General features: G+C 35.5%; 1 protein-coding gene across 1 annotated transcript; it reads right to left on the reverse strand.

Annotated features, from left to right (window-relative positions):
• Positions 1-4,224: 4,224 nt before the first annotated feature.
• CD80 (CD80 molecule) lies at positions 4,225-43,743 on the reverse strand. Its single transcript, XM_023499043.2, has 7 exons — positions 43,566-43,743; positions 41,671-41,777; positions 31,398-31,724; positions 25,008-25,286; positions 16,171-16,287; positions 13,242-13,386; positions 4,225-4,669 (listed from the first exon to the last, which is right to left on the reverse strand). The coding sequence occupies exons 2-6, from the start codon at positions 41,738-41,740 to the stop codon at positions 13,244-13,246; spliced, it is 936 nt and encodes a 311-aa protein (XP_023354811.1). The 5' UTR covers positions 41,741-41,777; positions 43,566-43,743; the 3' UTR covers positions 4,225-4,669; positions 13,242-13,243.
• Between the last annotated feature and the right edge of the window lie 8,062 nt (positions 43,744-51,805).

Genomic DNA, 51,805 nt, shown 5'->3' on the forward strand with positions numbered 1-51,805 from the left:
CTCTTACCCCCCCATCCCCTCCCCCAGATGGCAGGATGACCAGTAGATGTTAAATATATTAAAATATAAATTAGATACACAATAAGTATACATGACCAAAACGTTATTTTGCTGTACAAAAAGAATTAGACTCTGAAATATTGTACAATTAGCTTGTGAAGGAAATAAAAAATGCAGGTGGGCATAAATATAGGGATTGGGAATTCAATGTAATGGTTTTTAGTCATCTCCCAGAGTTCTTTCTCTGGGCGTAGCTGGTTCAGTTCATTACTGCTCCATTGGAAATGATTTGGTTGATCTCGTTGCTGAGGATGGCCTGATCCATCAGAACTGGTCATCATCTAGTATTGTTCTTGAAGTATATAATGATCTCCTGGTCCTGCTCATTTCCCTCAGCATCAGTTCGTGTAAGTCTCTCCAGGCCTTTCTGAAATCATCCTGTTGGTCATTTCTTACAGAACAGTAATATTCCATAATATTCATATACCACAATTTATTCAGCCATTCTCCAACTGATGGGCATCCATTCAGTTTCCAGTTTCTAGCCACTACAAAAAGGGCTGAGTGGGAAAGAAATTCATTCCCATTATGAATGATGGTGAATGAAAGGCCACTGGAAATGACATGAATAGGGGAGTGACAGAGTCTGACCTGCACTTAAGGAAAATGACTGGCAACTGTGGAGGTAAAGCAGCTAATGGGAATGAGGACTTGTGGAAGAAAGCTCAGTTAAGAGGCTGTTGTAGTAGTGAAGAGAAGTAAGAGGTGGCCATGTAATTAGAGATATCACCTGGTAGAAATTATTGAAAAATGATACAAAATTTGGCAGCTGACTTGATAAGTGGTTTGAGAGAAATAAAAAATCTGGGAGGCTGTAATGAGGTCCCTTAAATTTGGGGGGAATTTTGGGGAAATTTGGAAGAGGGATAAGTTTGGGAACAAAGAAGTTCTTTAAAATTTTTGAGATAATCTCTGAGTGAGACAAAGCATGGTTGGGGGGAGATAATCGGCAAAGAAGAATGAAAAGTGGTCGGGTAAAACAAAGATCCAAAGAGGAGACTTCTCTTAGAAGGAGACCATGGTAGGCATTATCAGATTAAGCAAAAAAGAGTATGAAATTTAAAATTTGATCTGACAACTGGGAGCCTATTGGTAACTTTGAAGAGGACAATTTTGTTTGAGTGACATCATTCAAAGCCAGATCACATTGTTAATGAGTGACAGGAAAGGAAATATAGACCAGTAGAATTTAACTGAGAAAGGAAAGAGAATGTCATGTAATTCAAATTCTTAAGTGAAGCATGAATTTTTGACTTTCAGAGATAGGGAACTCACTGCCTTGAAAAGCTGCTCATTCTGTTCTTAAATAACTCGAATAGTTTCTTTTTTAGGCCAACATAAGGAAAAAAAATTCTTTCCTTCCTGTAATTTCTACCCATAGGTCATATTTTGATGCCAAGTAGAATAATTCCTTATTATTTTTTGAAAAACAAGAGTCATTCATGTCAAACAATATTGCTACAACAATCCTACTCTAATGCTTTAAGGTTCTGTATTGTTTCCTGGGTAGGTATCCACTGATACAGATTGCAACCCTCTAATCTTTGAAAGTTTATATGATATAAAATTTTTATTATTTGGTGGCTAACCTTCAAATGAGCCTAATTGACCTTGGTTCAGTCCTTGGACAATAGACATTTCTTCTATTCCGAGGCTTAGTAGGAACTACTCTTAACTGTGTTGTGCTACAATAGCCATTGAGAACCAAAGTCTTCTCTTTTCTATGATGAGTTATCAGAAGAGTTTACTAGTGAAGCTATTATTATCATATCCTTCCTAAAAGTTCTATTTTCTGGGCTTAATATTCCTAGTTTCTTCAATTTGACCTCTATGTATCATGGTTCCAATTTCCCTGATCATCCTAGTTGCTGTTCTCTAGACATATTCCAGTTTGCCAATGTCCCTCCTAAAATATCCCTAAAATCATATTATTCCAGGAGTATTCTGATAAGAGCCCACAGGCATGGTTGATCACTTTCCTTTTTTGAGACACATTACTTTTAGACCTTTTAAAAAAGGTACCTAAGATTGTGGACCTATGGGCTGCCATGTTACTGTCAACTTATTTTGAGTCTATTAAAATTAATCCTTTTCACATGAACCCTAACTCCAACATCCTGTACTTGTGTGGTTGATTTCTTGAAGCAAAGAAGAGGGTTTTGGCTTTATTATAAATTTCCTGACCCAAATCTATTTGGATACTGATTGCCATTTAATACATTAATTTTCTCTCCTATCTTAATATCACCCATGAATTTTGTGAATATGTTACAAATGCTTCTACGTCACTGATTAAAAAATGTTAAACTATACAAGTTAGAGGAAATAAGTTGCTTTGAACTAATTGGCCCATTCTGTACCATAACTCATTATTTAGTTTTATTTTTTAAATAGGGTTGGTACAGTGGATAGGACCCCAGGTCTGGAGTCAGGAAAGCCTGAGTTCAAATCCAGCCTAGATACTTAACTAAGTATAACAAATCACTTAGCCTCTGTTTGCCTCAATTTATAAAATTTCCTCAATTATAAAATGGGAATAATAGCACCAATGCCCCAGTGTTACTGTGAAAGTGAATAGCATAATAATAATAATAGCTAACATTTATTAAGCACCTACTATGACAGGCACTGAGCTAAGCCCTCTAAAATGTTATCTCATCTGTTCAAATGAGGTGATATATGTGAAGCACTTAGCACAGTGCCTGACACACATTAGATGTTTCATAAGTGCTTGTTTACTTCCTTTTATTCCATTGTCTTTTAGTGTTGTTTTGTATTTCACTGTAAATATATTTTAAAACTAAAATTTGAGAAAATATTTCCAGTACAAACCTGATTTGGGAGGAAATGTTTTTCACTTGCTAAGAGAAAAACTACACTATTCTATTCACATAGGTTGGAAAGATAGACAATTGTGTCTAAAATATGAATATATTAAAATTTACTAAAGGTATTCCATACATATTTTCTAGGAGGGTGGAACTGGATGAAGGAATGAGTAGCTTCAAATTACTTCAGTTCATTGATCTAAACTATAACTTATAAGTAACCACTTATTAGGGGAGAGTTTTGGTTAAAAAATCTAGGAGTTTGGGTTCAACTTCCTACTTTACCAGTCAAATAGAAAACTGAATATATTGCAGACGTCATTTTATTTTCCTGTCATTTAAAAAATAGAATATTAGGCACATGCACAGAGACCTTGAACAGTTAAGTAGCTTGTTAGTAGGGACAGCCATCATTAGAGTCAAGCTTTGTAAAGTAAAATTCTAATCTTAAAGTAAGGCAGCACAAGGCATCAGAGAGCACCCTCTTCATTCTAGAACTGAAGAAAACAGAAAAGAAAAATCTTCCTCTTTACCCCTCCCTGTTTTGTTTTTTTTTAAATAGTGACTATTTGGGTCAGTAAAACGCTTAAGTGGGAGAACTAAGAGGATCTCATGATGTCTTCATAATGTCTTCCCATGATGACCTCTAACCATTTTCTTCCTATCACTGATAACAAGTACTTTCAAGAATATGTTATGAAACATACTATATATGTATAAAAATCATACACATTAACAATAATAAAAACCCTAAATTTATTGCTCATCATAAATGAGAACTTCCCCCAAAATGTTATAAACAAATTAAAATATAGCTTAAAGCCATTTAGGGAAAACTATCAGTCCAATATGAACTAGAGGTGTGTCAGACTCCTTGGATCCTGGACTTGCTTCATTCTAACTGCTGAATTTAGCTTTTTCAGCCATTTAACCTATTGTGTTTTCAATATTTTCGAAGCTTGAGTCTATTCTGTCACTTTTTCCTGAGGCCTGGGAGTCAGAGAGAAAGTTGAAACAAAGAAGAAAAGCAGCAAAGGAGAACAATGAAAAAGGAACTGTCTCCATGATTTAAAAAATAAAAAGTATTTTCTATATCAATGGTCCTCAAACTTTTGTTCTCATGATCCTTTTATATTATTAAAAATTATTGAGGATCTGTCCAAAAAGTTTTTGTTTATGTGGGTTATATTTATAGATACTGTATTAGAAATAAAAATTAATTTTGAATTTGTAGACCCTTTGAAAGAGTTTGAGACCCCTAGGATTCTCTGGACCAAACTTTGAGAACCACTGTTCTACACACACAGTTTCTACATTTTGGCCCCCTTAGCAGCAATATATAATATATAACTCCCTGGGGCTTAATTTAGAAACCAGATCAACTGAAATTCACATCCCTGACAGAGATGGCATGCTGAGTGGAAAGAGCTCTGAGATGGCAGCCAGGAATCCTGGGTTCTAATCCCTGATTTTTCACTTAATGGGATCTTGCACAGACCTTCTGGTTCTCCAAGGTTCCTCTTTGTGAAATGAGACAAACTAGAGAATATCCCAGGTTCTTTCTAACTTGTACAAATCAGGTTCTTTTTAGCTTGTACAAATTTCAAAATATATGCTGCTGGTTAAAGTTATCAGAAGTTCTTCTGCTTCCTCTGTCCTCTTCTATTTTCTTCCCACTGAGAGGAGACGGAGAGGCACCCAAAAATCAGCAAATAAGCCCAGGGAAGGTGTGAGAACATTCTGGATGGTCATCAAGAAGTTCTGAAGAAAAGACGTGAGACCTGAGATGAGAAAAAAAATAATTCCTTAAAAATTAGAAAATGGAAGTTAATGACTTTAAGAGAAATCAAAAAATAAAATGAAACCAAAAGAATAAAAAAAAATAGAAGACTAAAATATATCATTGGTAACACAACTGACCTGGAAAATAGATCCAGGAAAAATAAAAATTATTGGACTAACTGAAAGCCTTGATCAAAAAAGCGCCCAGATATTAATTTTCAACATATTTAAAAAACTGCTCCGATATTCTAGAACTAGAGGGTGAAAGAGAAACTGAAAGAATCTACTAATCATCTTCTGAAATTTCAAAGGAAAAATTCCACAAATATAACAAAATTCCGGAGATCCAAAGTCAAGGAGAAAATATTGCAAGAAACCAAAAAGAAACAGTTAATCTGTTTTGGCGCCACAGTCAGAATAACACAAGATTTAGTAGCTTCTACATTAAAGAATCAGAGGACTTGGAATATGATATTCCAGATGGCAAAGGAGCTAGGATTACAACCAAGAATCACATATCCAGCAAAACTGAGTATAATCCTTCAGAGGAAAAATGGATATTCAATGAAATAGAGAACTTTCAAGCATTCTTGAAAAACCTATACTTTGATCCATATTCAGTCTCCATTATTCTTTTGGGATGCAGATGCCTTTTTCCCTCACAAGTTTATTGGAATTGCCTTGGATCACTTCATTGTACACAGCAATAATAAAATTATGTGATGATAAACTGTGATGGACTTGGCTCTTTTTAAGAGTGTTCACTTGGTTCTGCTTACTTCACTCAACATCAGCTCATGTAAGTCTTTCCACGCTAAATACAAAATTTGACTTTCAAATATGACAAATAAAGCATAAAAAAATAAATGGGAAAGGGAAATCATAAGGGATTTAATACATTTACTTTCCGACATGAGAAGATGGTATTCATTATTAGGACAGTGGAAGGAGTATTGATAGAGGGCAAAAGTGTGAGTTGAATATGAAAGATTTTAAAAGGGAGGTTAGAGGTAAGTTAAAAGGTTTAAAAGGTAGAGTGAAGTAAATTATCTCACATAAAAGGGGCAAGAGAGAAAAAAAAACTTTTACAGTGCAGGGGAAGAGGGGAGATGTGAATGGAAGTGAATGAACTTTACTCTCATCATAAGTGGCTCAAAGAGGAAATAACATACATATTCAATTGGATTTAGAAATCTATCTTACCTTGCAGTAAAGTAGGAGGGGAAGGAAATAAGAAAAGGTTGGTTGCTAGAAGGGAAGGCATATTAGGGGAGGAGGTAGTCAAAAGCAACACACTTTTGAGAAGGAACAGGGTTAAAGGAGAGAGAGAATACAATAAATGGGATGGGGGGAAGTAAGATGGAGGAAAATAGAGTTAGCAATAGTAATTTGTGAAAAAAATTGAAGCAAATTTCTTTGATAAAGGTCTTATTTCTCAAACATATAAAAACAGTCATATTTATAAAAATAAAAGCCGTTCTCCAAATGATGAAAGATCCAAAGATAGAAACAGTTTTTAGATGAAGTAACCAAAACTATCAGTAGCCAGAGTAAAAAATGCTCTAACTCACTACTGCCTGGAAAAATGCAAATTAAAACAATTCTGAAGTATTACCTCATACCTATTAGTTCGACCAATAGGACAGAAAAGGAAAATAACAAATGTTGCAGGGGGTGTGCAATGCATTACATTAATGCATTGTTGGTAGAGTTGTGAACTGATTTTAACCATTCTGTAGAACATTTTGGAACTATGCCCAAAGGCCTATAAAACCATACATACCCTTTAACCTAGCACTGCTAAGTCTGTATCCTAAAAGAAATGGAAACCAAAAAATAAAAGAACCTGTATGTACAAAAACATTTATAGTCATTCTTTTCTGTAATAAAGAAGTGGGAATTAAAAGGATATCCATGAACAAATTATAGTATGTGATTATGATAAAATAATATTATGCCGTTAAAAATGATGAGCATGATGCTTTCAGAAAAAATGAGGAAAGTCTTCCATGAGCTGATACAAAATAAAAAGTACTATGTATAAAATAACAATATAAGATGATCAATTATTCTCAACAATATAAAATGACCTAAGACAATTTGGAAGGAATTATGATGAAAAATGCTATCTATTTCCAGAGAAAAAAATGATAGTGTCTTAGTAGAAGTTAAAGTATACTTTTAAAAAAAATTTTGAGGCTTTTTTTGGTCTATGTTTTCTTTCACATCATGACTAATATGGAAATGTTTTACATGACTACATATGTATAACCTATATTGAATTGCTTGCCTTCTCAATTTAAAGCTCAAAGTTTAAAAGTAAACATTAAAAATATTTTTATATGTAACTTATGAAAAATGTAGTACTAAATAAATATTTTTTTAAAATTTACTCTTTTTAGATGGTTTCAGAAAAACCAGGTAAGATTTATATGAACTGGTACAAAGTGAAGTGAACAGAACCAGAATATTATACATAGTAATAGCAATATTGGTGGTGGTTGTCTTTTTAAATTAAATTTTATTTTTCCCATTATATGTAAAGAAAGTTTTTAACATCAGCTTTTTTTAAGATTTTAAAATTTTCTCCCTTCCTCTTTTCTCTTACCCCTCCCCAAGACCACCAGCAATTTTACATAAGGTAGATGTGTACAATCATTTAAAAATATTTCCATATTAAGTCACATTGTGAAAGAAAAATGGACTAAAAGGGGAAAAGCACAAGAAAGGAAAAAATAAACCAAGAAAAGGTGAAAATAGCACGCTTTGATCTACATTCAGTCTCCATAGTTCTTTTTCTGGATGAGGATGTCATTTTCCATCCCAAGTTTATTGGAATAGTCTTGAATCACAATATTGCTGAGAAGAGTTAAGTCTATCACAATTGATCATTATACAATCTTCTTGTTACTGTATATAATGTGTGTTTTTGCTCCTTCACTCTTGGTTTTGCTTACTTCACTCAGCATCTAGAATAGCAATATTGTAGTGATAATTAACTGTGAAAGACCTAGCAACTCTGATCGATTAATACAATGATCCACAACAAATTCAAAGGACTTATGCTAAAAAAAAAATGCTATCCAACTTCAGAGAGAAAACTGATGAATTCTGTGTGCAAATGGAAACATTATTTTTGGCTTTTTAAAAAAATCATGGCTAAAGTCTTGCATCTATCTGTTCTCTCTATATCTATCTATCTATCTACCTACCTACCCCTGTCCATCTATCCACATGTCATCATATTTCTTGCCTCTTCAATGAATGGGGGAAGAGGTGAAGAGAGAGAAAGAATTTGGAATTGAAAAAAATTTTCTCTTAAAACTATCACTATCATTTCCCAATTACTTTATCCTTCAATAGCACCACCCCTTATAACATATATGGTCAAGTGAAGCAAATTAACACATTGGACATATTGACAAATAATTGACTCATTTAGCATCTATTGTTCTCTTCCTTTTTGCTGATACAAAAAACATTATTTCATTGCTATCCCTCTGAAGTTGCAATTGAACAATACATTTGCTCAATAGGGAGTAAAAATAGGAATAATCAAACTACAAGAATCAGCTCATAAACCTGAGTCACATTCTCCCATCCATGCATGAGGGAGAGTAGACACTACTTTCTGGTTGTTGTTCTCTTTTTTTAGTTGTTTAAGTATTTAAACTTTACTAGTGTTCTAATTAACTAGAACTAAAAGTGAAGCATACGAGTCGGGAAACCCATGTGCCCAGGGTAGTTTACAACTCTCCTTTGCAGTCCTGGAACTTGGGAGTCTCCAGTTTTAAGCTGGTTCAGTGACAAGAATTCTGTTCTCCCAAGCTAGAGATCTGCAAAACTCCTCGGATCTGCTCACTCTCATTCTCTAGATGGTGCTAAAGAGCATTGCATACAAGCCCAGCCAGCTTCTTCATAAGCAAAAAGATTCTACTTTCTTGAAACTGCTTTTATCATTTCTGTAGCTCTACTCCAAAGAGCTCCTTGCACCACCTACAAAGCTTATCTACAGCAGTCAGCTCTTTCAGCTAACTCATCCCCCCAAATGATGTTTTATTCGATTAAGATTCTCCTCTGTTCTATTTTTTTTTTTTTTTAAAGGACAAAGGGTTGAATGGCAGTCCTTGCTCTGCTTTTATCTTAGCATCATCTCCAAGTTTCAGGGTTTTTTTTTCAGATCCCTTTCTGGCTTCCAATGTCCTGAATCAGGGACTCCTCATGAGAAGAGACCCACTTATAGTCATGGTTGAGAAATCCAGTATTCACTAACAGATGATATGCAGTTTTCCCATTGTCTCCTATGTTCTCTGATATTTAGATTTTCAGCTATATCCTCCAAAATCCTGAAAATAGGCATATGTAAATGAACTGATAGGCAGTCCTGTGCGAAAGTCAGCTTTACATCAATCATTGTTCTTGATTCTGAACTTCTTTCAAAACTAGTCCACTTAGTACGTTTTTCTAAGGGACTGTTTGCTCATAGATCCTTGGAACTGTTTGAAGATGATTTCCTCACCCAATTTCCCTTTTATCCTCTCTCTTTCAGAAAACAAAATGTCTGCATAGAGCAGGGGTAGTACTATACATATTTATTTTGCATACACACACACATATATATACACTTTTTGGTCCTCCCCCCACCCCCCAATTCAATGTAAGCTCCTTGAGAGTATAGAATTTTTTTTTTTTTTGCTGAAGCAATTGGTGGTTAAGTGACTTGCCCAGGGTCACACAGCTAGGACGAGTTAAGTGTCTGAAGTCAAATTTGAACTCCTGACTTCAGGGCTGACGCTACCTAGCTGTCCCTTATCTTTGTTTTCTTAATACCTAACAGTGTCTGGCTCAGAGTAGGTGTTTGATTGCAGTCTATATAATGGTCTATTTAGAGAATCCTAGAAAATCAGTGGAAATAATAAAACAATTAGTAACTTCAGTTAGTGGAAAGAAAACCAATTCTGGAGTCAGAGGAAGTCAGAGAAACTAATTTCAATGTTTACTCACTATGTGATCTTGGGCAAGTAATTTAACTGTGGGTTTTAATCCCCTCATCTGCAAAATGAGGAGACTGGAATGGCTTTTCAAATTCCTTTCAACTCTAGATCTAAAATCCTATGAAAGGAGCAGAATACAAAATATACTCACAAAAATCAAAACCTTTTCTATATATTACTAATAAAATTTAGTAAGAAAAAAAGGTAAAAGGAATTGCATTCAAACAATTACAAAATGCATAGAGTATTAAAGGTACTACTAAAACATTTGTCTTTGAATCCAACTATAAAACACTCTTAATAGAATCCAAAGAACATAATAGAAAGATATTTATTGTCCATGGTTGACCCATACCGATACAATAAAAAAGAAACTACCTAAATTAAGTTATAGATTTAGTGCTATATTAAGCAAACTATCAAAAGTGCTTAATAAAAGTAAATGAAATAATAATAAAAATCATCTGAAGAGACAATTTCATTCATTCTTTCTTTGGGGGGGGGGAAAGGCATTTGGGGTTAAGTGAGGTTAAGCCTAGAATCTCACAGCTAGTAAGTGTCTGAAACTAGATTTGAATTCAAGTTCTCTTAATTTCATGGTCAGTGCTCTTTTCACTGTGCCACTTGGCTACCCCCATTATCTCAACAGAATCGTGGAAAAAAAGTTGGAAGGAAGGGACATAGATTTAGTAGCTTTTAAGCTATACTATAAAGCATTATCAAAATGAGTCAATATTGGTTAAAAATAGAAAAGTTGATGATGCAGTTGGGTAAGCAAAATCCCAAAGTAATGGAACATAGTAAGCTGCTATTATATAAATACACATTTGACAACTATTTATGTAAGAATTAACTATTTGACAAAAGCCACTGAGAACACTGAAAAGCAATTTATGGTAATTAAGTTTAGACTGATATGTGATACTATACATCACAATAAACTTCATCTTTAAAAAAAATTGTAATAGAATGAAAGGCAATAGATTATATAACAATAGCTAAAGTGAGAATTTGTAATTAAACCAGGTATAGGGGTATAATTATAGAAGATTAAATGGATATTTTAAAAAATTATATCAGATTGAAAAATATTTGTATGAACAAAATCAATGCAACTAGAATTATAAGAGAAGCAATTAATAGGGGAAATTTTTGCAGTAAATATTTGATAGATATTCCTAAAAACCAATGAATATAAGGAATGCATATAAATATATGAAAATAAGAACCTTTCTTCCAAAAGATAATTGGTTAAAGGATGTGAATAGCCAATTTTCAGAATGCTCTAAATAATTAACAAAAGATCAGCATTACAAGAACTCTGAAGTATCATCTTATGCCTTTCAGATTACCAGAAATAAACAAAGGTGAAAATTATAAACATTAGGAGATCTGTAGAAAGATAGGCATGCTATTGTACTACTGAGAGAACTGTGAAATAGTCCAATCATTCTTGGAAACAATTTGAAATTATAACAAAAATGCCATAAAATTATACCTATAATTTAACTTAGAAATATCTCTATTAAGCATATTATCCAAGGAGATGAAAAAAAGAAGGGAAAGTCTCATATGTATAACCAATGTAGAGAGTATGAGACTTGCTGACCAAAAATATAGTACTCAAACAATTAAGCTTTCCTCTTGACATATATGAATATTAAAGACAGGCATGTGGGTTATATGAATGGAGAATGCTATTACCATTTCCCAGCTCAAATTCATTTTTAGCTAAGCCAGAGAAAATCTTGGGAGTATGGAAGACTGCTTAACTATAAGTAAGGTTGTTATCTATAACTGAAAGTTTTGATCTCAGTTTCAGACACAGGGATTGAAAAGGACAGACTTAATCTTATTTTAGGGGCTCTTAGCCAGGATTTTATTGTCTGAGTTTGATGATTATGACTAAAGATCCTTCCTACCCTTATTAAGATAGGTTTTAGTCAATATATCCTTCCACTATATCCTGCCTTATTGAATGCCTCAGCAAAGTAGAAATTCCATGCCCAGGGAGGAATGTACCCAGAAGAGATGTCATCATACCTGGAAGGGATGCGGAGAACAATGTGTTCTGTAGAAACACAAGACTACTGAAAGCAGCATGATGACATAACCAGATGATATATGTGAGGAAAGTATGACTTTCCTCACACACATGTAGTTCCCTGGTGTGGATCCGTCATTTCCCCTCATATACTCTCTTACTTGATCCCTATTTATCCTTATTTTTCCCACTTATGGTGTGTACATTTGTGAGAGAGTATGCTCTATTTTTATGAGGGTAATGCTCCAGTGAAAATATTCCTATTCTGATATTTAATTTAATGCTTAAAAAAAATGTCCTCTGTACTATAGATAATGAAGTTCCATTGATTGGGACACATAAACTATCATTTTTGAAAATCACATATGTGAGAGTGAGATGCTAAAAATGCTATACAAAAATATTGATGGCATACATTTAAATAATAGGCAATATGTCAAGGAGCAGCAGGTCTCAGAGCTATGAAGTCACTTGTCTATGGCTCTGCCTCTTGGCTATGCAATTCTGGGAAAATCTTTTTTAATCCTTGGTGTTTTAAACAACTAAAGTATGGATTGTAGAGAAAATACTGATTCCCATTGATAAAGTGAATTTCTTCATTCAGGAATTCTTTATATCTATAAAGTCACAAGTCCAGTCCCTATCTATAATTTTTAATAGGAAAGTGAGTGTCAATTGAGAAATGATTTAATACATTAAATTATTGTTAACTCTTCAATGGTAGATAAGTCTTATGATTAGACAGTTTTATGTAAAGTAATACTATAATAGAACATTGTTAGTCTATAAGAAATGACAAATATGAAGAATACAAAGAAACTTGGGAAGAGTAAAGAAAGAAAAAGCAGGAAAATAATTTATACAATTATCACAATAATGTACAATATACTACATTTTTAAAAAATCACCAAATATATGACCCTAATCAATACAAAGTCCAATCATGATTTTAGAAGATCTTATGGTGAAGCCTACCTTCTGCCTTTTGTCAGAGACAGTAGATCACAGGTGCAGAATGAAGCATGAACAATGAGGTGACTTGTTTCATTTGACTATTTATTTGTTATAAGAGGGTTTTACTGGTAGAGAAGGATGAATCATGGAGAAAGGACTTTTTTTTTTTAAAAAAGAAAAGTTAATAAAAATTTTTAAATAAGAAAAGAAATAGTTGGAGTTAATTTAAGTTTATCAAGGAAGGGTTTTTGAAGACAAGTTTGAAATAAGGTTTAAAAGGAAGGAAGGGACATATTACCAAAGAGGAATGAGAAAGGCTTTTCAGGAGGGGCCAGTTTTTAGGTTAAAAAAAGCAGAGTAGAAATGAGGAAGTTTTGTTCCTTGGAGGAAGATGGGAAATAGTAAGAGATAACAGTGACATGATTGAAACAAAGGGGTTGTAAATGATAAAGGGCCTTCAAACATGAAAAATTCAAATTTCATTCTGAAAGCAACTGGAAAGCAATGTATAATCTTGAGTTTCATGTCCCAGATGACTCCAGGTTACAGAATAGGGGCAGAGAAGAGTTGTTGGATTACCTTCACACACTGGCTGTCTTGTCAGATGTTACAGCTGATTCAACATGGGTTAGTTGGCTCACCAATTCATTTGTCTCTTCCTCTGTGGCTGCCATAGTAGGTCTTTCGGCATCAGAGTAAAGGCCATCCTCTGGCTGTTTACAGACTAAAAGAAAAATTTCACAAAATTCAGTTATATTTTGGCTGTGCACGTTTTTTTTTTTTTAGCCTTCACAAGAGTGTAGATTTGAAGCTGGAAGAGAGTTTAAAGTTCATCTAGTAACAAGATTGTAGTCTTGTGATTTTACAGACAAGAATGTTGAAAGAATGGGGCAGCTAGATGGCTCAATAGATAGAACACCAGTTCTAGACTCGGGAGGACTGAGTTCAAATTAAACCTCAGACACTTAACACTTACTAGTTGGGTAACCCTAGCCAACTCACTCAATTCCAATTGCCTCATCAAAAAGGGGGAAAAAAAGAATATTGAGGAGAAATAACATGTTCAAAGTTACGCAAGTAGCAATAGGAAGAGCTGGGATTTTACTCCAAGATTTAGTTACTAAATATAGTCATCCTTCTCCCTATGTCTTGTTAGCTTCCTTTTAGACATTAAAATTGGGACAGGTGTGTGAAACCATCTCTCTTTATCTGACTTCTAAGGTGGATTATTCACAGTAGCTATTCTGCAATGAACCCTTCTCATAAAACCATAGAATGTCAGAGCTTAAAGAGACTTTGGAGATGACCTAGTTTCATCTTTTCATTTTACACTCTTGGAGAATAAATTTCAAATAGGATAAACGACTTATCCAAAGTTCTACAGATATAAGCACATAAGTCTATTGACTCTCAGTCTAATGCTGTTTCCAAAAGATCTTCATAGTCTCCTCTTTGAGAGGCTATTGATTATTTGCTTTTATAGTTAATAAACAAGAAATAACTTCATCTTCAAATTTCCTTTGCTTGTTGTCACTTCATTACTATTGTAACTTCAGAAAACCAGGTTTTCAACTTTGTCTAAGAAATGCATGTATTTTGTCTCTCTTCAACAATAAAATGATTCAAACCAGTTCCAATTGTTCAGTGATGAAGAGAGTCATCTACACCCAGAGAGAGGACTGTGGGAACTGAGTGTGTTTTACAACATAGCATTTTCACTCTTTTTGTTGTTGTTTGCTTGCACTTTATTTTGCTTTACTTTTTCTCTGTGCAGCATGATAATTGCATAAATATGAATACATATATTGGATTTAATATATTTCTACCATGTTTAACGTATGCTGGACTACTTGCCATCTAGGGGAGGGCATAGGGAAAGAGAAGGGGAATTAGGACACAGGGTTTTGCAAGGGCTAATGTTGAAGCATTGTCCATGCATATGTTTTGAAAAATAAAAAACTTTAATTTAAAAAATGCATGTATTTCCTGCTAGGAGGAACTTGAAGGGAAAAGGGTGGCAAAGAGCCCAATGTTAGTTTATGGTCTGGATCGATTCTTTTTTGTTTTTACTTATTTTTTTATTTTAATAGCTTTTTGTTTTTCCAAATACATGCAAAGATAATTTTCAACATTTGCTTGTGTTGCAAATTTTTCTCCTTTCCTCCCTGAATCAGTTCTTTAGATGTAAAAAGAGAGTAGAATATAAAGGGTTTAGCAGCAGGAATAAAGGATGAATGTCTTCATTTCCAACTTCATCTTTTGATGTAGCTAAGAAAAGGTCTGTTGTATTCTATATGACTTAGGGCACAATAGGGCCTAAATTTATTCATATCAGTCCAAAAATCAAGTGCATCTTGGAGAGTTGTCTCTACGGGTTAGTTAGAGATAGAGAAAAAAGAGAACTGAGAGTTGAAGAACTTTAATTCACGAAAGAGTTGAAATAGTCCCAAGGCTATAAACTAGTTCCCCAAAGAGCCATAAATACTTCCAGGAGGAAGAGGACTCCTGGTAACTTCAACTAAACAGAGAAGCAGCAGATGGCAAGGGCAGCTGAGAAGAAGCAACATAGCAAGCCCAGGCATCAGCAAGTAGCCCAGCAAATGACAGCAGAAGTTCTTCAAGGACGAGATCAAGAGCAATTCCCAAGGCAGTGATGTTCTAGATGGAACACAACACCGGGAATAAGATTATCTGGCTTTAAGTCTTCCCTTTTCCACTAGGCATGAGACTCTGTAGAAGAATATGCCTTAATATATATGTGGGGAGAGAGGAAGAGAAAAGAAGGTATTTTCCATTTTATTTTTTGTTAGTCTGCTCAACCAAATGCCTTTTCTCTAAATGCCTAAATCTTCTGAGTTAATCTGATAAAAGGGAAACATAGAGTGAAGGGTTGTGAGTCATGGTTTAGATGTATATGTGCCCAAAAAAGCACCTTGAATCTCTGTATAACTTTTAGGAGGGTCATGATGAAAGGCCTGAGTTACAAAAGATCTACATTTTGATTTACAAAAAATAACATCATAAATGTCCCTCCTTTTCTTCCCCTCAATAACTTTTATCTAGAGATCCATTTCTCAGGAATGAAAATAATAAAAAATTCTCATTAACCTTATATTTTCCTCGACCTCTTTAGCAGTTGCAAGAATGAAGGTTGAATCAGGTCTGGGTCTGTGATTTCATAAGTACAGGAAACTCACTTTTTTATAATGGGAAGTTAAATGATTTGTCCAGGGTCACATAGCCTAGAAGGTGCTACCTTTTCTTTAATTTACATTAAATAAGAAATCCATTCTCCTAAACGCTATACTCTAATTTTTGTCCCTCCCAAATCTAGGATTGGAATTTTGGGTGGTATCAGAAATGTTTTCTAAAAAACCAACAATCCCTAAGACCTTGGTTGGAATTAAACTATTAGAAAGTGAGCAGAAGACCGTTTTAGTCATCAAAAAGGACTAAGTCTCCACAATACAAAACAAATTAATGGTATTGTGAATCACATTATACTTACACTGGCAGTGGAATCGGTTTAGACATAGTATCAAGGTTATTAAGGAAAAGCAGATGCTTATCACGATAGAAGCAATGATGAGTGGTTGGAAAGTTGGCACATTGACTGGGTCCTTTCCTGTGGGGAAGGCAAGGATTCGTAAGTGTGAGCCATAGAGATATAACAGCATCCTTTTATCATTTTGACCCCTCACAATAATAGAAAAGGATATTCTCTATTTCTTTGCTTGAACTACTAACTGTATGTGTTTAACAGCTGCAATTTCCATTACATAATTCTTTAGTCAAACACCATCTTGATTTGAATTAAAAGAAATTGTAAATTCAACAACCACAATAATAGTTAGCATAATAGGTATTAATGGAAATGATTATTCTTCCATTATTTCAGTTATGTCTTATTCTTTGTGACCTCTTTTAGAGTTTTCTTGGCAAAGATTCTACAGTGGCTTGTTATTTCCTTCTCTAGTTCATTTTACAGATGAGGAAACTGAGGCAATCAGGGTTAAGTGACTTGCCCAGGATCATACAACGAATACACGTCTAGATTTGAATTCAGAAAGGTGAATCTTCCTGACTCAAGAGCTGGTGTTTTATTCTGGGAGTGTCACCTCGCTGCCCAGATGTAATAACAATAACATTTAGTACTTTCTGATTTCCAAAATACTTATTATATTATCTCATTTGAGCCTTACAACAACCATTTGAGTTGGGTGCTATCATTATCTCCATTTTATGGAGGAAGAAATTGAAAAACTTTTTTTGTTTGTTTTACACAAGGTCACACAGTTAAGTTTCTGAGATAGGAATTAGACTCAGAACTTTCTCATTCCATATCTGACATACTCTCTCTCCACCAAGCTACCTAGTATCCTGACTTAGTTATCTTCAATGAACAAACAAGTTATAAATGCCAATGATGGGCCAGGAAAACTTGCTACAATCCTGTTACAAAGATAAAATGAAATAGTCCCTGATGTCAATTAGCTTACATTTTTCTGGGGTGAAGGGGAACAATATATACACAGATATAAAATAAATATATAATTTCAGGAACAGGGAGACTTAAATAGGGAAAATTAGGTCAACCCTGAATGAAATTTCTTTTAAAGAAAAAAAATTTATTGGTATATACCTTTAAAACCATACTATGATTTAATACATGCCCGGTTTGGGAAGCAACATAAGGTTGATAATCAGACAAATTTTAAAAAAGAAAAAAAAAACTTGTGGGAAGTGAATATCTAGATAGTGAATACCAAAGATGCAAATCAATATTATTAAGATATTTTATTTTGAAAAAAAGGCATATTACCTTTCCATCTCATGTTTTGAAATGGCTATTTTTATTTACTATTAATTAATCAGAATCAATTTGCATTTCACCTTATCTTTAGCCTCACTTTTTTCTTATTCTTCCCTCTTCTCTCTCTATCTCTGTCTCTGTTTCTGCCTGTCTCTGCCTCTCTGTCTCTCTGTCTCTGTCTCTCTCCCTCTCCCCCCTTTCCTTAATTTTTTCTCATTTTTTCTCTTTCCTCCATTTTCAATCTGTATGTCTGGATACATACACATATAATATATATATTCTATCTAAAGACACTCACATACAAATATGCATATATATGCACACTCAATTTCCTCAGCAGAACAGACACTCCCAGAATTCATGCTTTTAGTAACTTCTTAAGATATACTACACAGTTTACTTATGCATGCAAGATAGAGGTGAGGAGCAAGACAGTGAACCACAAACCACAAGCTGGCATGATACTAGGACTAATACACAAAAGAATGGAGACAATTCCAAGGATTTATGAAGAAAAATGCTGTCCACCTCCTCCCTTCCTCCCTTTCTCCCTTCTTCCCTCCCTCCCTCCCTCTCTTCCTTCCTTCCTTCCTTCCTTCCTTCCTTCCTTCCTTCCTTCCTTCCTTCCTTCCTTTCTTCCTCCCTCCCTCTCTCCCTCCCTCTTTCTCTCCCTTCCTTCCTTCCTTCCTTCCTTCCTTCCTTCCTTCCTTCCTTCCTTCCTTCCTTCCTTCCTTCCTTCCTCCCTCCCTCTCTCCCTCCCTCTTTCTCTCCCTTCCTTCCTTCCTTCCTTCCTTCCTTCCTTCCTTCCTTCCTTCCTTCCTTCCTTCCTTCCTTTCTTCCTCCCTCCCTCTCTCCCTCCCTCTTTCTCTCCCTTCCTTCCTTCCTTCCTTCCTTCCTTCCTTCCTTCCTTCCTTCCTTCCTTCCTTCCTTCCTCCCTCCCTCCCTCCATCTCTTCCTTCCTTCCTTCCTCCCTCCCTCTCTTTCTTCCTTCCTTCCTCCCTCCCTCTCTTTCTTCTTTCTTTCCTCCTTCTCTCCCCCCCCTCCCTTCTTTCCTTTCTTCCTTCCTTCCTTTCTTTTTGGTCTGTGTTCTTTTTTTGCAACATGGTTAATACAGAATCATGTTCTACATGATTGCACATATATAATTTATATCAAAGTACATGTCTTCTCAAAGAAGAAGAAGGGTAGGATAGAAGGGAAATAATATGGAACTCTAAGATTGTTAAAAAAAAATTAACATTGTTTTACATGTAATTGAGAAAAAATAAAAAACTTTTTTTTTTAAAGAGAGAGTCAAGAAGACCAGAGTTCAAGAGTAGGTGCAATCTTTTTGAGGGGAAACATTCAGTCTGGCATTCCTTTGTCACTTCAAATATATTCCTACAGTTCTCAAGATGACCAAAAAGCAGACAATAATATGTCCTCAATCTTACTTTCACTGGACATAGGATGCTACTGAAAGCAGTAGCCTATGTCCTTTCTTAGCTCCTTGACTGACCAGGTAACAACAACCAAGAGAGGGGTAAAATAGGTTGTTATTGTCAAGTCATTTCTGAGCCTCTTTGACCTGTTTTGGAGTTTTCTTGGCAAAGATATTGGGGTAATTGCTATTTCCTTTTCCAGCTCATTTTGAATATGAGAAAACTAGGGCAAAGAGGGTTAATTGACTTGCCCAGAGTTACACAGCTGACAAAAATTTGAAGCTAGATTTGAACTCGTGTTTCCAATTCCGGGACTGGCACTCTATTCATTGTGCCATTTAGCTGTCCCTAGATAGAATAGGATATGAAAGGAAAACACAAGTTTATCAGGTTTTTGGTTTCCACTTCATCTCTGGAACAGCTTGCAAACAACTATCAAATGCTCATCAGTTTGTTGATTTTGTTGCTATTTCACAGTTCTTATGTAAATCAAGTAATCAAAAAGAATTCACTAGACACCTATTGCTAGGTGGTGTTAGGTTCTAGAGATAAAAAGACAAAAGTGAAAAGTTTTCCAGTTTACTTTCTATTAGGGGAGACATAATGTGCATAAATAGACATATACAAAAGAGATACAAAGTGAATTGGGGGTGGGTGAGTAGAATCCCCAGCAGTTAAGATGATGAGGAACTAAATACCTTATGCAGAAGGTGACATTAAGCTGAGCCTTAAAGCAAACCAGAAATGCTAAAAATCTGGCAGTGAAGAGGGAATGCTTTCCAAGTATGGGGGACAGCCAGTGCAAAAGTATGGACATAGAAGATGGAGGAGCAGCAAGACTAGTTTGGTTGTACTAGAGAATGAGTACTTGTGGTTGTTTCTCCTTTCTAGAAGAGAACCTTTATATCAGGAATATGGTTCCATGACATGCCAGTAACTTGGAAGGGGGGAAAGAAAGAAAGAAGGAGGGAGGAAAAGAGGAGGAAAAGAAGGAAAGAGGAAGGGGAAGGAAAGAGGGAGGACACAATAAGGGCTTGAACTTAAAATATTGGCTGTGTGAATGGAGAGAAGAGGATTAATATGAGAGATATTAGAAGCAAATATTGTAAGATTTAGTAACTGACTGGATATGCAAAGCGAAGATGACAATGAGATGATGAACCTAGGAGACTGGAAAGATAATGGTACCTGAAACAAGAATAGGAGAGTTTAGAAAAGAAGTAGGCTTGGGGATGCAAGATGGCACAGTAGATAGAGTGGATAGAATGCTTGGCCTGGAGTTAGGAAGACTCATCTTGAGTTCAAATCTGCCCTCAGATATTTCATAAATATCTTAGTTGCAATGTTTTCAGGATGGCTTAAGCCGTTGCAAGCATTGCTTCCTATCTCCAAGATCTCATGATCTTCTTATGGAGGTAATCTGTACAAATACCTAATACCAAAACCATCATTTGCTTTATGTGAAATTATAAGGTCACTCAAATTTGAATAATTTTAGTTTAGTTGTTCTGTCTTTTAATAGCTTATTCTGAGTGACTTTTTTTTTTTCTTCTGAACAGTAACTGGAAAAAGCCATCTGAGAAGGTGATAACAGACAATTTATTGTACTCTATATTCATTCATTCTTTTATGGATTTTCCACCTACCTATAAATCTTAAGCACAGAATTGCCAGACCTTTTTTAGGTATTGTATTTCTATGGACAGATCTTGAAGAGACCTATGTTGATGACCTACACTGTCTGAGTAATTTTGGTCATTTGGACATTATAAGAAATAGACCTCTATGGATAAGTAGGGGCTGCAATAGATAGAGCACCAGCCCTGGAATCAGAAGGATTTGAGTTCAAATGTGACCTTAGGTATTGGCTTTAGCTGTGTGACTTTGAACAAGTCACTTAACTTTATTGCCTCAAAAAATAAACAAACAAAAAAAGGAATAGACCCCTATTATCTGTTTTTAAAATATTATGGACTAAAAATATTCTGAACTTGAACATCAAAAAAGCACAGTACCATACACAGAACAGAAGACAAAAAGAAAATTCTATGTGAAACTGTGACTCTCCATTTTACTCTGCTTGCTTAAAAAAAAAGTATAAAAAGAAGTGTTGATTATCAATCGTTTGACTATCTCTAACAATCTTAGGGATAGAATCATAACTAGCAATTGTAAAATCTGGCAACAATTACTACAAAAGACTCCCTTAATTCAATTTTTTAAGACTAATTTTTTTCCGGGAAAATCTTGAAACATAAATCCTGCCAAGAAGATAATAACTAAGGACACTGCAAGGCTGCCTTCAGCAGTGAGGGGCCAGGGAGAAACTTTTTGCTAAGTAGCTACTATGCTCAGTTTCTATCTGCCAAAGAACCATAAAGTGTGCCTAAATGTTGGTACTAGAGTTGGTACCAAAACAAGTGCTATGGCTGGGCTGTGGACTACACATGTAAAGATTGGAAGTTTGGAAGGTTTATGGCAACAATTGTTGCTTCATTCAATTTTATGCCAGCAATTGCCTGGCAGCTAGACACAGGTTATCTTAGCCCTTTAGTCCTCCTAAGTATATCTAGAATATCTACGTGATGATGGTTTTTGCCTGCTTAAACTTTGTTAAGCAGGGTGTAACAGAAGGAATCCTCAGTTAGAAATCACAGTGAGTCAGTGCCAAAGTCAAGACTAATTCCTCACTCCTAACTCTTTCCGCCTTATCTTTCATTCATCATATGTATATCTTGTTTGTACATAGTTGTTTTCCTTTTGCAAACATCTCTAGATTTTTAGCTCCTTGAGAGAAGGAACTGTATATTGCTTTTCTTTTTACAATTCTCTCTTCCACATCTCAGCAGTTAGGACATGATATCCTCATGATCTGGACAATCATTGTAAAAGGTTTTGGCCTTCCCTTCATAGCAGAGAAAAAATCTGAATCCCTCCCCCCTTTTTTAAAATGGGTGATTTACAGTACTTTATTGTAAAATTTGGGTTAAGTATTTAGTCATAGGCTCTGTATCGTCTGCTGACCTTCACAGGTTGTCTGTGGCTTTGCAAAACTGTCCCCAAAATTCTCATTTGATTTCTCATGCCAACCTATGATATACTGAAACTGTAATGGGGGGAGTTGTGATGTAGAAAGGATAATGGCATTCTCAGCACTAAGCACATTGCCTGGAGCGTAAGAGCACTTAATAAAAGCTTGTTGGCTAGATTTGAATCATTTGCAACATGATTTCTAAGGTGATGTGTATTTAACTGTGAAATTCCATGATTCTTTATATTCATGATAGAAGCTATATAGTGGAGGTGGAAAATATCAATAGTACAAATAGCTAGTGTTTATATAGAACTCAGAACTTTAAGGCTTGCAAAATGCTTTACAAATGTTGTCTCATTTGATTTTTACCATTCTAGGATGGGGAAACTGAGGTTAAATGATTTGAACAGGGTCATACAATTAGTTTCTTTCTTTTCTTTTTTTTTTTTTTTGCTGACATGATTGGGGTTAAGTGACTTGCTCAGGGTCACACAGCTAAGAAGTGTTAAGTATCTGAGAGCAGATTTGAACTCAGTTCTTCTTGACTTCAGGGCTGGTGCTCTATCCACGGCACCATCTGGCTGCCCCATACAATTAGTTTCTGGATTTAAACTCAGGTCTTCCTGACTCTGCTCCAGTGCTCAATTATTATACCACCTATCTATCTTATTAGTCTTAGAGTTACAAGAATTAGATTTGAGTTTACCTGCCTTATAGTCTATGGGCAAATCACTTGACCTTTTTGGACCTGAGATTTTTTAATCTAGAAAATGGAGATAATGATACTTGCATTATTTACCTCATTGAAATGATTGTTAAGGAAATGCTTTTCAAACTGTAATGAAGTCACAATGAAAGATTCTTTCTATCTATTCTAGAAATGTTGCTATTACCCAGAATATTTCCCAAATTGTTCTCATAACCTAGTTGTACAAGAAAATCTGAGTCATTACTTTTGGCTAAATCAGGAACTTTTTAAACTCAAAACAAGAGAATGCAGCTTCATTACCTGTTTGAGCTCTCCAATTTGGCTCTCAATGATTTTTTTGTTTAGTCGGGAAAAAAAAGTCAAATATACCCTCAAAGGAATGGACCATTCAAAAGGTGTATATTCCAAAAACAATTCTCCAAAAGAAATTAAAAATACTTTGAAATACATATACAACTTTCCAAGTTGACAGACCTCAATTGAGCACATTAAGTTCAAATTTGTTTAAAAAAACAAAAACAAAAAACCCACGGGAGGCAGCTAGATGGTATAGTTAGATAGAGCACTGGCCCTGAATTCAGGAAGATCTGAGTTCAAATCCAGTTTCAGATACTTTATACTATGTGTGACCCTAAGCAAGTCACTTATTCCCAACTGCTTCACCAATAAAAAAACAAGGAACAACAAAAAACCCCACCAAAAACAATTCTACCTTCTTAGCATCATACTTCTTCTTTTTCTTTTTAAAGCATTTGCCAAGTTCAGAATTTTGAAAATTTAAATTTTTTTCCTCATTGTATTATCATGAGGAAGGAATCTGTAAGCACTAACATTCTAAGAAAAATAAGTCACTGTTGTTGATAATATCGTATTAACAAAATTTTCCAAGAGTAAATGTTGAAAACTATTTTTGCATGTATTTTGAAAAATAAAAAGCTATTATTATAAAAAGTACTTTAAAAAGAATACTGTATTAGTTATATATAGAATTGTATAATCTTTTTCAAAGTAATTTGTATTCATTATCACATTTGATCATGACAAAAACCCTGTCAGGAGAGATGGTGTGAACTATCCTAAGTCACATAGCAAGTTAGCAACAGACATGAACTAAAGCATACAATTCCTTACTTCAGCATTATTGAATATTATCTTTGTGTGTGACCCCTATTATAGTAGATATAATAGGAAATAAATTTCTATTGAACTAAAGATTTAAAAAAAAAAGATGGAGCTTAACCCTTTGGTACAAAAAAATATTCAATTGGGGACCAACTAAGCAAATTGTGATATAGCCAAATGTAATAAAATATTACAATATTGTAAAAAAATTTTTGAATGAGAAAAACTCAGAGTAGTATAGGAAGAACTTATAGGACCTGATGGTGAATTAAGTAAGCAAGAAAAGAATATGCACAACCACAACAATGTAAGCAGAAATAAGAAACCCAGGCTAATTGCTGTGTGATTAAAATGATAAAGCTTAGCCCAGTGGAAGAGTTGGGAAAATACACTGCCTCTCCCAATCATAGAGATATGGAATGTTGAATATATTGCCAGAGGCAATCAAGGTATTAGTTGGTTTTTGTGAACCATTTTTTCTCTTCCTCTTTCTTTTTAAATTTTTGTAATCAGTGATGATGCACTGGGTAGGGAAGGGAAAGAAATATACTAGGAAATATCTTTTCTATCTTTCCAGTCTTCTTATATATGTTACTCCCTTCCACCTGGTGACTTTGCACAGCCTTTCCTTATTTAAATTCAATTCATTTGCAAGTCATAACATCACCTTCCCAATATCAAAGAAAGCACACAACAACCTTAGTCTCTTCCACTTACTCTATGATACTCTATGACATTGGCTCACTTGCACTGCCTCGAATATATCAGTCCATCTTCCAAGTGAACATTTTCACTGACTGTCCCCTATGGCTGGACATCTTTTCCTCTTTATCTCTACTTTCTGGTTTGACTGGCATTCTTCAGATCTCAGTTAAAATCCCACAGTTAAGAAGACTTATTAGTCCTCCCTACTCTTAGTGCCTTCCCTCTGAGATTGGCTCCAATTCATCCTGTACATATTTTGGTCATGTACAGTTGCTTGCATATTGTCTTCCCCTTAGACAGCAAACTCCTTGAGGACAGAGATTGTCTTTGTCTTTCAATTATCACAGAGCCTGGGTTGTAGTAAGCACTGGATTAATGCTTATTGATTTTTCTTGAATTGAAATAAGAATAATGTAAAAACTAAAGGTGCAAATTTTTAAAAATCCATTTTTAAAAGGGGAGTCCAAGGAAAAAATATGATCAGTTAAGGATTTTACTTTGTTGTGCTTGAGTTAACCAAGTTATCTGAAATGGTACTTACGAAGAGTATTATTTGTTGACACTTGAAAATCACCATATTTGATTAAGCAGGTTAAAGAGAAATTGTTGCTTTGATTGACATGCAATTCACTTTTAATATCATAGAGTTTAGTTGTTGGATCTTGGAAAATGGTGGTGTTGAGGGAAGTTAGTTCTTTCCCATTGTTCAACCAGACAAGGTTAGGCTGTGGATAACCTTTGCTAGATGAACAAGTTATCCTCCAAGTAGGAAAAGGCGATTCTTCTTCATTCACATCGATAATAGGATCTGAGAAGTCAGCTGGAGAAAGACAAGGAGGTAAATGCATCCAGAAAGCATGTGAAACATATGTGCATAGATACTATATATTGGATTTTGTATTTGAAATTAATAATCCTGCACTGGAAGAATTATAAATCTGAGACAGCTAGCCAATATTATTTTGCTAATCAGCTACATCTCAGGGAATTTTTTTCCCCTTGTATTTGATCTAGTTACCCCAATTCTCATCTATCCACACTAGGGAAACAGAAAGTGAATGTTTAGACCAGCCATCTGTTCATTTCTCACCAGGGTGCTATCTGAATCATTCCATTGTATCCCAGAAGTCTCCATCTTGGAAGACCATTTCTTTTTGACTGCATATACTTTTTGTATATAAAAAACTCTCTGTTACATGACAGGGTCCAGGAATGTATTTCTAGTTAAGATTCTAGTGAATAAAAAATAAAACTTTTATAAGATATGTGGATTGTCAGTTTTAAATAACTGAAATACATATATGTGTACACAAAAGTATATGTGCAAATATTCCTGTATAAATGGGAGGGATAGCGTGTCTTATGTAATAGAGAACCAGGCTCAGAGACAGGAACTGGGTTCATGTTCCACCTCTAAAAGAGATTAACCATAAAAACTAGAACTAGCTGTTTAAGCATTCTGTGCCCCAAGCAACACCTTTAAAAAATACTGATAGTTTTTGTTTTTACTTGGTCTATATTTCCCAGTGTTTCCATATCTTTTACTCCTCCAACAGAGCCATCCCTCATAACAAAGAATAAAAATGAGAGGGAAAAAAGCAGTTCAATAAACTAACATATTGAAAAAGTTTGAAATTATATTCATTGTTCTATCTCTAGAACAATCTCTAGATTTATTCCCAATCTCTAGAAAGAAGGAAAGGAGAGCTAGATAATTCTCTAAGGCAGAATATTTTCAGATCCCTCCAACCAAATGTATCTACCTAGAAAATATCATCATCATTATCATCATCATACTCTGTGCATAAATTTTTCTGAATGAAATGATTACTTTATGTGTATATTCTATTGCTTCAAAGTCCTTTTCCATGAATTATCTCTTTCCATAAAATACAATTACCACTAAACCTATAGTGCACATACTTTAATATTCTTTGATGATCCAGGAAGAAGGACCTTTAGAATTCTGGAGAACCTGGTATCATCATCATGAGCATCTATGATTATATAACTCATTTGCAGAAAGGCTATTTAATAAAGGTTTTTAGTTGGCAGAATGATCAATAAACCTGAATTTACTATGTGCTTAATATTTCTTATGCTTCAAAGATCTAGGAGTGTGAGTTTCCCTTCAAAAGAGCAGATCTCAGTCCTTCAGTGACTCATCAAATGGTTTTCAAGAGTGCTGTGGCTAAAAATTCACCCCACTGTAGCTGAGATTGACAATGAATCTGTTTGAACCTGGTTCTGCTGATCCTCAGACAAAGAGTCTGGCAGATTGTCATGGGTCCCCTTTCAAGTTCTTCCCAGTTTGATGGAATCTGATGAACATGGCAGAAGTTGACATCATTTTCATGTTTTGATAAGGCATCAGAGAAAGACATTAAGGGAGGTATATAGAAGATAAATCTAACTAGAGGTTTTACTTTTTTCATAGTGAATAAAGTTATTAGTTTTCCCTTAACCCTGAGAAAATGAAGTCCATATTCCTTCTGTTAAAATTATGGGAGTTGCCAAAGTGATCTTCCTTAAGTACAGGTCTGATCATGTCATTCCTTGGATTCATTGACTTCTTGTTGCCTCCAGGATAAAATATAAACTCCTTGGTTTGGATTTTAAAGACTTTTCACAGCTTCACAAACCAAAGGAAGGTTTGAAAGCACCAACCTTCCTTTCCAGACTCGTATGTTTGCTTCTCTTCCTGCCCTCAAATATCTACCAATGTGGGTGAATAAGACCTCAGCAAAAGACCAGAGCCAGTTAGGTGGCTCATAGGGAGAGATATAAATAGGAATGGGCCTTTGTTGCAGTGGGTCCTGGATGAATTTCTACCTTTACTATAGTCTATCAGGAAGCTAATATTATCTTACAGCTTGGTCTATTTTGCCATCAAGTGGACAAATGGATTAAAGTTCTATATGCCCAGGTCTTAATGACTTTATCTCAAGATTCTAACTTAAGACAACAATGTAGGATGTTCCTGGTTAAATTTAGCAGAGGAAAATTGAAGGTTGAGATTGAAACCGAACAACCTAGATGATTGTCTATTATCCAGGGTCACAAACTTCCCCTTCTGTCCCTTTATTTAGCCCCTACCAGGAGGCCCAGCAATGACTCCCAGGACTACTCCCATATCTGAATCTGGACTTGATGGGCAACAATATTTCCCCAACTCCCAAGTATCCTTCCCCGTGGGACCCTCTAACCCCTCATACCCTAAGTTGAATTCTACAACCTCCTGGCCCCTTTCTCCTCAGTCCCTCCCATATAAGGAGTGAGACCGCTTTTCTTCCTCCTCAGCACTCTGTTTTAGGATCTCTAAAGACCTTTTAAACTCAAACATTGAAAGAATAGCAGACTTTGAGGTGGAATACTCAGGATACATATCCTTTTCTCAATGGTAGGTCTTTCTCAAATTAAGGAAAAATTGGATTGTTACACTAAAGACCCCCACCAAGTTTCCTGAGGACTTTAACACCATCTCCCTCCAAGATGTTAACATGATTATCTATTCCTGCTACACAATGGAGGAAAAAAGAAGAATCTGGGATTTAGTTCAGAAGTTTGGTGATGATATGGCCAATTCACCTTCGTCAGGTAGGTACCCCTCAAACATTATTGCTGTCTCAATTATAGAACCCGGTGGAAATTACAAGAAAGATAGAGAAAAAAGGGACTACATGCTGACTTTCCTTAAAGTTATGTAGAAGGGAATTGAGAAGCAGATTAATTATAAGAAATTTAAGGAAATTACCCAAGTAACCAAGGAAAACTCTTCCCTCTTTCAAAGAGACTTGTCAAGGCTTTTAAGAAATATACTAACTTGGACTCCACTTCTCCTGAAAGCCACTGTCCTCAGCATGCATTTTATTTGCTAGTCTGCCCCAGACATTCAGAGGAAGCTGCACAAGTTAGCCATATGTCCCCAGACTCTTCAGATATAGATTTTGGAACCAGCTTTTGGAGTTTTTTAAAACAAGGACCAAGCTGCAGCCAAGGGGCAGGACCACACTCAGATTTTGGCTGCTGTCATGTCTGGGACCCAAAGGGGCCCCACTCTTGGAGATTCCTGCTTGTAATGCTGTGGACAGAGCCATTGGTCTCAAAACTGTCCTTGAAGGAAGCTCCCAGGTCTGGACACTGTGTGAAACCAGGTGTACAGGAATAGAGACTGAGTGCAAGCTATCTCTCTCTGTTTTCCTGCCTCCCAGTCTCCTCAGGAACAGGAGGATTTGACAGAATCCTCCTTACTCCATCACCATAGATAAAACCAGGGTAATTTTGGATGTGGCAGTTAAGTCCAATAATTTGCTGGTACAGGAGCCACTTATTCTGTCCTTCCCAATACCCTGTCCTTACCTGCCCAGCACCTTATAGAAGGGTAGGATTTGATGGGAAACTTAGGAAATACTTTGAGACCTTCACTCTGTCCTATCAGTTTGGGAACCTGTTATTTAAACACACTTTTTCTTATTCTCTCCTTTGCCCAGCCCCTTTATTAGGGCATGATCTGATGGAGAAAATGGGGACCCAGTTCTCCCTTCTCAGATCTTTGGGAGCTCTTTTCATACTTTTCTTGAGGCCTTCCCATATTCCGCCTGAAGTCTGGGTAGAAGTGGACTCCTCTGTTTGGAACCAGGGAATTCCAGGACGAATTACTCTCTGGCCCCAGAGTTCCTAATATGTTTCCCCCCTTAATGCCAGTACCCAATGAAGCCTGATGCCAGAGATTACAACCCTTGATTGAAAAATTTCTAAAGTATAAGCTTCTGATTCCATGCCAGTCTCTCTCTAATACTCTCATCCTCCTAGTTGCCAAATGGGGAGTACTCAGAGATGTTAATAAGAGGTTATTAATGTCCTCATCCAATAGTACCTAATCCCTATACATATTTACTCAGAGTCTAAAGGATATTCAATGATTTCACTTAGGCCAGGAGAAATAGATTCAGCTGCCCAAGTTGCTGCATACATGACCTTAAATCATGGCACTATTTCTTCCCCAACTCCCTGACTTTTATATACCTCCCTATAATCTTCTGGGAACAGACCCTAAAGACAGGGATGTACTCTTTCCAGCTTCAGGTGATTTCAAACACCTTCAGGCTAACTTTTAATCTCAGAGGCAAGCCAGTGGAAATTTCTCTGTGGCCGACTTGGGAAACAACACCTCTAGTCCCTTGTGAAATCTGTTTTCTCTAGTCACAAGCTAGAAAAAACCATTAGTCAGGTTTATTAAGATTGTCCAATTTGTGCCCAAGTGAATCCTGAAGGTGCCATTAACCTCCCTTCTCCTCCCCTCTTTAAAACTCTGTTCAGAGGAGGAATACCTATGCAGGAAAAGATTGGCAGATTGACTTTACACATTCAAATTACTTCTGGGTTTTGTTGTCACTTTTACAGTTGGGAAGAGGCCTTTTCTTAGAGGACTGAAAAACTCAGGAGGTCTCAAAGTTTCTGCTAGAAGAGATTATATCTTGCTTTAGTCTGCCTAGCTCCCTAAAAAGGAACAATGGTCCCACTCATCCCACTTCTAATCATTTTCCCCCTACTCTTTTGTGGCCTATATTTATTCATACTTCTTGCTAAAATTGTCTCCCCTACGCTCCAGCTGATTCATTTTCAAATGATTGTTAAAATTATATATTGTCTCTTTCTGATCCTGAGGCTGAGCACCCAATGAATGCTACATCGTCCAGCTTGAGCTCCTCACCCCTTTGAATGGCATCTGTAAGAGAGAAACAGCTATACATCCAATCTCTGCAGGAAGCTGCTTCAGAAGATGGGATCTCTGTCCCACATCCCAAAAGATTTTGGATCCCACTTGTTTGAGAGGGGAAATGATGGGGTCACTAAGACAACAGCAAAAGACCAGGTCTTTGGTAGGTAGGTGAATCATAGGGAGGGCCATTGATTGGAGTGGATTTTTGTTGCAATGGGCCCTTATTGAGTTCCTTAAGAAGGCCCTCCTCTACCCCTCATTAATTAGAGTTTATTAGGAACTTTGCCTGCCTTTTGACAGAAAATTCTCTAAGAACTTTGCCCTTCTTGTGGCATCAGGTTATTCCCATTTTCTTCTTGGTAATGGTGAGACTAACTTTTCTTTTTGGAAGTTAGCCTGCCAGTCAATTGTATAATAATAAAATTTTGCCCCTTGATTTGGAGATGATATGAGTCTACAAATTTTTTTGAGTTGCTTCACAACACTGGCCCTGAACCCCAATTTTGGAGGGTTCATCATTATATGTAATGTACCTTATCATTACCATCTTTCTGTTCTTCATACATGATACTCCAGTTCCCATTTCCATGTGTTTGTATGATCATGCTTCATATCTGGAATGTTTGCCCAATAGAATATAAGCTCCTTGAAGAAAGGAACTATTTTAACTTTATCTCTATATTCACAGGACCTATCATAATACATAGCACAGAGAAAATGCTTAATAAATAATTATAATTAATTGGTTAATTAATGTAACTCTCTTTAACTGTGAGCTTGTACAAAGAAAAAAGGAATAAGTATTTATGTAGCACCAGCAATGTGTCAAGCACTTTGCAAATTTTATTTCATTTGATCCTCACAATAACCCAAGGAAAGAATCTATTTTTATTTTCATTTTACAATTGAGGAAACTAAGGTAGACAGAGGTTAAGTGACTTTTTCACAGTTCCACAGTAAGTGTCCAAGGTTGGATTTGAATTTAGATTTTCATGACTCTAGAAATAGTGTTTTATGCACCTCAAAGGCAAGTCATTTAATTTAATTACTCTTTCCTCAGCTATAAAAAAGTTAAAATATTTGTGCTGTGTACCATACAAGGTGAAGATCAAATTAGATAATGGATAGATACTGCTTTATTTACCTTAATAGTTATATAAGTATCAATTATTATTTAGTGACAATAATGGTCAATCTTTTAGCACTTACCTCTAATTGACAATTTCACATCATGCTTGTGGACACGTTTGTACTGTCCGCCTACCATTTTCTGTACTATACACTCATAGATGCCCTCATCAGCCACTTGCAGGGAAAGAATTGTGACAGAGAGGTTTTTGGCTAAGTCAATCACAGTCGTCCTGTTCACAAATGGAGAGTGGAGGTGCTCTTCGACTTTTTTCCCATGTACATAGGTCTGTACCACTTTCCCAGATATTTGCCAATAGACTCGATAATTTGCCATTTCCTTTTTAGGAATATAATAATCACATGAAAAGGTAGCAGGTTCATTCACTCTTGCCACCAGGCTCTGTCCTAGAGGGAAATAAGCATAAATGTAAGTTGTATGAGTGAATATGAACTGTAATTTCAAGTTATCTGGAACAAAGAAGTTGAATGTGTTTGTGATTTGGTGTCAACAATACTCTTGGGTTTAAAGATTTGAGCATCACATAGCTAAGAATTTTTGAATATAGTCCCAATATTTTCAAGTGATCAAATGAGATAGTATTTTTTTAAGAACTTTGCAAACTTTAAAGAACTTTGTAAGGCTAAAATGTGTACTTTTATTTGCTTATTTTCAAAAAATGATTGATTCTCTCCCCCATCCCCTTGTTAATCTTTCCCGATGATCCTGTAGATAATCATAACTGAAAGCCTGGAAATCCATAGTAGTGGTGAAGGATGACTCATGGAGTTTTTCTCCAGCCATTTGTGGAACATTGTGGGTGTTTTCTCTAAAAGGTCATTGAAATGCATCATTCATGAGTTGCCTGAGGTTCCTGCTGAGGAGGGGAAGGGTTGGCGGGTGCATCCTCCTGTAAAATTCAAGAGCTGAACAAGAGTCTTACTAAAAGGAGGAACAGAAACTGGCCTGGGCAATTAAAGCTGAGAGCTTGGAAACTCCCATTGAGGTCCCACCTAGAATGATCAGGTCCTGTGAAGAAATGAGGAAAGGGCCGGAGAGAGAAAAAAAAAAAAGAGAGAGACAGAGTCAAAGAAACAGAGACAGAAAGACAGAGATAGAGGGACACTCAGATATATTGAAAGAGAGATTAAAGGTGAGAGAGAGAAGGAGAGAAAAGAAAGGAAGAAAGGATAGAAAGACAAAAAGAAATAATGAACAAAAAGGAAGAGGAGAGGAATGAAGGGAGAGAAAGAGAGGAAAAAGAAGGAGAGGGAGAAAAAATAGAAAAAGAATGAACAAAAGAAAGATGAAAGAGAAGACAAAAGAAAGGAAGAAGAGGAAAAAGGAAGAATGAACAAAAGAAGAAAGAAATAGAGGAAGGAAAGGGAGAGAGAAAAGAGAGAAAGAGTCCTGATAACAAAACAGGTTTAAACTGAGTCACTTCAATACAGTTTATTTGTGGTTCAGTCTGAATTCCACCTAATTGTGTGTTAAAACCTAAAGCCATAGAATGGAAGAGCTGGCAGGATTCTCTCTTCCTTTCAGATAATCTCCAAGCACCATCTTCTTTCTTGATCTCTCCAACTAATAAACAGTTTGCTCCCCTCCCAAACTATCTTGTTTTTAACTGCTTTGTACTGATTTGTATTTATTCATTTTATATCTATGCTGCATGCATTTTTATATCTGTACTTGTGGTCTTCTCCAGGTCCTTGAGATAGGGATCATGTCTTATTTTTGCCATTGTATCCTCAGTGCCCAGCACAGTGCTTGGCACACTGTAGGCTCTTAAAGAATATTTGTTTGATTGATTGACCTTAGTGATGATCTAGGCCAATTTTCTCCTTTTTCAGCTTAGGAATCTGAGACTGAGGGGAAATGAGTACCCAAGCTCATAGAGCTTGATCTGCACACAGGTCTTCTGGTTCCAGTCCTAATGTCCCTTCCTTCATGGTCTCTTTAGAATATTTCTTTATATGGTAAAAAAAAATTGTAATATATTTCATCTTCAAATTTCCTTTGGTTTGTATTCCCTCATTACTACTCCTAGAAATCTTGGTTGTTCCTGATACTTATGGTTTTATCTCTATCCCAGCAATATGTCCTTGACTTCCTACTTGGAGGAGGGCTTAGAATTGGGGTGGGAATCAGATTGGTATTCATTTGTGATCCAAACTAGTTCTCTGAAGTCTAAACCAGTCTATTTTGGGGAACCAATATTCTGAATTTCTCATGCATTGCTTACCTCTTACCAGAAGTCTGTTTCCAGCTGGCTAGTGCAGTGGTGGAGTGCTAGAACTAGAGTTAGGAAAACTTGTTTTCCTGAGTTCAAATCTGCTCTCTGACATTTAGTAGCTTTGTGATCATGGTCAAGCCACTGTTTACCTCAGTTCCTCAACTATAAAATGAGGTAAGGAAAGCAAACCACTCTAATATCTTTGTCAAGAAAACCCTAAAAGGGTCACAAAAGAGTTGGACACAACTGAATAACAGACATTTTTTTCAATTTCTCTCTAGGATACAGATATACTTCTTTCACTTGTTACGTAGTTGTCCTGGCCTAGTGATTGTGGCGGTTAATAGTTACAGACAAATAACTGAAAAATCCAGGAGGGCATGGATTTTCCCTAAAAATTTTTGAGGCAGGGATACAACTGTAATCAACTAAGTGGCTTAATTTTTACTCATTCGATTTTCATGGTCAGGAGAGAGATTTGTACTTACATTCTATTGATATCAAAACTTTCCCAGGAAAGAGTTCCAAAGATTCATTTATATTGAAGTATAAAGGGTAAAGCTTAAAGTCTGACAAATCTCAGAGATATTTGCATTTTAGTAGGGGAGCAGAAGCTATAGCAAAAAGCTTAAAGCTTAAAGTCGTCTTTCTTAAGAACCTAAAATTAGAACTAACCTGAGGTTCCTGGGGCTTTACCCTGGGGTACCAATATATAGTATACATATGGGTACGTTTCCTCCTTGAGGTGATATACCTTGATTTGCTACCTTGCTTCAACAAAGTGCAGTTCCCCAGGGGCCTCTTCCCTTCCTCCCCCAGTGTTTCATTCGCTTAGCCCCTGAAAAGGGTCTTCCTTTTGTCTCTAAAGCTTTTTGATGGCAAGGGTCAGGCTTTCCAGGGAAAGGGTCATGCTATCTCCCTGTCCCACTGCACTCATAGTTAGATTATTCTCTGTACCCTCTTTACAAACGTTAATTTTGCCTCAGACTCTTATTCCATCACTGTATTTACCTAATATGAAATAATTTCAAATTAGGACAGCCTAAAAAGATTTTTCTCTCTCTTTGTATTGATTACAATAACCATAATTATAACTGTCATTTATTTAACACCTTAAGATGTGCCAAGTACTTTACATTCAATATCTCATACCCTGTCTAGACACAAATCTAACATGGGCATAGATCTGATCCCTTCATTTCTTTTTCATATATATATATATATATATATATATATATATATATATATATATATATACACACACACACACACACACGTGTGTGTGTGTGTGTGTGTGTGTGTGTGTGTTTAGATTTGATCCCTTCATTTCTTTTTCATATATATATGTTTTTAAATCATTAACTTAGCAATCATCAACAAAGGTAAACCACTCAAGGAGTGATACAAAGCATTGAATGATTCTGAGGCCCTAGAGAAGGGTATCTATAATTGAAGAGCTTTCATGATAGACACTTATTATATTTCCTACTTTTGAACTCTCATCCCCAGATAAATATGCCCAACTAGAAAGGATTTGAAGAGCACATTGACCTTATTTTCTAAATGAACAGATGAAGCCCATAATCTGGCAAAGAATATTCTTACAAGGGTCTAGTAAAAGTTCATTTTCTTTTATTAAGATCAAAACTGTCTCTGAAAATCCCCAGCTGAAGTTGCTGTACTGAGACTCTATTATTTTAGACACTTTTCTAGAGATTTCACTTTTTACCAGTCAAATGTATCTTTTCCAGTCTTTTTTTTTTCTGGTCACTTCAAAGACAATGAGCTAAAGATAAAAAGGTTGTTGTTGTTGATCTTTGCTCTCTAAGAGGACCAGGACATCAGGGAAGTAATACTCCAACACATGCAAGCGAATTGGATTTAAATGAGAGAGCACTATGCAAGGTCACCTGCCTAACTTTCCTCTCCAGAACCATCTGGGTCCAGTGCCAAGATCTAGATCAGGAGGACTGGAGATGATCCTGGATGTAATAAAAGACCTTGGAGGCAGAATTTAAAATGTCAGTCCAGCTAGTACCTTTATATTTGTTTAGAAGGCAGGATTTGTGTATTTCCCTGGTCCAATACTGGGTCTGTCAGTTATAGGTAACAAATGAGCTCATTTGCCCCTTCTCCGCTAAGGAAATGACTAACATCCTGGGTGTTTGCCTGTCTGCTGAAAACAGGGTGCATCTGTGGCCCCTGATTCAGGAGAAGGGAGAAGACTGGGGGAGGGTGTAAGAAAAAAGGAACTATTCTGCAATAGGTTAAAATACAGCTATGTACCTATCTGAAGGGAGGCTAAAATCTTTCTTTGCCTATTAGAATTTCTATAATCTCTGATATTCTAGGGAATATCATAACCAAGGTTATCTGATCCACTTCTCCCTCATCTTACAGAGGAATAAATTGAGGCCCAGAAACAACAAGTGATATGACCAAGGCCACACAAATAAAGTTGAAATTCAATTTAGTTTCTGACCTTTTAATTAATTTAATTCAACTTTAGTATTTGTAAATCCCCCCCCCCTAATTTTTATGCATAAAAGTATTGTGAATAGGGGGGAGGAGAAGGAGGAGATTTTCATGGAGAAAAGGGATTTGAGGACTGAGATTATTTCTAATTTGTCAGCACAATACAGTAGAAAAAGAACTTGATTTGGAGTCAGACGACCTGTGATAGAAACTAAATCTTTTTTTTTTTTTAATCTCTTTGACTTAGCTACTAAGTATCTGAGTCTGAATTTGAACTCAAATTCTCCTGTTGCTCTATCCATTTTATCATTTAGCTGTCGCATTGTAGAAACTAAGTCTTACCACTTCCTCCCTATGTGACTAAGCTACATAACTCCTCTTTGCCTCAGTTTCCTCACCTGTAAAAGGGAGGAGGTTGGATTAAATAATTTCAAAAGCCCCCTCTAGTTTGAAGACTATAAACATCAGTGTAAGATTTTTTGCCAAGGAAGTGAATCTCAATAGTCCTGCTCCCACACAATATGTCCATTCTCATCACTTTTCTCAATTATGCTATTCTTAGAAGGCTCTCTTTCTTTCCCTCTTCTTCCTAAAATCCTATTTACCCTTCAAGGGTCAGCTCAAGCTTCTTTAGCTATTTCAACCCCAATTTGATCTCTCTCCTCCCTCTGATTTCCTACTGCCCACCTAGTCAACATCAACCAATGAGTACTAATATACATTTTCTGTATATTAACCCTTCTCTGCTTTGTTTGAATGTTCTTTGAGACCAGGAATCCACACTGTTGCAAACACATTGTAAATATATATTTATTATATCCATCAGCTCAATAGGATTATCGATTTAGAGTTGGGAAGGATCATAGAGGACATTTACCACATTTGTCATCCATAGCTGTTAAATGATTTATTCAAGGTCAAATTGATAGTTAGAGGTGGAATTTGAACTGAGGTCCTCTGACCTCCAAATCCAGAAGCACACTTTCTATTCTATCTTGCTACTTATATAATATTCAATGATCAGCTGATTCATTAAACAATAAAACCCCAAAGTAGATGTACTTCAAAAACTCTCTCCTCCACCCCAAGTCCTCAGTGAAGGATAATTTTATCCATTTGTCCCTAGCAATTGATCCAATTGCTAAGTCCATCATTTTGCCTCTTTTTAGCTGATAGCAGGAAGAGAACTTGGCTGACTAAACAGACTTCTTTTTTAATGTCTTTAAATTAAGTCCAAATAATTCTCCTCAAATTCATAATTCTTCATAATTCTCCCCAAAGTTCATCCTGCTTGAACAGTAACCCAAATTTCCCCTTTGCCTCTGTTTCCTTTTCTACTAAACAACTTTTTTTCTGAGGTGAGTTAAAGGGAGTTTTTGACCCATTCACTGCCACATTAACCTTTGCAGGAAATGTACTGGGCCCCTGAAAATCTTTCTATTCTTTAATTTAAGCTGATCAGTCATTTTCATCATCACGGATGGCTAATCTTTACTGACTCATTGAAGAATGAATAGAAAAGCTAAATTGACTTAGCTGGATGTAAAGAATGTCAAGAGTTGGAAGGGATCCTGGAGACAATCTAATACATCTCATTTCACTTTACAGGAGAGGAAACCGAGAGTCATAAAGGGCAAAGGACTTGCTTCAGATCACAGAACTCTTTAGTTTAAGAGCTAAGACTAGAGATATGCTTCCTCCCCATGCCTTGTCTTGCTACCTCACTCCAATAAAGTAAAACTCCCCAGATGTCACTGCAACCAATGTTCCATTCACCCAACTTAAACACATGCAGAGTCTCATTCACCTGAAAGATGTCTTTCTTTCTCCTCAAGCCCTTTGGATGCAAAGGCCTGACTCTCTAAACTACTGTTTTTCTACTCCAAATTTTTGAAAACTAGTTGTACCTGTGTCAGTTTTTCCTTTTCCTCCCTATTATGGAATCCCTCAAGAACAACCACATAATAATGAAACACACTGTGAGCTGTTTTTTCTACTTTCCCATCCATCTAGCTATCTACAGGGTCTCCCATAAGTCTTAGTGCTTAATTTTACTAGTTTTAAACTGCACTAAGAATTTTGGGATATCCTGTATATTTATATAACTCTATATGTGTAGATATAGATGTACATAGGCTACATCACCTCTCTGAGACTTTTTACACTAAGATTTATAATCTTTTTAGCCCCCTGATCCTCTAATCCCTAGGAATAGTAGGACAGATATTGAAATCCAAGAACTGAAGTTATCTATCTATCTCAGTTACTTAGGATCTCTATAGGAATAGGGCACAAAGTATACACATATGAATGCATACATATTTGCAGGTACACATACATAGATTTGTTGTTTAATTATTTTCATGCATGTCTAATTCTTTGTGACCCCATTTGGGGATTTCTTGGCAAAGATACTGGAGAAGTTTTCTATTTCTTATTCAAACTCATTTTACAGATGAGAAAATGAGGCAAACAGGATTAAGTGACTTGTCCAGATTCGACCCCTAATTAAATTGTCTGAGGCCAGATTTGAACTAAGGAAGCTGAGGCTTCCTGATTCTGGGGCAAGTTCTGTGCACTATTGGCATCACCTAGCTGCCCACATATGTTACTTACAATATATTATATATATACCCCCCCTTACACATATACATATATGCAGTATATATATATATATATATATATATATATATATATGTATGATGTAAGAGTTCCTTGCTGTTTTATAAATAAAATATTCTCTCTCTCCACTCTGAATGTTTTCTATGGTTGTTTTCCATGCCTGGGATATTCTCCCTTCTCATTTCTACCTTTTAGCTTCCCAGGTTTTCTTTAAACCTAATTAAAATCTAATCTTCTACAGGAAAACTTTTTCATCTCTACTTAATTCTAGTGACTTTTCCTCTTTTAATTATTTCTTACTTATCTTGAATATAACTTGTATGTAAACATTTATTTGCTTGTTGTCTTCATTAGATTGTAGGCTCTTTGGGATTCAGAACTGTCTTATGCTTCTTTTTGTATCTCTAGCAAAGTACCAGACACATAGTAGGTGCTTACTAAATGTTTATTGACTTATTACCATTGCACATCAGAATCTGCTCATGGTAGGTGTGGGTATGTCTGTGTGTGTATTTATGTATGTATACACATACACACACACACACACACACACACACACACATATATATATATATATATATATATATATATATACTATATATTAGCAGCAGCAGCAGCATCCTGTATTGGCCCTTTAATCAGGAAGATTTGCTTGAGTTCTAGAATTTCCATACAGAACAGTTATGTGTATTTATAATATGTACACAGGTATACAGAAAGTAGCTCAAAAGTCTTAGTGCACAGTTGCACTAAGATGGATTGTCTTATTCATAGAAAAGCATGAGAAGGCCCTCAATGCAAAACTGAACTAAAACTTTTGGAACATCCTGTGTACTTTATAAATACATATATCTATCCTGGATGGAAACTCACTCAACCTAAGTAGATTAGCAGCAATTCATTTGTAACTTGGAATGCCAGAGAGTTGGTGAGACTCTTAAATTTAAGTAGTTTGCTCCAAGTCATAGGCACAATATATATATATATATAAACAACTAAACAAACAAACACAAAATCTACCCAGTTCAATAAAGACAAAAAAGTCTTGGACTTAGATCCAGCTAGAACTAAGCATTCTTCATCACCTTCCACTTTCTATGCTTCCATTTTGCCTATTCATCTGCTAATGTGCACACTTTCTTCCCTTTCCCCCTTCCCAACTTTCATACTCTCTAACCTGTAGCTGAAATGATATAGATAGGTGTTTCATCAGGTTGCCTGTTATAGGAGTAATAGACATACCAAATGTTGGCCTCCAATGTTAATTTTCTAAGTCGACAAGACTCATTCAAGCAAGAACAATGCCAGGATGTACTAATAAATGTTTAACAGCTGACTGGAGTTAGGAAGGGAAATGTATAGATGACACTTTTTTAACTTAATTTGTGGAAATTTAATTACCTTAAGTCTAACAATCAGCAAAATAATAATCCAAGCCCTGATTCATAGTGCATTGCCAATTTTTAAGGAGTAAATGCTCCTACTGGATGAATATTTAACAACTGCCTGTTTGATCAGACTCTAGTACATCTCTGAAACAATATACTTTCCAAATCCAATCCATTGGTATAGGGAATTGCTGGTGGTATATGATAAAGAAGATGGAGAAAGAAGGGGCTTAGAGAGAGGGGAAAGATTACAGAACATGAACAAGGAGAGAAAAGAAAAAGAAAGAGCAAGAAGAAATGAAGATAGCACCAAAGAGGAGAAAAAACATCAGGTGAAGGAAGAGAAATCTGGGAGGGGTGAAGGAAGAAGCCAGTGCAACAAAAATCTTATCTTAAATCATTTCAAAGTTGCATTAAAAAAGAATAGAATCAACCAGAAGACCTGCACATTTTCCTGTTGTGTGATTGTGGATGTAACATTTATACTTTTTGGAACCTTTGTTTCCTTCTCTGCAAAATGGAAGTGCTAATGATATACATGATTCCAACCTCACTGGGCTATTGGGAGGCAAGTAGTTTCAAAAGAAGTACCACAGAGCTGCTACTCAGGCTTTCATAACCCTTTGCAGCACTTAGCACAATGCCTGGTACACATCAGTTGCCTGATTCACACTTGTTGACTGATAATGAAGCATATAGTTGCATGGTAAAGGACATTGAAATTCTAACATAACTGGCTGTGTCAAGAAGTCTCTAAAGACTGCACTAAATACACTGGTCAGGTGAACAGAGATCATAGATTCAGAGACAGAAGGGACCTTAGAAGTAATTTAGTACAAACACACAACTCCATTTTACAGATGAGGAGGCTGAGACTCAGCGGGGTGAACTAACTTGCTTAGGATCTAGTAATTAATAGAATTTAACCCAGGTTCCATAATTCTAAACCCATGTTTTTTCCTACTGTATTCATAGTGGGATCATCCCATCAAAGACAGATATCTGACTATTTTAAGGCTAGAGATTACATCTCTAGCTTTCTGATCATTTCAATTTATATAACCAGATGTTCTCACTTCTAGTTGTTGGAAGAAAATCATTCCTTATCCCTTGAGGAAACTTCTTTTAAAAAATTTATTGATGTCTTAAAAAAATAAACAAAATAACAAACCTATCATTTTCCAGTGCAGTCACTCAAACCCCAGCAAAACTGGCTGAAAAAGTCTGACAACATAGGCAACACTCTGTATCTCTCTGTAATCCTCTCTACTAAAAAGAAGGAAGTGTGCTTCATTCTCTTGTTTTCTGGGATGGAGACAGCTTGTTTGCTGTTTTTTTATTGTGGCTGAAACAGCTTCCTCTCAACCTCACCCAGAAGAAAGATTCAACTAACTGGGGCTTCCCCTGTAGGTACAGAGCAAATAAAATTAATTGAAGAGCCTCTTGGAGAATACATGCATCACTGTGCACAGATTAGCTACATGCAGTGAAGAAGCCATCACACAAGACAATCATTCTGAATCCCTATGACCAATGTGGTTGTGGAGAAATCAGGGGAAACTCCATCATTGTTCCCCTCACCTCATTGGGAGTAGTGAGTATGTTAATCCCCTGAAAGTTGATTACCTGTACCTGAGCTGAGGCAGAAAAGACTCAGAAGAAACGAAAGGAGTATGAGGGATGAGAACCTGGATTGGGCCATCCCCAGTTCTAGTCCAGGAAGGCGTATTTCCAAGCGCCTGAAACCCAAAAAGAGAAAATAAAAATAAAATGTCAGAAGCAAAATCCAGATGAGCTATGCTTTGGACTTATACCCATATGGGTAGAAGAAACAGGAAGAAGCCCATGATGATTATATTCATTAAGGCTCTAAAGGGTTTTCCTGAGGTTTTAAAATAACCTTTCAATGTGTTCTCTATTAAAGCTGAAACACTTAATTTTTTTAAAACTCTTTAGAAGGAGAGGTCTATTTGTTTCCTCTTTCAAAACCAACCAAAGAGTGCTCCTTAAAAAAAAAATTCAATTTTATTTCAACCATGCTTTGTCTAATTATATACACATCATAAAATCTGTGCTGTTTAATAATAAAAGAAATTCATCTTTTTTTTAACTTTATGAATTTCATTTCTCCTGTTTCTTGTGTCTCCAATGAAAGCACTTGTGTCTGGATAGAGAAAACAGGTGGAAGAGATTACAAAAATGTTACATTTTCATCATATTTACAATATATTCTGTGACCAGCTTTTTGTTTTTATAATTTGGAAATAATTTCATTTCTCAATGATACTACTTCTACTATTTTTGTCCAAATTTATCAAAAATCCAAAGGGAAGGGAATAAAGAAAGGAAAAAACATTTATATAGGCACTGTGCTTTATAAATATTATCTTAAAGCAAAATGTGAAGATCAAAGTACTCACTATAGCATAAAAGTGCTTTTGTTGGGACAGGGTGAAAAATCAGAGCAATTAAGCATCTACTATATACTAAGCACTGTACTGGGGCTGTGGATATAAATACAAAGAATTAAACAAAAAGAAATATTTGTCTAAATTTGAAAAGAATCTTGTTTCTTAATTTAACATAATTTTCTTGAAAAATATGCAATTAGATTTAGATTTATCTTCACCTTTATCAATAATGATTAGTAAAAACATTAAGTAAAGAAATACATTTTACATGACTCAATATGTATAATTGATATCATATTACTACTTGTCTTCTCAATGGAGGAAGAGAATTGGAAACTCAAAAATTTTTAAATGAATGTTGAAAACAAAATGAATAAATTATAAATTTGAGGGGGGTAAATAAAAATATTAAATACCTAGGAGAGTGGAGTAGACTATATCAATGGAAAGATCTATAGACATATAATAGAATAACTTCTTGTTTTCGTAGGCCAACATAACTGGAAACTATGAGGCAATGAGACTTATTTTTGGATAAATATACTTACAGGAATTATTTAGGAGCCATATAGACTCGTGGTCACGAATTTTAATTATTATTATAGTCTGTGTGAGTTTGGACAAGACAGTTTAGCCCTCGGTACCTAAATTTTTTCCTGTATAAAATCACAGATTCAGGGACTGCTAGAGTTCTTTCTGCCTCTCAATCTAAGAACCTGTGACCAAATGATTTCCAATGACCCTTCAATCTCCAAATCATATGTTACAAAGAGTATTGCCAAAATACATTGTAACCCACCTTATTCAGCAGACTTGGGAATTTTTAAGGATGTCTTTGAAGGAGGAAGTTTTAAAATTTTCATTTTATACAATTTTAAAACTTGTACTCCAAAGCTAAAAGCAATTCTAAAAGAAGAGTTTTACAGAATTCTTGGACAAACATATCTGAAAGAAGTACAAGATCTTCCAAGGGGATTACTTTGAAAGAGGCAAAATTCATTCATACCTACAAATTCTAGGCTGCTGGTGAAAAAAGATAAAATACAAAACCCATGTCTCATTGAACTATAGTCACTACAGTACTTTAAAAATTGAGATGAGCAAAATTGTACTTACCGAAGACAAGTTCCTTCCTTTTTGTCTCTAGGAAAAGTTATTAAGAGAGCTGACCCTCTTTTTCCACGGGCTTGAAGACTTCAAATGGCAAATCAGTCTGGTTAACTGCCTTTTTCTCAGTGATGTCATTTAGTCGTCACTTCCCTATCACTTCCTTAAAATGATTTGAGGATCTGATTCTTCTTTGACCCAGAAGTATTAGAGTCAAACTTAGGACTGGCTTGACATGAAGTCATAGGTGGAAGAGACACCCACACAGTGTGATTTCAGGAAGGCCCTATACAAGAGAAAAAAACCTTAACGCCAGAGCTGTCCCTAGGGGAGAGTGAACCTGTGTGAACAGCCCTGAGATGGAACACCTCTGTTCTCTCTGTACCTTTTTCTACAAGTGAAACTAGCTTAAATGGACCTCAAGGGGTAGTCCTGAAGTAGGGGGGAAAGTCAGAATAAAGATACAGAGATTCTGAGGGGGAAGGGCAGTCCCATCTGCATTGCTGTGTAAAGTTGGGTACCTTACAACTGATTAGATATACATATATTATATACATATATATGTGTGTGTGTGTGTGTGTGTGTGTGTGTGTGTGTATGCATGATGCTCAAATTAATACCACCTGGAACAATCTCCTGAAGCATCAAGATACCTTGAGGGAGAGATAAGAGATGGAATCAACAGAATGACCATAACTTCCCTTCCTCCTCTGATGGAAGTATCATAGGATCTAGAACCCAAGGCTTCTGGGAGAGGAGTAGCCTCTGAACGATTAGCTAAAGACACAACTATTTTAAGAGGAGCAGTCATTTGAAAAAGAGATCTCCTTTCTTTAGAACCAGCCATGTAAGCCCCCAAACCCTAGAAATAGTTCTTCCCTCCTTTCTTCATTCTAGCCTTGACAGCAACTCCCATGGAAATGCAATCCAGAACTAGCCACAGCTACTGAAGACCCAGAAAAAGCAGTTCATGAATTTTAATTATGTGAGTTTGGACAAGACAATTTAGCCCTCAGCACCTAAATTTAGTGGCACAAGATCAGAAACAAATGTGATTTTATCAGTAGAAATGACAATAAACAATATATATTATCATCTATGTTGCTGCTGTATCCTGAAGGCAAATTTCCATCTGACTTGTAGTTGATAGTTCTTATATGTTCTTTCCTCCATTAGAATATGTGCTATCTCAGAGCAAAAACTGTCACATTTTTCTATTTGTAGCCCTGATGCTTAGCACAATGATTTACATATATTGAGCACTTACATGTGTGCTTCTTAACAAATAAAAGCTTTTTTTCCCTTGCCTTTCTTCCTTTTATCAATCCTTGTGAGATACTTTTCAGACCTTTCCCTATCTGAGTCACCTTCCTCCACAAATGCTATCATATTATCAATGTTATTGTTTCTAAAACTATAGTGTCCAGGACTTGATGAAATACTCTAGATGTCATCTAATTAGCTCAATACATTATGATTGTAAAGTTCAGTATTAATTAGGTATTAATTAAGGTATTAATTAGGTTTGGAGTCAGAGAACCTAAATTCAAACTGAGGCTCTGTCATTTACTTACTATGTGAGGTTGGACAAGTCACTTATTGATCTGAGCCACAATTTCCTTTTCTTCAAATTGAAGGTGTTAAACTAATGTAACTTAGATTCTATGACTATTCCTTCCCAAAGCTTATGTAGTTTCTATATATTAATATAATCTAAAATTATACTATTTTTGTTTTTTATTTTGTTTTTTTGGTTCCAACACATTGTTAAATATTGGAAATTGTGAAATCAAAGCCAGAAAGAGACGTCATATGTAAGTGTGTAACAGTGTATGTGTATATTTATCTCTATCTCTGTCTCTGTATGTTTCTCTAATATATCCATAATAGTACTTCCATTCTTTTTTTTCATTATTTAATATATTATTTTGCCTCATTTACATGTAAAGCAATTTTTAACATTTATTTTTAAAACTGTTGAGTTCCAGATTCTCTCTCTTCCTCCTTCCTCACTACCTCCATTGAGAAGGCACATGTGAAGCTGTGCAAAACATTTCCATAAAAGTGTATGTTGCAGCACTTCCACTCTAACAAAGAACTAGAAAAATATATGGATTCCTACACACTGGGGTATGATGAAACAAATTGTGGTTTGTGAATGTCATGAAATGTTGTGCAGTGAGAAATACTGAAAATGAGGAATTCAGAGTAACATATGAATACTTAATGAATTTAATGCAGAATAGTGTTGATTTTGTCTACATTTAATCAGTGTGTGGGAATTCCCATGGTGGAAACTCCCTCCATTGTTACTGCTAGCAACTATTTGTGACTTATGGATTTAGAGTTACTTGGGGACACTTTAAGGTTAAGTGACAGGCCTGAGATAGTAGGTGTCAAAGATAAGACTTGAATCAAGTCTTCCTGTCACTAAGGTTAAACCTCTATCTACTATTTTACATAGTCTTTTATTATTATCATTATCATAAATCTACCTAAATGTATTAATATCCAATTCACATTTCTCTATCCTGCCTTGCCAACTTTCCAAAATAATTTTAAATGTTGACTGTCATTTTTGGTAGTAACTAAGTTTCTAAATTTATGATCCCCTGATATTTGTATTTTTTCCATATATATTTACATGTGTCCTTGTTGCCTCCTCTTTAGAAGGTAAACTCCTTGAGATGAGAAATTGCTTCATTCCCTGTATTTGTATCCTCATAGTTAACTATGAGAAATTCAGATGATCTGACACAGGAGGTACTTGATAATTATTTATTGATTGATTGGTCCCTAGGAACTATGTATATATCTTTATGACAAATATCAACTCTTTGATTACACTAGGGATGTTCAATAGTATGGATGAGTTTTAATAAGGTAAAATTGTATTTAATTTATTAATTTTTTTAATAGATTTGGGGCAGGACTGTGGTGATTCTGTACTGGAGATGTTTATAGAAAAAAAAATGCAATGTGATCATTTATCCCACTGGCACAATCTTTGAGAGACCAAAGTGATCAGAGTGCCACATAAAGTAGGGTTTTTATAATAATCATCAATAGCAAAAATAGTTATTGAACATCTGCCATATTCAGGGCATTGAGCTAGGCCCTGGAAATACAAACAATATACTATGTATGTTATGCCTGTCCATAAAGGATTTATAGTCTAGACAGCATTCAGTAAACAGATATTTGTACACATACATGCTATATAAATTTATACAGAGTACACAATACATGTCATATGTATATGAGTATACATAGATACACATATATGTACACATATAGCATTTCTCTACACATTCATATATATGTTTATATGTATATACACATATACTAATATGTATATATAAAACATGTACATGTAAGTTAATTAATAATTATATATGTATAAATAATTAATTATTAATTGTGTATATATTAATTAATAATTGTATATAGTAACTAATTAATTAATATGTGTATATATAAAATATGCATTCATATAGATTTTGCTGTTGTTCATTTGTTTCAGTCATGTCTGACTCTTTGTAATCCTATCTGGGTTTTTCTTGGCAAGGATATTGAAATTGTTTGCCTTTTCCTTTTCTAGCTCATTCACAGATGAGGAAACTGAGGGAAATAGGGTTACGTGACTTGCCCAAGATCACATAAATAGTAAATGTCTGAGGTTAGATTGGAACTCATGAAGACTCATATCTTGAAGACATTGAAGTTTCATTAGTCTTCCTAACTCCATGCCCAAATCTCTATTCACAGATATACCACCTATATATCTCCATATTTCCATCTCTCTCTCTAGTCACAAAGGACTTATTTCACAAAAATAAGGCTAGCAAGCTCAATTAGGGCCAAATGATGTATGACCTTGAATACTAGACTAAGTAATTGAGATTTTATTTGGTGGGCAATGGGGAACATTGAGTTTTTTGAGAGTGGATTGACAAATTCAGAATGGCACTTCAGCAAGATTAATCTAGCCATCCCCCAAAGTCAGGAAAATGTGCATAACCTTTGATCCAGTGATACCAATGCTAGGCATATACCCTAAAGAGATGAAAAAAAAAGGGGAAAGGATCAAACTATATAAAAACATTAGTAGCATCACTTTTTGTCATATCATAGAACTAAAGTACTCAACAATTGGGGAGTGCTGTTGAACAAATCATGCTATGTAAATATTGTAAAATATTATTGTGTCATTGTGATGAAACGATTCAAATATCTGAGATTATTTATGTAAACTGATTCAGTGTGAAATGAGAACCAAGAGGACAATTTTTATAGGGACTATAACATTGTACGGAGAAGTACCTTTGAAAGATTTGAGAACCTTGCCTGCAACAATGACCCACCACTCTGGAGAACTGATAATAAAACATACTATGCCCTTTCTAACAGAGAAGTGATATACTAGCAGGAAGAGAGGTGGGCCTGGAAGCGTAGTAAAGATGTAAAATTGGAAGCTATGTTTGCAACGTGGTAGTTGAAATTATAGGAACTCTTTGACCTTTGAATAGAGAAAGAGCTAATTTTCTTTCTCCTAACTGAAAAATGTGTTTAATTCCCCATATGGCTACCAACTCTGGATATTGGGAGTTCCTGGGAGTTCCCAAATCTGAGCACATTGGATTTCTAGGAAAAAAGCATAGATATTTGGCCAGACCAAAACCAGGTGGTGGGGTAAGCACAATCCCCACATGGTGCTTGGATCACTATTGCCATATCAAGAAAGCTAGATATCACATTGACCAAAAAATATAAGAGATTTATTTTTTTTCCCTTCTTTCAATGGTTTACTCCAATAGCAAGGAGAGAAAGCACACTCAGAGTAGTATGTATGACTAAGTGCCAGGGGACTACAAAGAGGCACCATGATTGTCCTGACTTTTTCAGGACAAAATAATCTAGAAATCAACCAACCAATAAACATTTATTAAGTACTTACTGGGGCAGCTAGAAGGTGATTGAGCACCCAGTCTTGTCTTCCTGAGTTCAAATCTAGCCTCAGACACTACCTGTGTGATCCCAGCAATGTAGCTTAATCCTATTTGGTTCAGTTTCCTCAGCTGCAAAATGAGCTGGGGAAGGGAATGGCAAAAAAAAAAAAAAATTCCAGTATCTTTACCAAGAAAACCCCAAATAGGGTCATGAAGAGTTAGACAGGGCTATAAAACAACTGAACAAGAAAGTGTCTACTATATACCAGACATGGCACTGTGCTAAGTATTCATCATTCAACAAATTCTCTTACTTTGTCAGATGGACAGGGTATATAGTTGGTTAGAATGAGGGAATCCTAATCTATCTCTGGATCCATCTTTCCTTCTGCAAGTCTTGTACAGAACCAGCAGCTGAGATTTGCATAAAATCATTCCTCACCTTTGTGGGAATTCAAGGGACTGAATCCTCACAAAATAATATTTCAAGATGAAACAACTGCAAAATTGAGAGGTGTTACTTCTTCCTCTTAAATCACTAATAAGTACTTTCTGATTCTCTGAAATAAAAATCATAGGCGCTTCAACTGAATAGAGAAGTAAAAATTTTGAGCAAAACTTTGTGTACTGGTCAAGCTAAGTCTTCTTAGTAAGCACACCCACACATACTATACTCATCCCTTCCCCCATGCCTACTTTATGTTTCTCTAATCTAAAGCATTTTTTCCCACTTTCCTTTTAAAAAAATTTTCATAAGACAAACAAGGATGACGACAATTTACAATATCAGAAATGTTTGTTTTGCTTGCTTTATACATATTTGTTGCATGGGTTTTGCTTTTTTTTTTTACTTTGGTATTAGCGAACTAGAATCAGGTCCTATTTGCAAGTTGGTCAAGAGGTGCTTTTATATAAAGAAGACAAAATATACTTAAGCTAAATAATGGCATGAAACAAAGAATCTTCTTGCACCATTTTTGTTTTATATCTTACTCCAAGATTACTTTATTTAGTATACTAACTAATTCTGGACCTCAAGCTATTCCAGTGAGTGCCAGAAACATAGACAGATAGACAAGGCATCAAAGACCTTGATACTAAGGCAATGTTTGGGTCCAGGCAGAATTTTTTTTCTCCATTTAAAAAAAATTATGCCATACATGTAAATACATGCAAATACATGTAAAAATACTTTTCAACATTCATTTTTGTAGGACTTGTGTTCCAAATTTTTCTCCCTCCCTTCTCCTTACCTTTATCCTTCCCAACAGAACAAGCAATCTGATATAAATTAAATATGTGCATTTCTTTTAACCATATTTCCATATTTGTTATGTTGTGTAAGAAAAATCAGACTAAAAAAGAAAAAAATGAGAGAAAACAAACAAATGAAAAAACTGAAAATACCATGCTTTGATCCATATTCAGTCTCCATATCTCTCTCTTTCTTTGGAAGAGGATAACATTTTCCATCCCAAGTCTATTGGAGTTCAGGAAGGAGGTTTTTTTTTTTTTTAATGCCATTAATAAGAACTAATACCAGATATGGGAAACTCAAAGGCCATAATTAAGAGGAGGTAAGTTAATGCATCTAGTTAGAAAAGGAGATTAAAGAAGCAGCAGGGAACACAGAGTTTGATATCCTTTTTTATTTTGCTTGTGTGTGAATTGACTGATGTTTTATTGATGCTTCCTCCCTTCCCCAGATACTTTCCAGTAACTATCTCCCCCTGGCCATAGAACCTGCACTTAAGCACTCTAGCACATTATGCCATTTTATACCTATGGTTTACCTCTTTTCCATGGGGCAAATGACAAGTGTATTTCATTCTCATTGCTCAAAATCAAGATTAGTCATTTCATTTAATCTGATTTCTGCTATCTTTTAAACATAATTTTAATTTATATTTATACATTTCATTTACATTTTTGTGCTAAATATGTGTGGGGATGTATGTGTGTGTTTGTTTATACATATATTTTCTTCCTCCCATTTCTGCTTTCTTCACTTTGCACCAGTTCATATGATTTCCATGTTTCCTTGAATTCCTCAATTCATTGTTTCTTATAATATAATAACATTCCATTATGTTAATGTGCCACAATTTGTTTAGCCATTCTCTAATCGTTTCCCCACTCTATTACAAAGTATGCTGCTGTGAATATTTGGTAAAGATAGGACCTTTACTTTTAGATAATGCTGTTACCTTCAAACTTTCTGATATGAATGAATATTTATACTACAGGTCAGAATAATCCATATTTATCTGCAATGCCTTAATTTCAAAGCTTCTTAATTAGCTTCCCTTATGACCAACACCAACTTCCTAATTATATTATCAGTCATGACTCTTCCTCTCACTCACCCTCATTCCCTCACCCCACATATTCAATTAGTTCTAAATCTTAACAATTTTGCCTTACATCTATTCCCTTCTCACTCTTCACATGGCTACTAAGTCAATTCTTGCTTTCACAATAGCCTCCTACTTAATCTCACTGTTTCCAGTCTCTTCCCTTCTCAATCCATTTTCCCAAAAAGCTACCAAATTAATCTTCCTAAGATAGATCTGGACATATCTCTATCCTCCTCAAAAACCTCCCTAATGTTCCCAGGATAAAATACAAACTCCTTAGGCTGATATTTAAAGGTCTCACATTCTAACCACAGACTATTTTCTCAGGGGTTTTTTGCTGTCACTCTCCTTCCAATCCATCACATTTCTGTCAAACTATCCCTCTAGCCTTATATATTTTTGAAGTTCAGTTATTTCAATCATGTCTGATGCTAAGATCTCATTTGGGATTTTTCTTGGCAGAGATACTGGAATGGTTTGCTATTTCCTTCTCTTACACAAAGTCACATAACTAGAATTATCTGAGATTGATTTTGAAGATGAATCTTCCTGACTCCATGCCCATTGTGATACCTACCTGTGCCACCTGTTTAAAATTACCACTACTACTACTAATTGTCATGTATACAATTTGGTGCATAACAAAAAGAAGGCTAGATATACAGTCAAATGCTCTAAATTCAGACTGAGGTTCTGCTATTTACTTTCTATGTTATTTGGAACAATATTTAAACTCTCTTTGTTGTTATCTACAAAATGATGGGACTAATAAATGATCTCTCAAATCCCTTTCAGTTCTAAATCTATGATTTTATGATAATTTTATGCTTATAATCTAATTTAATTTGAGCCTCACAACAATCCTGGAGTTTCTATATTATCATCCCTATTTGGTACACAAAGAAACTGAAGCTTTGACAGGCAAAAATGACTTGCATAAGAT

This window comes from Sarcophilus harrisii, chromosome 3 (genome assembly GCF_902635505.1).
Source record: "Sarcophilus harrisii chromosome 3, mSarHar1.11, whole genome shotgun sequence".
NCBI classification, from domain to species: Eukaryota; Metazoa; Chordata; class Mammalia; order Dasyuromorphia; family Dasyuridae; genus Sarcophilus; species Sarcophilus harrisii.

Bases quoted from the DNA above. Each gene is read 5' to 3' on its own strand.
- CD80 (XM_023499043.2), bottom strand. From the start codon at position 41,740: ATGGCCCAATCCAGGTTCTCATCCCTCATACTCCTTTCGTTTCTTCTG. The intron at 25,287-31,397 runs GTAAGTGCTAAA...GTCTTTCTCCAG, and splicing joins TGTGAAATTGTCAATTAGAG to CTGACTTCTCAGATCCTATT. The intron at 13,387-16,170 runs GTAAGTATAATG...TTTTTCTTTTAG, and splicing joins AAACCGATTCCACTGCCAGT to TCTGTAAACAGCCAGAGGAT.